The sequence below is a fragment of the Malania oleifera genome, chromosome 2 (genome assembly GCF_029873635.1).
Source record: "Malania oleifera isolate guangnan ecotype guangnan chromosome 2, ASM2987363v1, whole genome shotgun sequence".
Lineage (NCBI taxonomy): Eukaryota > Viridiplantae > Streptophyta > Magnoliopsida > Santalales > Ximeniaceae > Malania > Malania oleifera.
The window spans coordinates 20,082,291-20,154,379 of NC_080418.1; the positions used below are offsets into that span (position 1 = coordinate 20,082,291).

The 72,089-nt window shown below is 35.8% G+C and overlaps 2 protein-coding genes and 1 long non-coding RNA gene across 3 annotated transcripts; all 3 read right to left on the reverse strand.

Annotated features, from left to right (window-relative positions):
• Positions 1-1,239: 1,239 nt before the first annotated feature.
• Positions 1,240-10,468, reverse strand: LOC131148841 (uncharacterized). The gene is made up of 2 exons (XR_009135072.1): positions 2,406-10,468; positions 1,240-1,609 (listed from the first exon to the last, which is right to left on the reverse strand). It is a non-coding gene; the product is annotated as an uncharacterized LOC131148841 (long non-coding RNA).
• A 2,636-nt stretch (positions 10,469-13,104) lies between these two features.
• LOC131148842 (uncharacterized) lies at positions 13,105-13,978 on the reverse strand. Its single transcript, XM_058098778.1, has one exon. The coding sequence runs from the start codon at positions 13,866-13,868 to the stop codon at positions 13,317-13,319; it is 552 nt and encodes a 183-aa protein (XP_057954761.1). The 5' UTR covers positions 13,869-13,978; the 3' UTR covers positions 13,105-13,316.
• A 27,996-nt stretch (positions 13,979-41,974) lies between these two features.
• LOC131148843 (BTB/POZ domain-containing protein At5g60050) lies at positions 41,975-45,644 on the reverse strand. The gene is made up of 2 exons (XM_058098779.1): positions 44,682-45,644; positions 41,975-43,151 (listed from the first exon to the last, which is right to left on the reverse strand). The coding sequence occupies exons 1-2, from the start codon at positions 45,234-45,236 to the stop codon at positions 42,198-42,200; spliced, it is 1,509 nt and encodes a 502-aa protein (XP_057954762.1). The 5' UTR covers positions 45,237-45,644; the 3' UTR covers positions 41,975-42,197.
• Positions 45,645-72,089: the final 26,445 nt, after the last annotated feature.

Genomic DNA, 72,089 nt, shown 5'->3' on the forward strand with positions numbered 1-72,089 from the left:
GTCACTAACATCAAGAATTACATTATGATCATTCACATTTGCATAAATCTCAAGTTCAAAGTAAAGGTATTTTTAAGAATCACAAAATCCCATTTTTATAACCCTCTTCCTCGGTCAGAGGATTCCCTCAATTTCAAAGTTGGATAATGCCTAACATCTACAATGACCATTTGTTGTCTTGTTAAAAAATTTATATTAAAGGATTCATTATATGTTTGTTTGGTACGTAGGAATGAAATGAAATTTATCACTTGATGGTCATGTTTCATTCAAATTTTTATTCTATTCCTTTCTCACTCTCATTCCATATGCAAATGCATACCTAACATGAAGTTCATGTTTCTGGAACAATACACATCTATTATTATCTGAAAATTTAAAATTTGTGCTCTGAAGTACAAGGAAGCCTTTTGAACTAAAGCAAAGAGAAAACACACTAACCCCGTATCCATGTTTAGTTATTGATGTACCCTAAAGCTTACGAAAAACATGATACTAGTGAATCATCAAAAATTGAAGTAGCATCAATTCTGTTTTGAGCATAATATGGTGTTAAGTAAGGTTCTGCGGTAAGTGTAACCAATTTACAGGGGATATTGCACATGTTCAAGTATGATATTGTAACAAAGGGGGAAACTATATCTTAGGAAGTAATAACATACAAAAAATATCAAGTTGATTTGAGTTAGAAATAGTTAACGCACAATCAAGCCCATATTTCAGTACTTCAAATCAATGCCAGTAAATATGCATGTATATGCATATGAACCAATGAATCTTCCACCATACATTTCATATTTCACAAAATCACTTCGACACCAAGATCAAATGCTATTAAAAAAACTCATAATGCATCTATTAACTGGCATTGATCAATTATAAAAGAACAATGAGACATCAAAAATCATGAGCCAAAACCAAATGTCTCAATTTGAATGGTCATGCTTTTATTTGTGAATATTCTATGATTGCTAACTCATTGGAACCATCCAATGCTCAATTGGGGCATGGGGGTTTTACATATCTGAAAAGCTTGATTTTGGACCATAACAATGCAATAAGTGCAAATGAATCGGAATGACAATTATTTTATGGACACAAATCTATTGACTTTAATGATATGACATTTTTTAGCTCAGGTTATGGAGATTACTTTTCATTTGAGGGTTTGTTGCGACGGCTTTTTCAGGAGCCATCCACTGAAGCTGCATTGAATGAAAATCGGATGAAGAAAAAGGATTGACAAAGTTTATTAATTATATGCACAATAATAAAACATTAAAACCAATGACACAGTTAATCCATATCAAGAATTACTTTCATCAAAGTAAGATTATTCAAAATTTTAGGAAAAAAAATTATAATAGATATTGAATTAAAAGCATGATGGTTCTTACTGTTCCTCTCCCAGATTTTGTGGTCAAAAGGCTGCCTTCTTCAACTTGACAAGCCAAAATCCCTGACCTGGGAAGGAAAAAATCAAAGCGCATATGCCCACATGGCTGCCAAATTTTTATTCTTATAGAAACAACATGACGGCATCATCAGATTTCACATCTCTGTGTACCATGGGTGGATTTCTGCGGTGCAAATAATTCATGCCCCTAGCCTGCAGCCAAAGGAAAAGAATGAAGAAGCCTCTCTCAAATAGCAGACCCAAAAATATAACCTTTTTATGTGACATTTGTATGTGAACATGAATGTGGATGTGCGTGTGTTCGTGCAGCGCCAGGGCAGGGGGGAGAGGGACGCTCATGCTTTAAACAAAGAATACAAGGGCTATCCTTAGATGCTGATGTCTAAAATTTGATTGCTCTTGTGAGGTGTTCCAAAGAGGCTTCCCTGATGAAATGAAACAAAAATCAAAGTATATAGTTTATGTACCATTTCTCTATGAGAACAAAAAACAGATGAGACCATAGGTACCAGAAGTGATCAGAGTTGAGAGTATTCTAGTGTTTGTAGAGAAGCTTCCCAAACTACCACATGCAAGATTTGGTGAGAATGACGATGGAGAACATCTTCTAGGTTGGAGCTTTGAAGAAGGAATGCATTGCAGCTTCAAGGGAGAGGAGAGAGCAGCTCAGCCTTGGATCTTGGAGGGAGCTTTGAGGGAGAAGGGAGAGGGGAGAGGGATTTGAGATGGAATTGGAGGGTCGAATACCTGGGTAAAGAATGAATTTGTAGTACACAAATTTGGAAAATGAAATTCACCTTCAATTTCACTCAAATTAAATTACACTTACCCAAGTGTTATCCAAGCAAGGAATTTGTATTTGAATCTGGGAATCCCCCAGATTCAAATACACTGGTTCAAATTCATTTTCTTGAATAGATCAATAGTCATTTTTAACAAGGCAAGCCAACAAAAGTGAGCAATTTAAGATTGATGGATCGTAGAGTACCTCTGCTCATTATTGCTTCTAGGATAGAAATGGAATGGATTGGCAGCTTTTGACAAACAAGTTTCTTCAAGAAACTGAATATGCTTGCTTAAATGCATGGGGATTTAATCAAGCCCTTAAATATCTGCTTCCTTGAGCGCCACAAGCAAAGAGCTCTTGGTCCAAGCACCTCTTAAAAACCCTCAGCGTCTGTTCATCCCCTGCAGCTACACTTGTACCTACATTGATTTTCTTCACTACAAGTCTCAAGGTTTTGCTGCTATCTCAGTAGTCAGCAACAGAGAAATTCATGCCTTGAGAATTTAGCAAAGCATATTACAAGCGATGAAACAATATTTTATTCCTCACTAATCACAACTTATTTCTCTTTGCTGAAAAACAGCTATAGCTTCACAGCTAGAAGGTGCTTCAGCACTAGAGGGACAATATTCAGTACAGCACATTGGAGTACAATCTCTTGCAGAAGAACAATGAAGTAAAAACAGATCAAGGGATCTTCAATCTCAAAATACTCTCCACAAAACTGAACTAGTTAATTATTTTAAAATAGCATCAACAATTAAAAGATAAACGATGCACATCAAAGTGCAGTATTAAGCCATGAAGGAACTAAAATTAACAAAGCAGAAGCTTAGATGATAATCTAATCTAAATTGCATATATGCATTTAATAATGAAGAATAAATAAAAAATTTAACATGCAAACTTCTTCACAGCAAGCTGGCAAGCTGAATTTCAGATGATAAATTTATTACAATAATAGGAACTTATGAACAGAAGAGAACAAAAAATAAAATACTATATCCATCAGCCTTACCCCAGTAAATATAAATGGGAATGATAATTCAGCAAGAAAAATTGGTCAAATAGAATAAGAGAAAGAAAATTGAGACAAATTTATTTGAATTGTACGCAAATGTAGTGCCGTCTTGATAATAAATTTTCCGATTTAGGTAACACCATCAATCTCAAAGCAATGCCATCAATTTATTGAGTAGAATTGTTGGATCCTCAGGCTATCACAAAATCACAAAGCTAAAGATTGCAACACCTGCATGAAAACTCAGAATTCAAGCTCTCAAGGTTGCCTTAGTGGTTGCAATTTATTAACAAATTTCTATAAATCATATCGAAAGAGGTCACTGCAAAATTGTGGTCAAGACTCAACAAGAAAACAAATATATCCTCACTAACTAATAACCAAAAATGAGCACTTCAGTCAATAAAACTTCCGCAAGGGTGGAGGGAAAATAAAATAAAAACTAAAACAAAACTGAAATATTGACACCCTTGTGGTGATTGCTTACCATTTCATGCTACAAGATTTGGAGATTTGCTCAAACAATACATGGAATACTAGTTCAGAAAATATTGTAATGCCAAATGATGAATATTTTTCTTTTCTGATCGGAAAAGAAAAGTTATATTAATAGAGAAAGAATGTACAGAACGGGAGAATAAGGAATCCTCCATAAAAACATAAGGAAAAAAAAAACTAAAATAGAAAACATAAAACAATTAATACAAAATAGCAAACCAGTTATGCTGAACACTTTCGAAACATGATCCCATGAAACAACCAGAAGCAACAGCCCAAAAAGAAGACAAATACTGAATCTTGTACCAAACCAAAAACTCAAGAAATCTTCTTCCCCTTAAAAATGCAATTGTTCCTTTCCATCCAAATATCCCACAACATAGCAAAAAAACCACAATTACAAAGAGCAACCTTGTCTTTACTCGTCTTTAAAACCAAAAAAGAAACAGCCAACATATCCTCCAGAGACTCTGGACAAAACCAACTTTCCCCACTTAAACCAAATAACGTGTTCCAAATCCTCCAAGAAAAGGAACAATGCACAAACAAATGAGATACATATACAGAACAAGTCAAAGCAAAGAAAACACACATCCGGAGATAATGTGATGCAGGACAAGAAACAAGACCATGGGTAGATCCTTGTTGGACAATAATTCAAAAGAACTGGGACAAGGATTGTTGCATATAATTAGTAGTTTATTATGTGTTTCATTTAATTAGTATAGTATTATGTATACTTGGGGGCTTGTTTGTAGCATTTGTGTATTCTAGGTGTATGTTTGTAATGTAATGCAGTTTAAGGGGATTATGTGTGATTTCATGTGAAGAGGCTTTTTCATAATTAGTGTGTGAAAGCCATGTTATAAGCAATTGTTGATGAATTTGAATTGAGTTGAACGTGTGATTCCCCCTTGTATCTCCTCTCTCCTCTCTCCTCTCTTCCCCTTCCTCTCTTCAATTTCTTCTTATCTCTCCCATGGCTGCAGATCCTTGATGCTGCCTCTGCATCATAATGTCTTAGAAGGCCTCCTACTACTCTGCAACAGATTGTTAGTGTCAACTCTATCAAGAAACACCACCCAAACGAAACCTTAATTTTAGAGGGAATTTTGGCCTTCCTAATAATAAGAAAGAAAGAAAAGGACAAGTTCTCTCACAGGTGAAACTCAAAAGAAAGAATTGCAAGAAAAATCTCCTAAAGACTCCAACACCCACTTCATCACATCCTCCCACTTAGAAGGACAGCAACCCTATAACAAAGTGAACAAAGATGCAATCAAGCAAGCTCCTCTAGCTCTCTTATCATTCAAAGGTCTACAAAAGTGAAAATCCCACAAAAAGTTCTCCCCATTAGAAAGAAAAAAGAAGAAACAAACGAGTTATATAATAAAGAAAAACGATAAAAATGAGGAAATGATGTAAAAACCAAATCCTCCAGCAGAGGATATTCCCAAAAACAAATTCACATCCTATTCCTCACTCCAAATTTGGTCTTAGGAATAAAATGGAGATAAAGCTGAGATATATCTACAAGGACTCTCAAAAGAAGATGTAAAACCAACATTAGTATCCCAACCATTTCCTTGTATGCCAATTTTATTTTTAATTACTTTATGCCAAAGAGAGTTGTCCAAAGGAAACCTCCATAACCATTTACTCATTAAGACAATGTTGTTAGACACCAATTTCCCAAGACCCAAACCACCTTCCTTTTTTGACATGCATACCATCTCCCATCTAACCAAATGATCTTTCTCCCCAACCCAGATGAAAGTTTTAAATATGCATCTTACTTTCTCTTAATTGTTAAAAGTTAGTTGATGATTGGAACTTGCCTGGAAAAGGGGAAGAAGCTATGCCTTTGCTTGGATCTTGGAATGAATGATGAAAATGAAAATAAGAAACTTTCAAATGCTTGAATTATGTGCTATTTAGTTAGGATCTGGAAGTACTTTTATTTCTTTTAAAAACTAGAGTTAATGAATTTTTAACTTTGAAAGTGTTAAGAGGTTACATGTCTTTTAGTATTATTGTTATTGAGTGTGTTAGTATGTTAATTAGTGAGAGTTAGTAATGATATTATTGTCATTAGAATATATTTAAATTTGTATTATAAATAGAGGGAGATACCTATCTTCAAGTTCGGTCTTCATTTTTAATCAAATATTAACATGGTATCAAAGCATGATCCTATCTAAACCCTTCCTCACCCGTCGCCAGAAAACACCATTCCTGCAGCTGTTCTTCCCTAATGCACCTCCAACCCATACTAAATCGCAAACCAACCATATACACATAATCAGACCCCCCCCCCCTGACGACCCACCTCGCAAAACCCCATCGCCGGAGGGCCCTCCACGCACCGGCGCATGAGTGCAGTTATGGCCACTTTTTCCCTTTTTTTTTTTTTTTTTCCCTTCTATCATGCTTCGATTCCTTCTTTAGACTATATTATCAAGCTGTTAGGCCAATTTTTTGCTCAAAAATTCAATCTTTTTCAACCATGCACTCACGGTATTCCGTTAATTTCTATTCAAGGTTAGTCAAGGCTTCTTTGTGACTTTTTTGGAGTCAAGGCAGCGTTCATATGTTCAGTTGTGAGGCTGTGGCAGTGCTATATCTGTTGATGAGTTGTTCACCTCGTCCGTGGTTGCGTCGGTGCTTCACATGGTTTGCAATTGTTCCAATTATTGATTGTTGTTCTTGTTTTTGGTGTGGTTGCTGATTTGTCAGTGTTGTGGCAGCGCTATATCCATCGGTGAGTTGTTAGCCTCATCTGTCGTTGTGTCTGTGCTTCACATGGTTTGTGATTATCCCGATTAGTTTTGATTGTTCTTCTTCTTGTTTTTGGTGTGATTGTTGATTTGTGAGTGTTGGGATGGAATCTATGAATCCCAAAAATTTGTTTCCTACATCACTGCCGCAAATAAGAACTAAAAAGTTGGATGGAAAGAACTATGTTCAATGATCTAAAGCTGTTCGGATTCATTTAGCACGATTAGGGAGATCTGACCACTTGTTCCAATCTGATTCTTCTAATGAGAAGAGAAAAGATGTGTGGATTCAAGAAGATGCCTTAATTGTTTCCCTTTTATGGAATTTGATGGAACCACAAATTGCACGGATGTTTATGCATCTAGATACGTGCAAGAAGATTTGGGATTATGTCAAACTTCTATACTCCAGTAACATTACACGTATCTATGATTTATCCCAAGAGTACTTTCAGTTACAATAAGGAGATAGGAGCATTGCAGATTATTTTGGAGAGATGAAGCGTATTCATGAGGAGCTTAACGTAGTGCAAACTATAACTGTCGACATTCGTGAGATGCAAAGCAGAGGGAGCAAATGACAGTTCTTCATGTTCTAGTTGGCTTGAGACCTGATTTTGAGATAGTTCAGTCCCAAATACTCAGTAGTGCCAAGCTACCATCATTTGCTGATGTTTATTCCCAAGTCCTTCATGCTTCCTTTAGCAGCATTCTCCTGCTCTTGCATCTAACTCTAAGAGGACAACCTTTTCTACACAAAGTGATTCTAGTTCTCTACCAAACAACCGCAAAAGTTATTGCGGTGGTTTGAGTAGTCGTAGTGTTAGATATGGACGAGACAGAGGAACTCTTCGCAAGTGCACTCATTGTGGACAAAATAATCATCGTATTGAGCAATGTTGGGATCTTCACGATAGACCTTCACGTGTTGGCAATGCAACCACCACTGACTTCACACCTATGGGGGCAACCAATGCAGCCATCACTGACTCCTCATCTTTGGGGTCGAGTGGTGGCAACGTACTATCTCTATGTCAGAGGAAAAGTAATCCAAGTTCCAACAATATCAAACATCACAAGAAGCTTCTCTTCCCATTGCATCTCTTGCCCAAAGAGGTAATCACACAGTGTGTTTGTCATCCAATACTTCTCGTCCTAGTCCTTGGGTCACAGACTCCATTACCATTGATCATTTCACAAGTATACCTAGCTTTTTTCTAGTATTCAATATCTTGCTAATTTACCTTGCTCTTGCTAATGGATCCACTATTGCAGTCAAGGGAATTGGGACTGAAAAATCCCACTTCTTTTATTTCTCTTCCTTTAGTGTTACATATTCCCAAATTTCCTTTCAATCTTATGTCTGTTAGCAAAATTACCAAACTCAAGAATTGTTCAGTGACATTCTTCCCTAGTTTTGTGGTTATTCAGGATTTGAAGATGAGGAAGACAATGGGCGAAGGGTGTGAAGCTGTTGGGCTCTATCACTTTGAGCCACTATCTCCTTCTATTGCCTGCATTACTGCTGCCACACCTTTCCAAATTCATGTTGCTTGGGTCATCCTTCATTGGAAAGTTAAAAAGTCTTCTTCCTAGTTTGAGTTTTGTTTCAAGTCTCAATTGTGAGTCTTGTCAATTGGGAAAGCACCATCGTGTTTATTTCGCTTCCTAGGTTAATAAACGGGTTGCAAGCCCTTTCTGTTAGTTCATTCAGATTGTATGGGGTCCTCGTCGGGTCATGTCCAAGTTGGGTTTCCGGTATTTTGTAACCTTAGTGGATGATTATTCAAGAATGACTTGGTTATATTTAATAAAAGATCGTTCTGATCTATTTCATGTATTTTGTGTCTTTTGTTCTAAAATAAAGACTCAATTTGGTTTGCCAGTTCGAATACTTCGAAGTGATGATGCTAAATAGTTTTTCAGTGCATAATTCACTACTTATATGACTTAGTTTGGTATTGTTCATCAATCATCCTATGCCCACACTCCTCAACAAAACAGGATTGCAAAGTGAAAATATAGATATTTTCTTGAAATCACACGCACTTTATTAAATGCATGTATCTAAAGTGTTTTGGAGTGATGTAGTACTTACGGCTTGTTATCTGACCAATAAAATGTCATCCTCTGTTCTTAGTGGTAGAACTCCCTACTCCATCTCTTTCCTAATCCACCTTTATTTTCTCTTCCTCCTTGTATATTTAGGTGTATGTCTTTTGTTCATCAACTAACTCCTCGGGTCGATAAGTTGGATCCTCGTGCTATAAAATGTGTCTTTCTAGGCTACTAGCATACTCAAAAGGGATATCATTGTTATAGTCATGTGTTACTTCGCTTCTTTGTGTCTGTTGATATTAACTTCTTTGAGTCTACACCTTACTATACCCAATCATTGAGCACTTCTGAGCTCAATGAGTCTCTTCCTTAGCTTAATCTTCCAAATTCTACATTGATGTCCTTGCCCAACCAACCATATGAGTCTCCATGTAGTTCAAGTCCTCATCACCTTAATCATTCTAATTTGTAGGTGTATTCACAACGGCAACTTCAAGGAAGAGAGTCCCCTCTAGCTCCTACTACCACGCCTTTGGTTTCCTCGTCTGATGATCATACTTCACATGATGTTGATCTCCTATTGCTGTTCAGAAAGGTAAACGCACATGTACTCAACACCCCATTTCCAACTATGTTTCTTATGACTCCTTATCACCCTCCTATTATTGTTTTGTCACTGCTCTATCATCTACTATCCTTCCTAAATCTGTTTCGAAAGTGTTAGCCCATTCAGGACGAAGGGGCGCTATGGTTGAAGAGATGAATGTTTTACATGACAATGGTACTTGGGACTTGGTACCTCTTCCTAATAACAAGCCTGTGGTTGGTTGTCGCTGGGTTTACACTGTGAAAGTCAACCCGGATGGTTATGTGGCTCGTCTAAAGGCACATCTTGTTGCTAAGGGATACACTCAGATGTATGGTATGGATTATTTTGATACTTTTCTTTGATTGCCAAATTTACATCAGTACGTCTATTCATCTCCTTGGCTACTACTTGTCACTGGCCTTTGCATCAATTAGACGTAAAAAATGTCTTCTTCCATAGTGACCTTGAGGAGGAGGTTTATGAGGAGAAACCACCTAGGTTTGTTGCTCAAGGAGAGTCAAGCTTAGCGTATTGGCTCAATAAGGCTTTATATAGTTTGAAACAGTCTCCCAAAGCATGGTTTGGCCGTTTCAATGTTGAAGTATTTGAGTTTGGTCTTCGACGATGTGTTGTGGATCATTTCGTGTTTTATCGTCATACTTCATTGGGTAGGATCCTTCTTGTTGTTTATGTGGATGATATTATTATTCTAGATGATGATGATAAAGGTATTCAAAGTCTCAAACTTTTTCTACAAACTAAGTTTCAGACCAAAGATTTGGGACCGTTGAAATACTTCTTGGGTATAGAAGTATCGAGATCTCATATCAGAACTGTTAAGTCACAAAGGAAGTATGTTCTTATCTCTTAGATGAAACTAGCTTGTTGAGATCCAAACCGGTTGATACACCCATGGATCCTAACAGAAAGTTAATACCGGATATGGTTGATTTGCTATCTAATCCTAGACAATACCATATGCTTGTTAGAAATTTGAATTATCTCACAGTTACTTGGTCGGATATATCTTTTGCAACAAATGTTGTGAGTTAATTTCTAGATTCTCTGAGGACAAGTCATTGAGACGTAGTAATTCGCATCTTGAGATATTCCAAAGGGGTACCTAAGAGAGGTCTTTTATATCGTGATTAGGGTCACACTTATAACCATGGATATACAGATGCATATTAGGCTGGATCGCATTTCGATCAGAGATCCACCAACGGGTACTGTATCTTGGTTTGTGGTAATTTGGTTTCTAGGAAAAGTAAGAAACAAACTGTTGTTGCAAGGTCAAGTCCTAAATCAAAATATAGGGCTATGGCTCACAGTACCTGTGAACTTGTTTGGTTGAAGAACTGTTCGAAGAATTGGGTTTTCTGTATTCTCAGCCTATGAAGTTGATGTGTGATAATCAAGCTGCTCTTCATATTGCCTCCAACCTGGTCTTTTATGAGTGGTCTTTTATGAGCGGACAAAGTACATTGAAGTTGATTGCCACGTTGTTCGAGAGAAACTTGTGCAAAAGCTCATTGCAACCGTTTATGTGAAGTCGGACATGCAGCTTGCTTATTTGTTTACCAAAGCGCTAGGGGGTGCTTGTGTTAGATTCATTTGTATCAAGCTAGGAGCTTATGACATTTATGCTCCAACTTGAGGGGGAGTGTTATAGGTTATATATGTCTTTTAGTATTATTATTATTGAGTGTGTTAGTATGTTAATTAGTGAGAGTTAGTAAAGGTATTATTGTCTTTAGAATGTATTTAAATTTGTATTATAAGTAGAAGGAGATACCTATCTTCAAGTCAGGTCCTTCATTTTTAATCAAATCTTAGCAGAAAACAATAGCATCACTTTGAAAAACTTTGCAAATAATTCCTTAGGGATCCATTAAAAACGCCATTTTTCTCTTGTAATACAATCCTTTATTTATATAAAATATATATATATACAAAAATAAATATACTGAGTTTGGCTTTTATATATATATATATATAAAAGCCAAACTCAGTATATTTATTTTTGTCCTTGGTTCCTCCAAAGAGACATAATCTAGATTTCCAATTCATCATCGCTATGATCATGATCATCATCTTCATCATGGTTTTGTAATTTTTTTGACAAATGATTAATGCTTTTCCTCTTTGAGTGATTTTTTCATTTAAAAAAAATGATTTTTTTATTTTAAAAAACGATTTTTTTAGTGAGGCTTGGATGATATATGGAGGCATCTCTATGCCCATGTTAAAAAATTGTTGTTGTGTTGTTGTTGTGTTGTTGTTGTAGTAAATTATTTCCCTTCTTTTTGTTAACTAAGAAAATCAATTACAAGGCCAAGCCCCTAAAAAGAAAAATTGGGGATGGGGGATACAGGTAGAGAGGAAGTATACAGAAGTGAATAAAACAGGGTTCAGGTATACTGTATACAGAAGTGAATGTATTGAAAAAAATTGATCAAACTGATGATATCTATAAACAAATTTCTAGAAGGTGCACATTTTACAAGTTGATGAGGTAATCAAAGAAAATTTCTATCTAAAAAAGAAAATGAGGAAATCAAGCAAACAATGAATTCAAATTTCTTAAGAAAGAGTCCTGTTTCACCTTTCCACACCAACCACACCAAAAAGAGGTGCTGCTCTCCACAAAACCTTTTCAGACCTCTTCATGGGACTCCAAACCAAGACTGCAACACTTACTGAGTTCCTGTATTGACTTAGGCTCTTAGGCATTGCCCCATGACTTCTTCCAGGTGTTGTTGCTGCTGCTATTTTATTTTTTCCTTTCAAATTTTAGAATTTAGAATGATGCTTTGATTGATTGTATGGACTCATGTAGCTGCTTGATCACCTGCATTTGTGGGGTGAAATCCTTTGATGATAAATTGTGTTTTTATTGCCGTGGAAAAGTTATGTGCTTATATGTTCATCTTTGTCCCTTGATGCTTTTGACATACTTACGGGTAAGCCAAGTATTTGTTCAAGGCAAATATTACTTGAGGTGTTGGGTTAAAATTAAAATAAAAATAAAATTTAAAAAAAAAAAAATCCTGCCAGAGACAGTAGACTATCGCTCCACAGAGACAGCTGGTTTTCAGTTCTATGTTTCTCTGATCCTGAAGAGCTGCTTATTGATACTTATCTTGAGAAGTGCCTCTGGTTCTACCCACAGTAAATTTTTAGAACATTCACTGAGAAAAATATAGCATCAGCCCAGGTAATCATGAGGGTTTTAGTAATGCCTAGGATTTAAAAAGGGGGAAAATCTTACCAAATGAAAACAGAATCATCAATCTGCTGTAAATAATCATGCATCAAAGGTAAAAGAATCAAAATAGAAATATCCAGAAACTAAATGCACAACAATGAATCCCATTTATAGAGTTTTATTGATAAATAGAGACCAAAAGGAGATATTTTATTGTACCTGCACTTGTTAAACAAAGCTTTTGTTTTAAATTTGAAGCCATACAAGAGAATAACCAAGCTTCAGCATCACCCCAACTGAAAAACTCACCCATGCAATGGATTTCCATTAAGAAGTTTATAGAGGGAGTTCTATATTAAATTATAAGTATAGACCCCAAAACAGCAGGTATCATCTGCCAATAGCTTCACAAAGAAAAAAAAAAAATTGCAACAGTAAGTTACCAATGTGTCTGAACAAGCACATGTGGTACCTTACTGATGTAATGAAGCCACCAAAGTAGATAATATATATTTAGTAATCACTGCAGCTCTAATACCATATCAGCATTAATCAAATTTTTCCTTTCAGAGCAAAGTCATGTATTATGTATTATTTCATCTGATGACCAGATTAAGCATCCTAGTTAAGCAATTGAAAACCCATCTTGCAAAGCAAGATATGCACGTTAAGACCTGCAGCAGCTACTTTTATGCAAAGATTTTAATCCAAAACAAGTTTTAAAATGCCTATAACAACATGCGTAGATATTTTCTTCAATAGAAAAGTATGATTATATTCATCACAGCCAAATTTTGATCTCAAAAAAAAAAATCCTTACCGTTACATTGAGGACATTATCATAAAAAATTACCCAAAACTACACGGGAGCTCGGATTGCTTGTAGCTGAATGTCTTTCAATAACCCACAGAAAATAATCAGCAACAATAATCCAATATCGCCCACACCTAATCATCGCCTTCACTTCCTCCTTTGCTTCTTACTATGACGCTCTGCCGAATCTTCAATCTCCCCGTCCTGAACCTCACCACTCTTCCTCTTCTTTCTCTCCTTCTTTCCCCTTTCCTCCACTACTTGCACACTTCCGCGATCTACTGTCTCTTCAACCTCAGGCGAATCAATGGCCACATCGTCAAATCTCTCCTTCTTATTTTTCTTATGCTTCCTTCTCGCACCGTCGGTCTCTTCAGTGCCGTCAAAATCTCTGCCGTAGCTCTGCTCCTCTGGAGCAGGTCGCTCATCTCTAAAGTTTTCTTTGGCCCCTTCCGGATTCGCAATGATCCTCCCATTGGGCTCGGAACGAGGCTTCCTGTGCTTGTGCGACGATTGTGAAGCTCTGAGCTCGCGGTGAAGGAGAGCCAGTTCGTTGAAGGAGTCCGAAGCGCGCCGAAGGTATGCAGAAACCGCCGGCGAAGCGCCGGTATCGGCCGATACGAACTTGGAGAGGACTTTGGCAGCTTTGGAGAGAGAGATTGGCTTGGAAGATGCCACCTTTCCGGAGACAGTCTTCATGTTTCTAGGGTTTCAGAGAGTGGCGACCTTCACTGTGGCTCCAAGCCCCATCGTAATGTACCATAGCCCACCCACCGGGGTTTAGAATCCCTAATTTTTTCTAACTCTCAAAATATATCTTAATAATTTATAAACAATTTACAGTAAAAGAAAATGGGCTGAGCCCTTTGAGGTTTCACAAAAAATAAATAAAAATAAAGACTTCTTTGGAAATTTTAATAATTTTAGTGATTTCTCATTTCAAAAATTTTAAATATTTTTTCCTAAAATTCATTAAAAAAACTTATTTTTTATAAAATATAAATGAAGATTTGCGTTTTTTTACAAGTCCCATGAAAGATTTTTAAAATTTTTGAAATCTCAAGAAAGGTCATTGTCTTTTTATCAAACTTTAGAAAAGGATAATTTTTTTGCCCTAAAATTAATTATAGTGATACAGTATGTGTTGTGTTTTTCTAAAAAATTTCACATTTATTTTTTAAAATTTATTAAGAGTTAAAAAATATTTAAATTTGTTTAAAACAATAATTATGATGAGTTGTAATTGTAAGTGTTTCTTGATTTTTAAACTATCTAAAACACCTTCATAACTATTCATAATTCTCTTAGAACAATCCTCTTAACTACTCATACTACCCAAAATGTATTTATAATTAAAGATTAACTACTATTCAAATTAAATTTAAATGTCACTCTATTCTTATTTATTTCTCTACTATTATTTTCTCAAAATAAATATGAAATTTTAGAGAAAGTCTTGGAGATTAGAATGTATTGAATGTCCTTATAACTCCTTCCTATTCATTTATGTTTGATAGAGCAATATATACTTTGCATGAATGATTTTTTTTTTTTTTCTAAATTATTACATCCTTATACAATTTCTGTTATATTTTCATAATATCTTTATTTTTAAGAATAAATATTTTGTAAACCAAATGTACCTAAGAGGTAACATATCTTTTGATTTTCTCATACCTTTTTTTCGGTTCATTAAAAGCCACCTTGAGTGTAGGTTACAAACAAAAGGTTCCATTTCACATTTCATATCCCCAAATTTTAGCTATTCCGCTGTCTCTAATGGGGACATATTCTCACATCCTTTTTTATCGTAAAATAACTATTCATATTTTTAATCTAATTACAAAATAAATCAACTTTTTTCATTGAGGTGGTAATTATAAATCATAATAGAGTTTTTTTATTATAATTTAAGGCCTGAACTATTACATGCATTAACTTAATAGGTGTTAAGCAGTTGATACAATATTTTGCATGTAAAGTACATGACCTAACGAAAACCTAGGGCATACATCAATAGAAAATCATATGTTACACATAGGACATGTCTCACATCTAAACAAGAGGGCACATGGATACGTTGACAGCAATTGTCCCAATGCATGTGTACGTCTAGAAGAAAAGAAATTGGGACAAACACTCCCTATAATTTTTCCTTGGGAATTTAGTGGAGATGAAATTGTTATTTGACATGAATTAAAGCACAAAAACTATGGAGAGAAGTAGAGTTCCATTCAACATTTTTATTTGTTTTACAGGAGTCTTGAGCAATTTCTACACATTGTTTAGAAGCCAGTAATTGAAAACTGAAGAAACGGACATTCAAATGACAAATTATGGTATAAGCCCATGTTTTTGTTCACATTTGTCGAGTGTGAAAATTGTTAGAACCTTTTCTATGAGTAAGGACCTTGGGCCTACTTTATAAACCATAAACAAGTAATTATATAAAAAGTAATTAATATATCTTGTGTCATTTCACTATATATATAAATGAGCTTTAAGACATATATTAGCTCTTGTCTACTTTTCTCTGATCAAATTTCAAATATGCAAAAACAACGTTATCTTCTCTCCTCTCACTTATTCTTATATTTGGTATAGTAATGAAATTTTTTATTAAACTTGGTTAAGTGGCGAGACAAACCCAATAGATATATGATTTTGATAACTCTATATCCATTCTTCTTATACATCTTGAAAGGCTATTTATAAATCATTAAAGATATATAATTTTGATCATTATATCCTATACGCCTGATAAATATGATACTTGACTTTTTGTCAATTACTAATTCTAAATTCATGAATTGAGAACTTCATTATTTTTTGGGGATAAAATAAGTAGGTAACATACATTGACCAAAGAGGGATTAAATGTAAAACCCCTTAAGTAGACTGTCGAGTATAGCATGTTACAAAAATATCACAAAGTTGCTAACTACATTAAGTTGAAATTGAGTTTAAACATCTACTTAGGGTTGCAAATAGTTCAAGCTGAGCTATAGCCAACTCAAGCTTGAATTGTTTGTTAAAAGAGAGCTCGATCTCGACTTTAGTTTAAAGTTTTATATTCGAGATTGACTCATTTAACATATATATAGCTTTAACTCTACTCAACTAAAGCTCCTTCTATATTAATAAACTAGTTGAACTCGAGTGTAGTTCGAAAGGTCGAGTTTGAGCATAGCTCGAAATCTCGAGCTCAAGCTCAAACTTGACTAAATTGGAACTCGTTTCAAACTAATAAAAAAATCAAGTCGTTAAATTAATTGATAATTAATAAATATAATTAGAGAAAATATTTTTAAAATGATACTAACGAGCATAAAATTGAGTTAGTCCATGAGCTACGTGGCGAATCCAGAAATTATATTTAGCAGGACCAAAATATATGTATAAAAAAAAGTTATGTATATGACATTTATTAATTTTTAACTAATTATCTACATATACGAGAACATGATATATATATATATATATATATATATAATCAAAAAGATAAAATATAAATTAATAATTTAACTTGAGTAATAATCCTATAAATGTACTCATTGCTTCTTTCATAACACAAAAATCATCAATCATTGAATCAGTATTAAACTTTTGCACAATTTCTTTCGTATTGTGTATAATAAAATAATTCAAGTTTGGTTTTAACAAAATTCATAATTGAAAAAAAAAAAAAAGACACACTTTATTACAATTTTAAAAATAGAGATAATTAAAATAAACTGAGTCAATCTAGCAACAAGAGGATATATTACTAATTTTATTATTTCCACCAACTTGCAACATAATTTAAAAACTGTTACTTTTTAAAAATTATAGATAATGAGAAATATTAAGTTGTTAATGTTGTAATTAATGTCTCAAAACTTCTCCTTTTAGTGAAGTCCTCAAAATAAAATTAATAAATTTTTTGTTGAATATTTTTCTGACTTTTTATTCTCTAGAATTTTTCTTTTAAGAATTATCGAATTGTTATATTCATATGTGTACTTATTCTATACATTGGAATTAATAATTATTAACTTTTAACTCTTTTGATTTAAATTGTTATACTACCAGACAAGAAATTTTATATTGTGCATTTATTTTTAACTTAATTTTTAAATATTATTAATAAGTTCTTTCCATAATCTATCTTTTTCTTTATAAAAAAACAATTAAATACAATAATTAAAATAAATACAATTATTAATTTTTAAATTATAAAATAAGACATTTAGGTGCATGTCATTTAGTTTTTAAAATTAATATATACATATATTTGGTATTAAAAAAGTGGTCATACTTATATGAGTTAATCTTTCATATAATTTAAATAATTTTTTCATTTATTATTATTATTATTTTGGATAAAGACCACATATTTGATGTAACGCCCCAACTTAGGTCTGTCAGGGAGTACTGCGTCTCTCCTTCCTCCACTTGGACTAGACAACAAAGGGCAGCTTTTATCGGACTAATGACTGGCCCCACAGACCAACATGTGTTCTTTTCAATGTGTTTTGTGTTGGAATTAGTGTATTTCCAAGAGAAGGGTGAATTGGGTATTTAAAACTTCTTAAGTTTATTTCAGATCCACAACCAGTATTTCCCAACCTAGGATCTTTCTATGCAATCCCAAATGAATAGATAAATATAAAGTGCGGAATTAAGTCATGCGCAGCATTCACAAATATTGAAAGTAACATACACATGCAGTAAATAAATTGTGAAAATATAAATTGCACTCACGATATGTTATCGGGGTTCGGCCAATACTGCTTACATCCCCATCTCAGCTCGCAAGTCCGAAGATTCCACTAATGCTCACTTAATGGGTGGAGTGGCACCGGTTACAATCAGATCAAATTACCAGGGCTGACCTTAACCTCTACACACTCTCCTTGCAGGCTGGAGAAGGTCATATCAATCCTTACGGGCTAGATCAACACCCCTCAGGCTAGGGGTGAGCAAACGGTCGGTTCGGCCAAATTCAGTTAATTAACCGAATTAACCGAAATTTTCGGTTAATGATTTCTGATAACCGAACCGACCGACCAAAGGAAGCTCACCGAACTGAACCCGACCGAATTACCTTTTCGGGTAATTCGGTTAACCGAATTTAACCGAAATAATTTGAAATTAATTATTAAAAATAGAATATAATTATAACTTTTTTACTAATTCGAGCTTAATTAAGCATCTCATCTATTAATTTTATTAATAAAAAAGATATTTTGGTATTAAACTATAAGAGTAGAATCACTAGAATCATTAATTATCAATTCGGTTAATTTGGTTAACCGAATTGATAATTCATATTAACCGAACCGATAACCGATTAACCGAAAATTGATAAAATCGTAACCGAACCGAACCGACCCTATTTCTTGACCGAACCGAACCGACCGAAATTGGTCGGTTAATTCGGGTTTTCCCGAATTATGCTCACCCCTACCTCAGGCCACGCCTAGAATACAATAATAAAATACAAATTTGTGTACAATTCAAATGCTTCTAAACATGTAGATTATGTACCAATACGCACAAGCAATAATCAATGCACCTCAAGCTAATAGGAACTATAAGCTCAGTGCAAACAATGTATAATAACACTCTAGATAATGTCAATAATCAATCAAGTGTAAGAATGTATTACCAATCTATCTTTGAAACAATATGTAAATATATTTTAACCACAAGTAGAGTTTCAAAGAATATAATCAAATGTCTCAAAATAATTTTCAAAAACTTTATGCACAAGAGACAATAGCAAACCAAGCTTGTCAAAAATATTTTTACAAGAACACAATAGAAGACAAGCTTAATAAGTCTTGCAATAATAGTGCAAAGACTCACAAGTTAAAAGTTTCCCCAACCAATGGATTTATTAATTAAATCAAGGGAAAAACTTTTGGCTAAAACTCTCTATAAAAAACAATCAAACACAATAAGATTTATAGCTTTAGAAAGCAATGTAAGATGATTTAAAATACTCTCACTCAAATGGATTTTGCAAAAGAATGATCAAAGGAGGAATATTTTGGCTTTGAGTAAGAAGAGGGGCTTTCAAAAAGTTAGAGAAAATTTTAGCTAATTAAATCCCTAATCTTGTCTTAATTTTGCAAATGAGGACCTATATATAGAGATGCCCAAAATTTTTACCGTTGGGGAGATAAGGGTAATTATTAAAATTATTTTAAACATGTTTAACAAAAATAACCCTGATTTACCCTTAATTATTCGTGGTAAAAATTGGCCAACCCGAGAGTTTTGGTCTACCGAGCCATAGGTTTGCTCGCTTGAACAGAATGAAAAGTAATTTTTGAAGTTCGAGTGCCTGATTAAGGGTTTGGGTGGCTGAATAAGGCAATTTTTTAAAATGTCCGAGGTTCGGCCGCCCAGACTTAATTTCGGTCTACTGAACTTACATGTTCAATCACCCGAGGTCAAAATGATTGTGGAGTTCGGGCATCCAAGTTGTTGGAAATGTCAGAATAATATATTTGGTCAGCCGAGAACATTACGTTCTTTTTAGTTCGATCGCCAGAAGTCAAGTCAACACTTTGACTTCCTAACGGTTCGGTCGATCGAGGCATTTTCAACGCTAAGGTTCGGTCACTCGAAACCTTTATCATTTTAGGACCTAAGTTAAATTTGTACCCGTGATTGCATAGATGATAGTGGGGACTTATTCTAAGTGTCTGTGTAAGGTCCTAGGGTCTTTCTAAGGTCTTTTTACCTAGATCCAAAAATCCGGTATCGGTCGACTGAAGGGTAATCCCTAAGGTCATTCAACAGTCTTAAGCTTATTAGTTCCTACATGCATGATATGTAGATTATTATAGACCGATAATCATTTATTACAAACTCTGTTGGAATTAATGTGATCCTAAGAGGGGGGTGAATTGGGTTTTAAAATATTTTTTGCCGATTTAAACAATTACGCCGATTCACCACAGTTCATATCTCATTCAATAATGAAAACGTGTACGTACAACGATTAAGTTATCAATGTGTGCATACATACACGTGTGCTACATATCTCATTTAAATTAGTTCTGTGTGCATGCAAAATGGTTATAACAAAACATGAACAAGCATAGACATATTGAAATTTAAGTACAAGAATTTAAATAAGATAGAGAGAGAATGACACACAGATTTGTTAACGGAGTTTGGGTAATACTGCTTACGTTCCCGCCTTGGGCATACCCCCCAAAGATTCCAATAACCCTGCTCACTTAAATGGTTGGAGTAGAAGTTTTTTACATCCTCTCCTTACGGGATGAGGAAAATTCTAGCTCAATTACTAAGCTGAGCCGAACTAGTTTCATTTACGGGGCTGAAACTCCTCAGTTCAATTTCTGGACTAAACCGAACCTTTCTCACTTACGGCGCTAAGACTCCCCAGTTCAATTAACGAACTGAAACCAACTAGTACAATAAAAATATTTTTGTACATGAAAATACTCTTGAAAAATACAAGCAGAAATGTATACAATAAAGTTCAAATATATGCACTCTAATCTGATATGATTTATGTTCAATTGAGTAAGGGTGCTTAAATATATTTAAACTCTAATAAAAAGTTTTCTAAAAAAAAATATTTCAATAATAATATAGGAGAACCTAGGGTTTTGCTCTTTAAATAATTTTTGCCCAAATAATATATATGAATATATTTATCATGAAAATAATCGGGAGAAACCCAAACAATATTCTCAAAGATGATTTTCAAAAATAACTAATATGTGAGAGTATAACATGTGAATACAAAAAAAAAAAAAAAATTGCCTAAAACAAATATACTCTCTCACAAAATGATTTTGAAATGAATGGATGGAAAGAAAGTTGGAGAGTTTAGTATGAAAAATTTTGTCCCAAAGAAGAAATTTTTGCAATAAAAATGGTTTGGGGGAACTTTAATTAATAAAGGAATAGAGAGAAATTTGAAATTAATCAAAGTTACTAATTTGAGTTATGGAGGGGGTATTTATAGATTTTTTGGAAAATATGACCTTTAGGGACATATTAGTCATTTTAGAAAAGATTTAAGTGAGGTTAATAAATTTTAACTGCATTTTAACCTCGATAATTCTCGCCAACCCGAGAGCACCGGTCGACCGAACTTAAGGTTCGGTTGACCGAGTGGCTAGGTTTGATCGACCAGGAGAAATTTGAACTAGAAGGATGGTCTACCGGACATGAGGGTTTCAAAGGTGATGTTGGCCTAATAAGGCTTACAATTCTTATTTTGATGATAACAAATCAATTATGTGTTTAATATGGTTCAAGTGAAAGTTTTTCAGGAGAAAGATAAAACTTAAGGCAAAGCTTAAAGGAAGAAACAAAGCTCAAGAGCATAAGGAAGCCTATGGAATACAAAGAGATCTTAAAGAGCATAAGAATTAAAGATATACTAGTGAAAGCTCAAAGAAAAGATTGAAAGCACAAAGATGATGGAAGAACAAGATAGAAGAACAGAGGATCATTTTTTTTAGATGTTCTAAATGTAAGTACTTCAAGTTAATTTCAGATATAAATTGGTTTGAAGATCTTATAAATTCAGAAATATTTTTTTTATATATACTCTAAAGAATATTTTTATAAATCAATGAAAAGAAAGGGTCTTTGAAAGTGAAAATATTTTGAAATAATGATATGGCAGGTGACTGTCAAATTAAGTAAAGGGTTTTTCAAAAAGTCAATAGCAAGACAGGCGACTGCCTAAACCTGTCAGGCGCCTATGTGAACATGACAGGCGACTGCCTTGGTTCTGGTAGGCGACTGCCAGTATTCTGTGTTGAGAGTTTGGTCTGTGACAGGCGACTGTCACTCGAACGTTGACTTAAAAACTCTTAACGGGAAGATTTTTTAAATAAGGGTTTTAGACATAATTATTTCAAAATACTTGGAAACTATTTTAAGTAAACATTAGGGGTAAGGAATTGCTTCTAAACATCTATAAATAGCCCAAATCTTCAAAGGTTTGAGACACCAAGCAATCTTCAAGCATTCAAAGTTCTCAAAGGCTCTCAAACTCTCTTGTGTTCAAACTACTGATTTGCTACTGATTCATACTTCGAAGCAAAGCTTTCAAAGTCAGAATCTTTCATCTTTTGAAAGTTATTTGGTGATTCATACTAAGTATTGAGCTTCAAATTCTTTTATATTTGAATTACTTAGAAGTATTATTGTGCTGATTATTGTACTAACCTACTCTGCTGTGAGAGTGTTTTCTTATACACAAAATTTATTTATCTTGATTCTTATTGATAGACGATTCAGGACTATACAATCGTTGGACCAAACAAGGGAATATTGTTTGGAGAGGCAGGTTTTAGCCTAACAGAAGGAGTGTTTTGTAATTGGTATTGTTCCACCCGTCAATGGAACTAAACTAGTGAATCCTTTGGTGGTTTGCCAAAGGCGAGGACGTAGGCTGGGTATAAGCTGAACCTAGTAAAATCTTGTGTGTCTCTCTCTCTCTTCCTTACTCTTTATTTTTTTTCTTTCAACAAAGACTTATAATCTGCGTGTATGCTTTTAATTGATTAATTCTGAGTGTTTAGTTGCTAAATAGGCCGAAGGATAATTTGTTTTTGGTTTGATCAGCATTGATTGCAGAAACCGAAATGGACTACGTTGGTTGATCAACCGAAACTTATTTATCTAAAAGTTTGTTTAAAAGTTAAACATAAGGAAGACTTGTGAGTTTTTGAACAAATACAAGGCTTATACAAATTCAGCAATTTATTACAAGGTGATTGAGTTTTTGATTGATTGTGGATTGAATTGTTTTCATAGTTAATTGTTGTGATTGATTGATAATTAATAATCAAAATTAAAAATAATTTTAAAAATACCAATTCACCCCCCTCTTGGGAAGCTATCATAATTTCAATTAGTATTAGAGTCTAGTTATAGCAAATTCTTAACAAGCAGCTATAAAAAGATCTAAATGACTAACGTAGGAGTAGCTCCTTTTGGAGAGGGCCAATCCTCAACTCGTCCACCAATCTTTTGTGGATACAATTACACCTTTTGGAAAAAGAGAATGCAAATCTACCTCCAACACATGGATTGGAAAGCTTGGGAAGTAGTTGTAGATGGAGACCTTGTTCCCAACAAAATAATAGATGGAAAACATATTCCAAAAGAGAAAAAGGATATGATTGATTCAGATTATAAGATGCTTCAAATAAACTCAAGTATTATAAATGTCTTATATTGTGCCTTAGACTCTAATGAATTTAATAGGGTAATGGCTTGTAAAACAGTAAAAGAAATATGGGACAAATTAGAAGTCACATATGAAGGAACCATTGATGTAAGGGACAATAGAATAGACATGTTAACTAGCCAATATGAAGCATTCAAAATGAATTCAGATGAATCCATATCAAGTATGTACACAAGATTCACCATATAATTACATATACCACCTATGAAATGATTAGGAAAATTTTGAGAGGCCTTCCCTCAATATGGGAACCTAAGGCTACAACAATTACCAAAGGAAGGAACCTTAAGACTACCTCCTTAGATGAACTCATAGGATCACTTCTTACTTATGAAATGACTTTAAAAGAAAGAAATCCTGAACCAAAGCATAAGAAATCTATTGCACTAAAAGCTTTAAGCCACAGCTCAAGCGAAGAAGAAAGTGAATCAAGTGATTTGGATCAAGATGAATTAGCATTCATCACTAAGAGGCTAGGAAAGTTTTATAGAAGGAATAAAAGATTTCCTAAAAAGTTTAACAAAAGAAAAACTGAAAAGGTAGAATCAAGTAGAAAAGAAAATAAAAGTAAAAATGAACCTCCTATATGCTATCATTGTAAGAAATCAGGACATATCAAACCAGAGTGCCCTTTGCTTAAGAAAGACAAGAAGAAAAAGAAGGAAGCTATGAAAGCTACTGGGGATGACTCAAGCTCTAGTGAAACTGAAAACGAATCAAGTGGACAAGAGATAACAAACGTATGCTTCATGGCAAATGATGAAGAGGTAAACTCCTACTACTCTTCAACCGAATCTAGCAATGAATCTTATGATGAGTCTTGTGATAGTATGCCCTCATACAAAGAATAACAAGCTAAATTATTTTCTTTACATAAAAGATTCATAAAAATTTCCAAAAGAAATATAACCTTAAAAGTTCAAAATAAAGAACTTCTGAAACAACTTGAATCATTTAAAAATATTGAAGAAGAAAAGGATTCTTGTATAAAGAAGTTAGAAGAAGAAGTAAGTAAAGCAACTCAAGAATTAACCAAAACTCATAAAGAAAACTTAAGTAAAAAGGATCAAGAAATGGATGAACTAAAGAAATTAGTAGAAGATAAAGAACAAGTTATATATAATTTTACTAAAGGGAAAGATAATTTTGAAAAAATGATTGGACAACAAAGGATACATGGGAATAAAGAAGGAATAGGTTACAATGGTAAACCAAACCAAAAGAATAATAAATTATACATGGGATATTTAGTAAAGGAAGCCAAGCACTATGCTAGCGCTTCCTCACACAATAAACATGAACACACTACTTGTTATATGTGTAAGACCAAAGGTCATGTAATGTTTGATTGCCCACTAAAAAGGAAGTATGTTAAAATATAAGGTGAATGGAAAGTTAATAATGGATCTAACAACAAAATAAAGAAAGTTAGAAGGATTTGGGTTCCTACAACTAACCAAATGAATCCTCCATTGTAGGTATGTTTTAGGACAACATCATCAACGGACAAGTGGTACTTGGACAGCAGGTGTTCAAGACACATGACCGGCGATAAGACCAAGTTCACCTCTTTAAAACAAAAGGATGGAGGATATGTCACCTTCGGCAATAATGCTAAAGGTAAGATCATTGGCATCAGAAGAATAGGTAAAGAACCTTCTATTACTATTGATAATGTATTATTGGTAGAAGGATTAAAACATAATCTTTTAAGCATAAGTCAATTAAGTGACAAAGGGTTTGAAATAATCTTTAAGAAAGAAAAATGCATTATTCAGAATCCCAAAGAAAATTAAATCTTATTTATAACTCTTAGGATAAATAATGTTTATTGTATAAATCTTGAAAATCTAACAAATCAAAATGTAACTTGTTTGGCAGCTATGAATGATATAAGTTGGCTATGGCATAGAAAGTTAGGACATGCTAGCATGGACTTATTATCCAAATTATCAAAGAAAAAACTTGTAAAAGGATTAAATACTAAATTTATAAAAGACAAGATATGTGACGCGTGCCAAAAAGGAAAACAAGTTAAAACTAGCTTTAAAAAGAAAAAGTATATATCCACTAAAAGACCTCTAGAACTTTTATATTTAGATTTATTTGGTCCAACTAGAACCCTAAGTCTAGGAGGAAAACAATATGCTTTTGTAATAGTAGATGATTATTCAAGATTTACTTGGGTATTATTTCTATCTAATAAAGATGAAACTTGTAATATGTTAATTTCCTTATGTAAGAAATTACAAAATGAGAAAGACTACAATGTAACAAGTTTTAGAAGTGACCAAGGAAAAGAATTTAAGAACAAGGAAGTCGATAAATTTTGTAATGAACATGGAATATCTCACAATTTTTCAGCTCCTAGAACTCCTTAACAAAATGGAGTTGTAAAAAGAAAAAATGGAACCTTTGATTACGGGTCAAAACTGCGTAATTGGACATCTTAACCCGAGCTTTACGGCTTATATTTTTAATTAAAATATCCAATTATGTCTAAGATTTTAATAAAGTGTCGAATTTAGTATTATTGAGTTTCATTGCACAATTTATGAATTTTTGGTATTTTTTTGTCGCAGGAAAATTCCCGAGAACCAAAACCGATACCTGTTCGTATTTCATGCATAACTTTTCCGTCCGAACTCCGATTGAGACGATTCAAATTTCTAGAGAAAGAGGAAAGGATCATCTACAACTTTTGTGTTTTGAGTTTTGTGAGATACAGGCCCCAAAAGAACATAATTTGTGACGAACAGAGAACAAATAAAATGAAAAAAAAAATATTAAAAAAAATGGATAGTTGATGTGACCCGGCCATGCATAGCCGGGTCGGGTTGGCAAATTTGGGTAGGGCTTCTTTTTCTTTTCTTTTTAAACTCCCCCAGCGCTGCTTCTAGGGAGGCTGGACGGCTCCTCTGTTTTTCTTCTTCTCCTTCTTCTCCTTCTTCTTCTTATTTTTAGTTTGTTTTTCTTTGTTTTGCTCTTTGCTGTCTCTCCTTCAACTCTCCCTCACCTTCTTTCTCTGTCTCTCCCGTAGCTCTCTGCCCCTCTTGTTTTCCTTAACTCTCTATATATCCCTCTCTTCTCTTCCCAAGCCTCCCACGGATTCCCCGCTGCAACTCCTACCCGCAGCCCCTGCTAGCCAACCGAACACCAGCAGACTCCAGCCAAGAGACCTGCTGTCACGCCAACACCAGCAAGCAGCAGCAGCACTCAGCGACTCTACCCGAGTCCCTGTTCCATTCCAACGGTTGCAGCAGGTCCTGTTTCTTTTTGCTGCAATTTTCCAGCACCTAGCAAAGCCCTCTCGGCCAGCAAACTCCTACCCGCCAGCAGCAACACCAGCAGAGCTTCTCCTACACGGCCACCACAGCAGAAGCACCCGAACTCCACACCACTCCACAGCAGCCTTCATCCTCCTTCTAGCCTCCTCTCCAGCAAGTACACAGCAGAGCACAGCCCCTGCTACAGCAGCAACCTGCTGGAAGACCCGTGAAGCACCACAGCAAGCAAGCAAGCTGCTTCTGCACATCTCTCCTGCCTGAAATTCCCCTGCAGTTTCTTTCTTTCTCTCTTATCTTTTCTCTTTCTTTGATTATTACTTTGAATATTGTTAACTTGTTATTTGAGTTTATTGTTATTTTTTGGTTTTGAATATTAAATAGGGTGTTCCATTATTATTGAAGTTTAATTGTTTTTTTTTAATCTCTTCCGGTTAAATATTTTTCCGTAGATTAGTTTAATGTTCTAAGTTATTTAATTAATTTAGTTAGGGTCAGTTTCGTCAAAGTTCATATTTTTCAGTTTTGTTAAAGTTCGTATTTTTATTTTTTCTGTATCATTCTAAGTTTAGATTTTTAATGTATTTGCATTTTTGTTCGAGTTCTCGGTTTGAATTATTGATTCGTATTAAAGGTTTGATTATTAGTGTATGCGGGTTTGATTAAGTTTCCTTTCTAGCGTGTTTTAATTCCTTATTTGTAGTTTCCATTTTTAATTAGTGCGTGTCCCAATGTTTCTTTAAGTAGACTAGGATTTCCATATTTGTTTTTTTTTTATTGCAAGCATGAGTGGCTAAGTTCGGTAACTCGGGTTGTGGGTCGACGTCGTTTGCGTTCCATGGTTTATTAGTTATCCTATGATATCATTGTTAAACTTTTATTTAGTTAAAATCGAAAATTGAAGGGATCGTTGATAAATTGCTAGCACTTACTTCTTGTTTTGTTGTTGACGTTAGGCACATCAAAACCTTGATTTAATCTAAGATTTTCATCAACTAATTTACACGACATTCGGTTGATGCGTAATGAGAGTTTATATTTTCTTCCGTTTGGATGTGGCCAATTTACTCGATCTTTAGTGATAAAAATTTCATCTTATTAATGCCTTGATTGGATTAACAAGAAGAGGAGTAAGGCCTAGAAAATTAGTAAACGGTGGAAGCAAGCAGACATTGACCCGTAACCCGAGTATTTGGTAAATTGTTTCAGTTAATCTGTTTAATTTGATTGCGTTAGTAGGTTTACATTTTTGGAGAATTGATAAAATTTCAGTTTCATTTTGATAGTTTACTCAAGCTTCTTCCTCTTTGTTTACTGTTTTCAAAATCATAAAAGACCAAAAAGATTTTCAACTCATATTTTACAGTAACAGGATTTCACTAAACTTTCACAAATACTTTGATACTCAGTGGTCCCTATGGAATACGATCCTGGACTCATCCTTAATACAACTTGACACTTCTGCACTTGGAAGCATAACTCAGAACGAGTGAACCTTACAAGAAATGGCAAGAACTATGCTTAATGAGAATAATTTACCTAAATACTTTTGGGCTAAAGCTGTAAACACAGCTTGTTATATTATAAATAGGGTATCTATAAGATCAAGTATAGATAAAACACCATATGAATTATGGAAAGAAAGAAAACCTAATATTGCTTACTTTCATGTTTTTGGGTGCAAATGCTTTATTCTCAATACTAAAGATGATTTAGGAAAGTTTGATGCAAAATCTGATGAAGGAATCTTTTTAGGCTACTTCTAAATAGCAAAGCCTATAGGGTCTATAATAGGAGAACTCTTACTATCATTGAATCAACACATATAACATTTGATGTATCCAACATTTATGAAAATAAAATTCAGAATGATGAAAAAGAAGATGTTCCACAAAATGAAGAAGATCTTAAAATAAAGGAAGAAAATATTAAAGAGACTTCAAATGAAAACATTGTGAAAGGTCTAGAACTACCTAAAGAATGGAAATATTCAAAAATTCATCCAAAAGAACAAATACTTGGAGAAACTTCAAAATGTATAACCACTCGAGCTTCTTTGAAAAATATTTGTAATCATTATGCCTTTTTATCTCAAGAAGAACCCAAAAATATTGATGAAGCTTTAAAAGATAACTCTTGGATTATAGCTATGCAAGATGAACTAAATCAATTTGAAAGAAGTCAAGTATGGGGACTTATACCAAAACCCAAAGACAAATCAATCATAGGAACTAAATGGGTGTTTAGAAATAAAAAGGATGAAAATGGAGTTGTTGTAAGAAATAAAACTAGGCTAGTAGTTCAAGGATATAATCAAGAAGAAGGTATTGATTATAATGAAACTTTTATTCTTGTAGCAGAATGGAAGTTATTAGGATGCTCTTAGCTTATGCAGCCTATAGGGATTTTAAATTGTATCAAATGGATGTAAAGAGTGCTTTTTTAAATGGATATATAAATGAAGAGGTTTATGTAAAACAACCTCCAGGTTTTGAAAATTCAAAAAACCCAGATTATGTATTTAAGTTGACTAAAGCCCTATATGGATTAAAACAAGCTCCTAGAGCTTGGTATGAAAGACTATGCAAGTTCCTAATTCAAAATAATTTCTCAAGAGGAAAGATAGATAGTACATTGTTTATAAAAACCAAAAACAAAGACATGTTTATAGTACAAATTTATGTTGATGATATTATTTTTGGGGCAACCAATGACGATTTATGTAATGAATTTGCTAAATCCATGCAAAAAGAGTTTGAGATGAGTATGATGGGAGAATTAAATTATTTTCTAGGATCACAAATCAAATAAGCAAAAAATGGAACTTTTATAAATCAAACTAAATATATTAAAATATGTTAAAAAAGTTTGATATGGAAGAAAGTAAACCTATAGGAACTCCTATGAGCACTTCTACTAGTCTTGACAAAGATGAAAAAGGGGAACAAGTTGATACTAAGTATTACTAAGGAATGATAGGAAGCTTACTTTATTTAACAGCAAGTAGACTGGATATTATGTTCAGTGTATGTATGTGTGCAAGGTTTCGATCAGCTCCTAAGGAGTCACACCAAACAACAGTCAAAAGAATCCTTAGATATCTATTAGGCACACTTGAACTAGGTTTATGGTATCCAAAGGAATCTGAATTTGAAATGATTAGTTATTCAGATGTAGACTTTGCTGGATGTAAAATAGATAGAAAAAGCACAAGTAGAACGTGTCATTTTCTAGGACATTCTTTAGTCTCATGGTCTTCAAAGAAACAAAACTTTGTAGCATTATCCACAGCAGAAGCAAAATACATTGCTACAGAAAGTTGTTGTGCCCAAACATTGTATATGAAACACCAACTAAAAGATTTTAAAATACAATATCAAACTATTCCCATAAAATGTGACAACATAAGTGCCATTAATATTTCAAAAATCTAGTATCTTACTCAAAAATAAAACACATTGACATAAGACATCATTTCTTGAGAGATCATGTGCAAAACGAAGATATAATGCTAGAATTTGTAAATACAAATGACCAATTAGCAGATATTTTCACAAAATCTTTATTTAAAGAAAGATTCATATTTATAAGAAGAGAATTGGACATGCTACATAGTCGTGAAGTAATTTAAACTTTGTTTTGCTGGGCAGGCGATTGCCACCAAGGTGCCAGGCGACTGCCAAGCTACTGACTTTTCAGATTTCACATAGATAGGCGCCTTCCACATTCAAGCAGGCGACTGCCTCGCGGCAGGTAGGGTTTAAAACCCTGTTTTAAGACATTTTAACTTCCACTAGGCGCCTGCTCATTCATCTTTCTCTCTAAAATTTTTCGCCTCTACCTTTTTTCCATACACATATCTCGTTCAAATCAACTTGAAACCAAGGTTCTAATCCTTCCTACTCACCAAATCACAAACCTAACTTAGGGTTTCTTTGTTCTTATCCTCCATACAAATATGCCTCAATCCAAATCTGTTGGTGTCAAGGGATCTTCATCTTCACCAAGGATCAATAATGATGAGGTGGAGAAATGGTTAGTGACCCCACACGTTAAGCAACTTTATCGGACTCAGATTGCTTCAGCTGAACCTATTTTAGGTAAGGTTCTTGATGTAACATTCTTTAATTCAGATTTTCCTGAAATCATGGAACTCTTTAAAGATATTGGATGGGATAAGTTTATTACATATCAAGCTAAAGGATATTATCCCAATGTTATTCGAATTTTTTATGCAATTATGGAACGATGTGATAATGGGATCAAAACCAATCTGCTAGGGCAAAATATTCCTCTAACTTCCATATCATTGGGAAAGATTCTTCGAATCAAGCTAGGGGATTTTGAGGTTCACATTGTTGAGAAGCAATGGATTATGGCTCAAGGTTTTACTCCACAAGATTTTTTGCCTCTAGTCATAACTGAAACTCTAGTTAATTTTGGGCATCCTCCTCTTTACAAGCAGCTTAATCTGAAAGCTCTAATTCTGCACAAACTCATTACAAACAACATCTTACCATGATTTGGTTCTTATGATCACATTTCATTCCTAGATTGTTTTGTAATGCGGTGTATTCTTAAAGGAAAAAAGATGAATCTTCCAAGCCTAATTATCCAGTGGATTATTATGAAAGTTGATGCTCCTTGTATTGTTCTACCATATGTTGGGATGTTGAATATGGTTTTTGCTCATTTTAATATTCTAACACCATCATTTAACTTCACTAGCAAGACTTATTATGATATTTTTTCTGATACCGTTCTTAAGCGTATGGGCTATAAGAACTCTCCTCAAGGATGGTTTCATAAAGGACATCGGCATGTATCATCTGCTCCACCACCTCCTTCATCTTCCATCTCAACACCATCAGTTTTGCTTGATCCAGAAACTCCTTCATGGTTTGTGCCATTTTTTAATCATTATATGACTTTCAGTGATGGAATGAAATCTGAACTTAGTACTCTGCAAGAGAAGGTTACTTCTATAGAAACTCATTATTCAAATATTGATAAGGGAGTTGATAAGATTGAGCAACAGTTGGCCAGCTCCTCTAAAGGCAAATCTCCTATGAATATCAGCTCTGCTACCTCAAGTGATGATGAATCTGGTGAACAAGAGGAAGAAGATGATGAAAGTGGATTTATGGAAGCTTCTAATTGATATGAGTTACTTATCACTTTTATGTATTAAAGCTTTATTGGATAGTCTGTTCTTGATGTTCTGAAAAGTAGTACTTTGTATTGCAACATTTCTTTATTTTTGTTTTTCTTTCTCCTTTTTGATTGATGTCCAAAGGGGGAGAAATGTTTAAAACAAGTGAGTGCAAAAATATATGTTATGGTTTGTAAAACTTGTGCTTATATGGATCATATCTTATGGTTTGTAAAATTCTAAATAGATGGCTTTGTACTTGTATGCATGGTTTATTCATGGATTATCCTTAGACTTACATGTATGGATCATACCTATAAAATTATATCATGCTTATTGATATGGGGAGCCATAAGTATTAACTCTTATTATTTTTGCTCTCGATTTGTCATCATCAAAAAGGGAGAGATTGTTGGCCAAATAAGGCTTACAATTCTTATTTTGATGATAACAAATCAATGATGTGTTTAATATGGTTCAAGTGAAAGTTTTTCAGGAAAAAGATAAAGCTTAAGGCAAAGCTTAAAGGAAGAGACAAAACTCTAGAGCATAAGGAAGCCTATAGATTACAAAGAGATCTTAAAGAGCATAAGAATTAAAGATATACTAGTGAAAGCTCAAAGAAAAGATTGAAAGCACAAAGATGATGGAACTATGGAAGAACAAGATAGAAGAACAAAGGATCATTTTTTTTAGATGTTCTAAATGTAAATACTCCAAGTTAATTTCAAATATAAATTGGTTTGAAGCTCTTAGAAATTCATAAATATATTTTTTATATATACTCTAAAGAATACTTTTATAAATCAATGAAAAGAAATAGTTTTTGAAAAAGAAAATATTTTGAAATAATGATATGGCAGGCGACTGCCAAATTACGTAAAGGGTTTTTCAAAAAGTCAGTAGCAAGACAGGCGACTGCCTAAACCTGTCAGGCGCCTGCGTGAACATGACGGGTGATTGCCTTGGTTCTGGTAGGCGACTGCCAGTATTCTGTGTTGAGAGTTTGTTCTGTGACAGGCGACTGTCAAGTCGTGGTAGGTGACTGCCACTCGAACGTTGGCTTAAAAACTTTTAACGGGAAGATTTTTTAAATAAGGTTTTTGGACATAATTATTTTAAAATACTTGGAAACTATTTTAAGGAAACATTAGGGGTAAGGAATTGCTTCTAAACATCTATAAATAGCCCCAATCTTCAAAGGTTTGAGACACCAAGAAATATTCAAGCATTCAAAGTTCTCAAAGGCTCTCAAACTCTCTTGTGTTCAAACTACTGATTTGCTACTGATTCGTACTGTGAAGCAAAGCTTTCAAAGTTAGAATCTTTCATCTTTTGAAAGTTATTTGGTGATTCATACTATGTATTGAGCTTCAAATTCTTTTATGTTTGAATTACTTTGAAATATTATTGTGCTGATTGTTGTACTAACCTACTCTACTGTGAGAGTATTCTCTTGTACACAAAATTTCTTTATCTTGATTCTTATTCATAGACGATTCAGGGCTGTACAATCGTTGGACCAAACAAGGGAATATTATTTGGAGAGGCAGGCTCTAGCCTAACAGAAGGAGTGTTTTGTAATCGGTATTGTTCCACCCGTCAACGGAACTAAACTAGTGAATCCTTTGATGGTTTGCCAAAGGCGAGAACGTAGGCTGGGTATAAGCCGAACCTCGTAAAATCTTGTCTCTCTCTCTCTCTCTTCCTTACTCTTTCTTTTTTTTTTTTCTTTTAGCAAAGACTTATAATCTGCATGTATGCTTTTAATTGATTAATTCTGAATGTTTAGTTATTAAATAAACCAGAGGATAATTTGTTTTTGGTTTGATCAGCATTGATTGCGGAAATCGAAAGGGATCAACTGAAACTTATTAATCTAAAAGTTTGTTTAAAAGCTAAACATAAGGAAGACTTGTGAGCTTTTGAACAAACACAGGGCTTATACAAATTCAGCAATTTATTACAAGGTGATTGAGTTTTTGATTTATTATGGATTGAATTGTTTTCATATTTAATTGTTGTGATTGATTGATAATTAAGAATCAAAATTAAAAATAATTTTAAAAATACCAATTCACCCCTCCTCTTGGGAAGCTATCCTAATTTCAGGTGATTTTCCAAATTCGAGTGGTTAGGTCGACTGGGTCAAATTGAACTACGAGGTTCGGTCGATCAGACTGTTGACGTTTCCCACGTGGGGATTCAGTCAACCAAGGCGTTGCCTATATAATTCTGGTCGGTCGACCGAACGGTCAACTTATTGACCCAAGGAGGTTTGGTTGACCAGGGCTTGCCTATATATATCTGGTCGGTCGACTGAGCAATCAATATGTTGATCCTGTGACCGAACATTAATGCACAGGGACTTTCGGTCGATCGAACCCCCACAGACCGAACATGCCAACTTGGGCATTTCAGTTCTTTTCTTCTTATAAGAATGTCCCTATACATATGATGGTTAATTTTAAGACAATATGACATATTTTTATGAAGTATAGGGAGTCCTAAGGTCAGTCTAGGTCTTTTGAGCATATACCTTAAAAATTCGGTCCCTAAGGTTCTGTGGTTCCCTATGGTCAATCTAAGGCCTATCTGAGCATACAAGACATATCATGCAGATGCATACATTATTGTAGACCAAGATATATAAATTAATGCATATACAAGTAAAAACAAATGTCTTCTTTATCTTCTTTACTTTTAAATCTTCATGGAAAACGCTAGGAAAGTGTGAGTTTTATGTTCTTGCTGGCTTCCATGTCCTTTACCTCATGTGTGTGCTGAATCATGAACCTGTTCAAAAATACTAAATGCACACATGAGATACTTGTGTTTGGTCAGCATCAAAATAGGGTTCAGACTCAAAAAATCAACAGACCCAATGAATTGAATATGAATTACAAAGAAATTGGACACTTTGGATCTTCTTTTTCTTCAAGCCACTGTGTGCCGCCATATGATTTTTCTAATTTAATCCTGGACACAAACTCAGTAAACATTAAATACCTTATATTTGTCATTATCAAAAACGAGATAAGACTCAAAAAGTCAACATTTTGTCCTCACTCACACACTTCCTGAGAAAACTTCTCAAAAGGTCACCCATTGTCACGCCCCGAATTCGCAGGTGGGTCCCAGGTGTGAATTTAGTAACCTAACCTGTTTTTGTATCAATTTAAAATATACCTGATACAATGCAAATAGAGGGTCCGACCCCGTGGGGTGAACGAATGCCCACATACATACACACAATCATCCATACTCATCCAAAATATGCAGCGAAATACAGTCTTTTATACATAACCAGTATCATACCAGAGTCTATACAAACTAGGACATACATTCTCATAATTACAACACATACTCCAGGTGTCCACAAAACTATCCCGGCAACTTGGATACCAAAACTCGTACCTAGTAGGTACTAGTAGTAGCTACGACACCCTTGCTCCCAGATGCTAAGATGCTACTTACGGCTACTTGAGGGACCTGAAAAAAATTGTACGTACATTCGGGGTGAGACACCTCTCAGTAAGGAAGAAAGCAGGTTATATCAGTGTGTGGCATACCAGTATTATTTTACATACTTCATAACACTATAAAAGATACGATACAATTCGAAACATTTCCATACAGTTTCATACATATACATATAGTTCCATACATTTCCAGTATTTTCAAAAAAACCATTCCAATACATACGATACCCAAAACATACGGTCAGTGTCATCACACTAGTATGCAACTATACAAGGTCACCTAGTCTCACAGCGATTACATTGCTACACACGCAACTACGCTGCGACGACTGAGGCCCAATAGTGATTACATTGCTCCATACGCAACTACACAAGGTCACCTAGTCTCATAGGGATTACATTGCTACACACGCAACTACGAAACGACAACTCAGGCCCACAGTGATTACATTGCCACATGCACAACTACGCTGCGACGACCTAGGCTCACAATGATTACATTGCTACATACAGTGTAGAACACACCCTTTGGTGACCAGCCGGATCATACTGGTGGTATTTCACACCCCGAACATAGAGCCGTCCACTCTCGCCCACGGTAGTTAACTGATACATGACTGTTTTACAAATCCCTGGAATCATTTTGGAACTCACGTTCCTATATATTTCAGCGTACGGTAATTAGCCACCACATAGCTATTTTGCAAATACCTATACAAATACATACACCCATACATACCACACTTATTTGGTTTACGACAAATCATATCAATTACAATTTCAAGTATACAGTTTATGCAAATATGGATTACGGTCACCTCAATAGTACAATTTTAACATAACCAACAGTTTCCAAAATAAAGTAGAGATGATACTCGAAATCCCCAATTTTTCCCGAAAACTTTAACCCGAAAATCCTGTATTTTTACCCGATAGATTTCCCCAAATAAGTAGCCAAAACATACATACGATCGTAGCCTACAAACTTACCGATCCTAATTTCAAAAATGAACTGATATAAACTGAATCCCTTTGCCTTAACCCAAATTCCAACTACGAACTCTACGGTCCTCAAAATTATGAACCGAGACTCCAAAACCTACAAACCACAGTACAGTACATGCTTACAATCTGTACTAATACACATATATTGAATTAGAAATGAAAATCGAGTCTTACCTCAATTTTAGCTTGAAACCCGAAATCATTCGAAACGAGATTCCGATCCACTAGAAACGTAGAGAATCCTTCGCTGATCCTCATAGCAATGTTGGATTTGCGAATCAGGGGACAAACGGTGAAGGAATCGAGGAGAGAGAGAGAGAGAGAGAGAGAGAGAGAGAGAGAGAGAGAGAGAGAGAGAGAGAGAGAGAGAGAGAGCTTCAAGTTCTAGAGAGAGAGAGAGAGTTTGGGGAAAACTTAGCCCCAAAGCAACCCAAAAATACCTTTTATAGGCCTTTGACCCAAGGGGATTCGTCGATGAATTGGGGTCCTCGTCGACGAATTCTTCATTAGCCTCGTCAATGAATCGGCAGCCTTGTCGACGAGCCAGATATCCAAATTTTCCTGGACCTCTCGACATTCACTCATCGATGAGCTTCTGAATTTCGTCGACAAGAAGCCTTCAGCCTTCGTTGACAAATTATGGCCTCGTCGACAAAATCTGTGAAATTCCTTTTTTTTTTCCCTTCTTTACATAATAAATCCATATATCACGGTTCGGGTTTTTACACCTATCCCAAGATTACTCCAAGCCAAGAACGCTTGACCGTTTATGGGAAGGCTCCTAAAAAGAAAGATGCATTTTGTTGATATGAGTAGTAACATCAATCATTTTTAAGCCTTTCTTCCACGTGGTATGTAAAAACCCCAAAAAGAGATATAAAAGATTAATAGAATGATTCCAAAAAAAAATAAAATTAAAATTAAAATTAAAATTAAAATTTTTTTAAAAAATAAATTTAAATTTTAAAAAAAAGTAATTAAAAAAATAATTAATTAATTAAATGAATTGAAAAAGAAAAAGAAAAAGAAAATAATAATTAAAATTAATTTTTATTTTATTAATAAAAATATAATATTATTAATATTAATTAAATATTATTATTATTATTATTATTATTATTATTATTATATTCATCCTCCTGAAGCTTCAACAAGCTTCAGGAGATTCAAATTCAATTTAGTCTTCTTCTTCTTCTTCTTCTTTACCTTTTCTTTTCTTTTCTTTTCTCTTCTGCAACTCTCTGAACTCTCTCTCTCTCTCCTCACGTTCTCTCTCCCTCTCTCCTCGATTTTGTGACGAATTTTCGCCCGATCAAAAATCCGAAGATACCACTGGACTCCATTCGTCACTACCGTCATTTCTACCAAAGCGGATCGATGGTAGGAGCGGCGTAAGCGTATTCCCTGGGGTAAGTCATTTTTTCCTTTTTCTTTAATTTCTTGCAAAATATAAGCCCAATTGACGAATAAACATCACCACGAGAATCTAGGGATGATTCTCTACAAGTTTAGTAGGATGGAATTCTTATGGGGGTGTCGGGCCAAAACCCCAAATTTGGGGTACGGCGGTTATTAAGGGGCTTATTTTTAATTAATTAGCATTAATTTAGAAATACTAAAATATTAAGCATCTGGGACTGAAGTAGGATTTCTGGAATTTAGGGTCCAAGTGAGCGCCGCGGGTATAATTTTGGGACCTGCAGGCAAAATTTAGGAAATTAAGTAGGGATGTTAAATAATAGTTTAAATATTAATTTGACGTATATGGAGCCTAGGGAAGGTTAGATGAGTATTATTTTGGAGAAATAGATTAATTAATCTGGGAAAAATGTAAATTTCAGGAGTTGAATTTCAGGCGCTAAGGGCGTAGGATTTGGGTCCTAAGGAATTTCTCAATAGTCAGGTAAGAGAATAAACCAAAACAGTAATTTTCCATATAAATTATTATTGATTATGAGTAAATTTATTTTCAGAAAAGCATATGTTATATTGTGTATTATGAATGAAATGTACGATTGGGAAAATACTGCTATGATGATTAAAATGTATATGTATGTATGAGATGTAAGGAATTCACGATTTTAGAATATGAAGTATGACTTTTTTTTTTACAGCACATGTGTGGCATGAATATTGTTTTACGTGGAATGTATTATGATTTGAAAAATTTTATGAATGAAACATGTTTTCAGGTATTATGAAAAGATGAATTATGCAATGATGGTTTTGACGATTATATGATAAATGATGTATTTTCAGAATATATATATACCTAAAATAATTTTGGCGCGAGGCCATATATTTATGTTATCGGCATGAGGCCGTATTTATGTTATTGGCGTGAGGCCATGTATTTATGTTATCGATATGAGGCCGTATTTACGTTATCGGCACGAGGCCATATTTATGTTATTGGCGCGAGGCCATGTATTTATGTTTTCGGCATGAGGCCGTAATTACTATATTTACGGCACGAGGCTGTAATGATGTTATATATATGATCATGTATTATATGTTATCACCACCACGATGTTAGTTTAGTTCAGTTCAGGGGCTCGGTACCGTAGCTATATGTGTAGATCAGATATCTACGTCAGATTAGTGCTAACCATCCCACGAGGGGATGGGAGATGGATAGTCGATGTGGCTTTCTAGTAGAGTGTGAACGTTCACCTGGCAGTCCGGACCAGGGTGTGGCGGGCTCATCGTACTTACAGACATATTTGATTCGGTAGTGGTCGGCCAGCCATTGTCGGGCCTCGCCTTCGGGCTGCACAACCCATCATGGGGGTAATACATGACACCAGCTAGCTATTCATCCTGTGTTTGTTTTCAGTACTACAGTTATAACAAATGATTTTATGTATGTTATGATTTATTAATAGATGTGAAAATATATGTTTACCCATTACGATATGATGATGTTTATAGAATTATGAAATGTACTGTATACATATAAATGCATTAAATATTCATGTTGCCACACAATTGTATTTAGTTTATTTTCCCTTACTGAGAAGTGTCTCACCCCCGAATATTAAATGATTTTCAGGAAATCCAGTGAGACCGGCGGGCTAGAGTCGCCATTGAGTGATTGGAGCTTCCCTACTAGAAGGGTAAGCATTGAACTAGGATCGGGAGTTTTTATTATTTAATCTTAGTGTTATTTTGACTTTTAGAGGTTGTATATCATAACAGTATTTTGATGTTATAGAAAGCTCTGGTATTATGTTTTATGATTGGATGTTTGAGATTTTATGTTTACTGCTACTAGATTTTCCGCTGTGTTTGACAGGTATCCCCGCTACCCACGGGTTCGGGTTGACCATTTTATTTATTATGTGATATTTTATGTTATGAAATTGAGGGTCGTTACATGGTATCACATTCTCCCCCACTTATAGAACGCAACATCCTCGTTGCGAGCCCATATTTCCAAATTCTGGCGATGTGAATCTCATCACAGTTTCGACTGTGTAATCGGCTTTGATGCCATTTTGTAACACCCTAACCTAGGTCTGTCAGGGAGCACTGTGTCTCTCTTTCCTCCACTTGGACCTGACAATAGGGAGGGCGGGCCTTATCGGACTAATGACTGGCCCACAAACCAACACATGTTCTTTTCAGTGTGTTTTGTCCTCACTCACATACTTCTTGAGAAAACTTCCCAAAAGGTCACTCATCCCAAGATTACTCCAAGTCAAGCACGGTTAACTGTGGAGTTCTTATGGAAAGGCTCCCGAAAAGAAAGATGCACCTTATTGATATGTATAATACGCTTAACCTTGGAGTTCTTATGGGAAGGCTCCCGAAAAGAAATATACACCTTGTTCATATGGATATCAACATCAATCCTTTTTAAACTTTTCTTCCATGAGGTATCATATTTGATTCTTTGGAATACTTTGGATTATATTCCGTACCGAGGATTTGTGCTTGTGGGCTGAGGTGATTATTGCAAACTCCACCGTGTTATGCGCCAATAAGACCACCAAAAGCCTTTGTGGCACTAGTGGTACAAAGAAGTCATGGATGATCATTGATCCAATGCTTTGGGTGAAACCAATTCCCAAGGTGTGACGCGCGCTATGACCGTTCAAGGGAAGGTCCTCCAATGACTACGCTACTCCTCCGATACGAAAAATCATCTGAACATTATGAGAGTCCCATCAGCAACAAGAAGTTCCACCCTAGCAAGCCGCGCATCCATAGGGCATGATGAAGAATATATATATATGGGGAGCTTGGGGTTGGGGGTCTCCCAAATCAAGTATGATTCAACTCAAGCACGACTTGTTTAGTTGACGAGTTCGAAATTTGAGTTCAAGTTCGGCCCATTTAACTTAATAAATGAGTTTGAACGAGTCATTATTAAGTCGAGCACTAAGTAGCTCATGAACAACTCGGCTTATTTGCAGCTGCATTTTTTTAAAATTTTCCAGAGATTTTAGCCAAGCCACATTTGTATTCTAGTCATTCACAGCTCCTGAAAATGCACTATTCATTACTTTTGTTCAGAATAAATTTGACTAGGGTAAGGACAACTAAAAAATAGGTGATTTCTGTATCCAATTCCAACTTTCAAAGCCTGCATATGATGAATTTGGAAAAAAAAAAATTAATACAAATTTACATAAATCCAAATTTAGATGAATTTGAAGAATACATAATCCTCATTTTGTATGAAATATGTATTATGTACAAATTTAAATGGAAGTTTTAAAATTCATGATACTAAATTTTATCTTACACAATTTTTAATTTTTTTAAAAAATTATTTTTTTGTATTATTTTGAAATCTACAAAAAAAATAATAAATTATTTTGTATATTTTAAACAAACTCCTTATTTTTTAATACGTATCTCAAAAAAAAAAAAAAAAAAAACTAATACTTTTATAATTCTTTAAAAACTAAAAAAATATAAAGAAAATATTTTCTACAACTAAACAAACCTAGAGTTTGCCCACCCTTGAGATGTTTAAATTAGGAAAGAATGCTATCATTAATCGTAATTCCGAACATGCCTAGGGGAAAAAAATGCCGAGCACTGAAGTCCCAATTTTTCAAACAAAAAAACAATTCAATTTGAAAAACAGAGAGATTAATATGTATATTTTGAATTTTCTACTTTTCTTTCTTGAGTGATTATCAAGGTAAATGAAAACAAAATGTTGAATTTTTATATTCTTTTTTCTCTTTTAGGCGCAACAATAAAGTTGTCGTCTGTGACCTTAAGGTAACGGTTTGAGGCATGGAAACAATTTCTTATAAAAATATAAGGTAAGAGTGCGTATTATAGACCCATAAGGATCCACCCCTTTTTAGACCTTAGGGGAGCTTTGTGCTCTGGGTGGTCCTTTTTTTTTGTCACCCAGTGAAACATTTTAAGAGAAAAACAAATTGAAACTTTGTATGGTCTTTCATGATAAAGCCTTGAGAAAACAGGAAGAAAGGCCGAGTGTGAGATTATACAACCACCAGAAAACATTTTTACAGAAATTTCATTAGTCAAGTCACCAACCATTACCAGCTGACTCAAAACTCACATTGCAGAACTCCCTGCAGCTTTACGGTAATGTGCTTCCAAAATTAGAGCATCCTCAGCGAAATCAGTGTTACACAATACACCTTACAAGCAAGAAATAGATAATGCCATCTTACAAATTTCATTAATCTGGAAGGCTCTTATCACATATATGTTACACAATCTCTATGTCTCGAAAACAAAATTTTGACTGATCCAAAATCCAATGGATTTAAGAAGAGGAAAAGCACAGATAACTTGTCAAAAAAAGTAAAAAGAAACTGTCGTGTGTATGTGTATATACACCCGTGGTTAAAATATTTGGCATGTTCAACATTCTTTTTAATTTGGATAATCACAGACAGTTATCTGCAACTGGGAAGAGTCGTGCTCAGGTACATACTGTCTTATGAAGGCCCTTCTCCACCACACCTCAAAAGCCCTCTGAATATTAGGGCAATCATCTCCTTTGTTAAGGAATCGATCAAACCAATTGAGTAAGATACTCTGTTGTTGTGGCAACGGCAGTGTAAGAATTGTCTGGCTCAGTCCATCCTCGACCAATTTCTTGTCAACGGTTCGACAAGCCCTTCTCATCCACCCAAAATCATCATACAGAGCTTCCAACCATGTGGACAGCAGAGAAAACCGGGTATCTTTTGGCACCAAAATATGTCCTCTTCCAATTGCAATGCATAGTTGAGCAGTAATCCGGCTGATTTCGTGCCGATACATGGTAGGAATTTTTGAATGGAGGGTTGCAAGCACCTTCTGATCGGCCCATAATTTGACAAATTCATTGCCCATTTTTTTGTCGACCAAAATATCAACAATCCACCGCATGTTATCAGCTTCTCGAGCTATTTCACCCATTAATAACCCCCGATCCCGCCTGCTTTCATCCATGCCCCCAGCCTCAGATAAACATAAGATGAGAGAACTGAGACATCTATGGCAAAGTTGATAAAGGGTATCCTTGGAGACATCTAGCCTATTGGTGCTAACAGTTGCATCTTCTCTAAGTAACCCAGAAATCAAAGCTTTCATTTCTCGTCGAGCTTTATCATCTTTGGCTTGAAGAACACCAGTCAGCATTCTCAAGAAGATGTCGTCAGATTTTGTGGCTGTAGATGGTTCAGCTGATACTCTCTGCAGAACCTCATCCACAGACTCTTGAAGCTCAAGTTGTCGGAGATTAGATACAACTGTTTCTTCTTCATCCTCTGCCCAAGGAACAGCTTCCAAATACTCTAAGCATGACCTGATTCCCGCATCAAACAAGATAGCTGCAGATACCTATAAGACAGTCCAACCTTACAAATAGTTCACCATAGCAGAACAAAGTGATAATCTGCCCACACATGTGCGCAAAGTAAAATGGGGGACTGGAAATCCTAGGGAAGGGTTGGGGAATGGCAATCTGATGAAATGGGAATAGACAGTGGGATTCCCACCTTAGAATCCCAAGCATAGGCAACCTCAATGTGCTGCCATGTGGCACCATGTAAATTTTTCATTATTTTTATTTTTGTTCCTTTAGTTAGTTAATAAATTAAACTTAATCCTCACCCACTGTCTCCACCGTTTTATGGTTTATGTGTGAGTAATTGCTGGATCCCCGCATGCTTTTCCCATTAGGATGTTGTGATAATTCTCTCTAGCATAATGGCACACATTAAAGTCACCTAAATATATAAAATCTTCTCTCTATTGCGCATGTATAAAGATCACAAGGAAGGTGTTTTTTTTTTAATTCCCGGATCTAGGAGCAAGGAAACTAGACAAGTGAACAATAAAAGATCCCTAAAAGGTCTTGCATTAGCATGTGACTGGTATCGATCACATTTTGTAGCTTCTCTTTCTCTCTCTCCCAACACAAAAGCATACAACACCCAAATGGCCAAATATATTCACATTATTACTAAAATTATTGTTGCGGTTCTAACTGTGCAGCTGCAATCATTTATCCAAATCAAAACACCAGTTTCCAACACCTGCTCTATATGCTAAATCTCCAACTTCCCCATTTTGCAAACAGTATAACAAGAACAGAGATAATTTCCCATAGGTGAAGCAAATCAAGCCAATTTTCAGATATGAAGATAAAAGAACAAAAAAGTTGCAGGTACCCTTGAATCAATTTCTTATTTATGCTACCATGCAGCTCTAATTTCCCCCACCGAATAAGGATGAGTCGCAATTTCTGTCTCTCAGTTAGTCGCCAAGAGATCAAAACTTGAAAAAAAAAAAAAAAAAAAAAAATCTCACTGGAGCTGGGTTTCTCCAATCATTGTTCTCTTATCTTGGTGTGGCTTCTCCTTCTCCCTTTTGAGTTATGGCTTGTGGAGCAGTTTTCATATTTCTCCTTTTAAATCCTTTTATTTACTTCTTTTATATATTTATTTATTTTGGAGAAGGGGGAGCTGAAGCAGGCGGAGCCGTGGAGGGTGTTGGTAGTTGCATATAAGACAAAAATAAGATTCAAAATAAATTCTATTAATTTATTTTAAATTACAGCAGCTGCCAAATGGAACCTATTCAACACAATCAAGTCCATTTGGCGGAAAAACCATGCTCCATGTTGTCGCAGAGGAACAGAACTATGATGGTTGCTGAATTAAGTTTTTGATTTCATTATGGTCATAACTTGGTTTCATTATTTGATTTCCATAGCAATCATTACTTTAGCTGTAGCTAAAAAAAAAAAACCCCAGATTTTCATTTCCATCACTTTCCCTAAGCTTTCCCAACAAGCAAACACAGCATAAAAAATGTGCTTAAAAAAAAAAAAAAATCAATTACAAGAATGGGGATGCACAAACATACCTTGAGCAAGCCCAAGACCTTGGATACCTCCTCGCCGATCAACCTTCTCTTCAAGTCCTCACAGTACATCAACATCACAGTCTCCACATACACTTCCACGTCGTCGGTGTCACAAATCTCCACCTCATGCGACACGGCCTCGTCCCGCCTTAGCTTTTCCGCAAAGAACCGGCTCCGATCCGCCAGGACCCTCCGATGCACATCCATCGAAACCCTAAACCCGTCCCGCGAGACCACCGTGAGCTTCACGTCGCCGGATCCTCCCCAATTAGGGTTTCTGACCAGCGCTTCGGCCAAAACCCCTGCAACCTGGTCCTGCATCTTGCGGCGCCGGTCGTCGAAGCGCGCCGACTCGCGTTGCTGCTCCTCGGACATCATGTCGAACAGTGTCGGACTGGGGCGGACACGCTCGGAGACCGGCGGAGAGACAGCTTTGGCGGCGGGCGAAGACGAAGGCGAGACCCTTGAAAGTGATCTCGACGGAGAAAAGCAGGAGATTGTGGGGTCTGAGATGAAGCCTTGCTTTATCATCGTTGACACTTCTCTGGACGCCATTGAAGCCCTCTGAGAGCTGTATGTAGAGAGAGGGAGAGCTGAAAGGCCAAGAAAGTATAGATGGAAGTGAGATTGTCAATGTATGTGAGTGTGTGTGTGTGAGAGAGAGAGAGAGAGAGAGAGAGAGAGAGAGAGGGAGAGAGAGAGAAGGAGAAGGAGGAGGAGGAGGAGGGGAGAGGAAGCAGGGATCTCTATGGCGGTGACAAGATTAGTGGGTGAAGGTGGAGAGAGAAAGAGAGCGGAGAAGAACAGTGGATCTGTGATTTTGGGGAAGGGGCGGAGTGGAGGAGGAGGACGCCGCTGCTCAGTGAGAACTGTTAATTATAATTCTTTTTTTTTTTCGACTGACAAAAAATAACGGTCGTTTATGTCTGTCTCCGGAGGGAAGGAGGGAGGAGGGACAATGGTGCGGTTACGTTCGCACCCGTGCGCAACAATGATCGTGAAGCGCACGTCAGGGCGGTGGAAAATCAAAAAAGTAATATTTCACAACTACAAACATTATTTAATCTTTTCATTTTTAAAGAAAATGAATTTTTTATAATATCTTTTGTATAAATATTTTCTCTATTTTTATGTGGTTACAAAATGTTTGAAAATTAGATAATTATTTTTTTATGAATAGATGGTTGCTCGAAATGATATATTATTTCTTTATAGGGATTTTCCTTTTAATGTTACTTTTCAAAAATATCAAATTTATTTCTATAATTATTAATGATTATTTCAAAATACTCCTTTAAATACCGTAACTATTCAAAATACCCTTATCATAATATCAAATTTATTTATATAAATACTTATAGTTATCACAAAATATCCCTATAACATTCTACACTAATTCTAAAATTGTCCATATACTATTAAATTTTTTTTATTATTTTCAATCTAATTTTTTTTAAATTTTAAAAAATAAAGAGTTATGGAATAGGCACATAATGCATGTCCATGGCTAGTTATAAAATAATATACATAGATATATTTAAAGTAACAAAATTGTATGCGCAATTATTTTTAAGTGTTAGTTTCTGTGGATAAAATGTGATTCTACTCACTAATTCAAAATTCAAAGAAAATATTTAATTTTAGAAAGAAAAAAGAAGATTTTTTAGTTGTGAGCATCGATGTGGATAAGCTAACACTAGTTAACCAAATTATTAGATAATCAACAATTGAAATTAAATTTTATTCACAAAAATCTTGAACCCATTAATTCAACTTTTAGCACCTATATATATATATATATATATATATATATATATATAATTTGTTGTGAATTTTTTTAGGTTACAATTTGTCAGAACTCACAATATATCCAATGAAAGATTTCCTAAACATGAAATCTCATTCCTATCCTCTATAATAAATTTAATGAGAACCCTATTTTTAAGACCAAAAATTGAAACTAACAATAGTAATATTGTGTTATAGTAATACAAGATAATGGGTGGAATTTGAGAATATATTACTGTTGTCGCAATGTCTGAGAGAAAGAGTTCGAAATGAATATGGATAATAGATATTGAATTTTGAAATGGAGTCGTCACTAACCTAATATTTACCTTGGTGCAGTTATAACACCTAATCTTAATATGCTTTACTAAAATCGAGATCGAGAGTTCGGTTATGTAAGGGGAAGATATTAGCACTCTCTACACACCCGTTTTATGAACGATACCTAATTAATTATGAATTATTCCTAAATTGATTTCGATGATTTTTAATTAATTCCTTTAAAATAAACAAATAAATGAATAAACAAATAAACAAAATAAATAAATAAACAAATATCATATGTTTAAAAAGAAAAATAAAAATCAAAGTGCGATTTATGAATGTCTAATAAAACCTCCAAATGAGGAGATCTTGTTAGATAAACCTCCCATCAGAGCTTGATACATATGAGGTCTGAAATATCTCTTTACCTTTTTTGAAATCATCGGGATGCACCCACACGAAAATCAACAAAATCGTAAAAAAATTATCTTTAAAAATATTCCTAAAATTTTTAAAATCCTTGTAAAAATTTTCTAAGATTTTTCAAATATTTTTCTAAAACTTTCCAATATTTTTAAAGAGTTTTCTTTATTTTTTTTGGTATTTATTTTCCATTTTTTTATTCTAAGTAAAAATAACTCAAAATATTTTTCCTAACTTCAAAAAATTATTTTTTTTCAAAAAACTTTCACCATTTGCCTGATTTTTTTATGACTTTTCTGCTATTTTTATCTAATTTTTAAAATATAAAACTAATTAAAATTTTTAAATCAAAAAAATATATAAATAAATAAGTACATAAAATGGTGAATCAAGTCAACCAATTCATTTAAAGTGAACCAGATTAAACTAGTGAGTGCCACATGTTTACTCACAAAGGTGACACATGACATTTTTATTCTTTTTTTTTTTTAAATTTTTATTTTTTATTTTTTAGAAGTACTGTAACCGGGCGACGTTAGCACAATGTCACCTTGATACACATCACCATGATACATGTCACTTTTCGGGACCTACCTTTTATTTTTAAAATTTATTCTAAAAAAAATACAGGACTTATAAAAAAAATTTTCTTACCTGAAGCTACTATTACAATAGGCTCGCTATCCGAATCAGAAAACTTAAGTTATAAAACTTCAAATAACAAGCTGAGTGAACATAATTAGGAAGGGTGAATCATGAATAACGTGTAAAAAATTCAGCTTAATTGGACAATGAATCGCCGTCTGATTGTCTAGATCAAGCCGACTGTGCAAGCCTCCAATCCTGAATCTGCTATTGCGATAGGATTATTAAAAATTTTAGTATTTAAATTTAATTAGATGCATATTTTTATTAAATCTTTGTACTGAAAATATAATTATTTTCTATATATTATTCACAGATAACAAAAAGATACAATAGTCATTTTTTAATCTCATATCAAACCAAATAATAAGAAAAATTTTATATAAAATTTTTAAAAATATTATTTCATAAAATTATTTCTATTTCCACAAACCTAAATCTCTCTTTACTTGTAACAATTCAATCATGTATAATAGTCATATTCTGAGTTTTGTATTGAATCAAATATTAAAAAATTAAAATATTTTATATAAAAAATTAAAATTATTATAGAAGAATATTTTTTAAATTTCACAAACCTGAACCTGAATTTTGGGTTTTAGGTATGCAATTGGGTGGGATCTCTCGAGTGTCTTACCAGTTATAATGCTACTACTTATGAGTAATGATGAAAGCAAGGTGGAGGTGGGCCAAGCGGCATAGCCCGAGGAGAAGAAGAAGAAGAAGATAGAGAGGACCCAAAATTAAATATCAAAGAAAACACATCAATCATCATGATGGATCATTGACCCATTTCACTCTTAAGATAATTCAATTACACATCAAAAATAAAAATTTATCACAAATAAACTAACACTTGATGGTAAAATAGATAAAATGTATAAAAATAAATAAATAAATAAATAAAGATCAAAAGTTTTGTGCCTTTACTTTTTTTGTGCAAATCTCGCTCACTCCGAAGCCTAAAAATTATGACTTTTTGCAAGAATTGATTTTTTGTTACAAAATACATATATTAAAAAATTAGTCAAAATTACTATTCTTCTTTTCTCGACCACTTCCTAAGCCCATAGAATTCCTCTCATTTCTTTTTGACTCCTTCCCAAGTTCAAAGTATCTCCCCCTCTCTCTTCATAGCTTTTATTAGTGTGTTTTGATAATTTAGATAATTCTAATGCTCAAAATAAGATTTGTGTAAATCCTCCGAAGCTAACGATTCTCACTTGATTCGTTTTGTGTAGTGGAGAATTTAGATTCCTTCACAATTGACTCATCTACTTGAGTTGAAGTGAGAACTGGGGTAGTCAGTTACCAAGGAGTATCATTATTGGGTTGTAGACGATGACAATAGTTCATTAGCTATTATTGGACTTGGTTGTTAAATAATTTGAGCCTCTATGAGCCTCTCAATGGTGGATATTTTATACAACTATTCTTTACTAGCATTTTATCCTTTGATCAACAAAGTTATTGAGTGTGTTCATTGCAAGCTAGTTGTTAGCTCTTGCATTATCTGAGTAACCATCACTTGAACAAAACAAGGTTATAGTCATGACCTCCTCCTCCATTGCCATCTCTTTGAATATGGTGATTTCACGCTAGTCAACTTTATTCTAGTAGGTAACGTGTTAGGTAATTATGGTGGCGTTGGCAACACAAGTATTGCATAATATGATACTAGCTACGGAGGTTTTATAAAGTCACTATGGCCACATTAACATCCAAAATGATCCATAATATTGCTAGCAAGATTTGAAAAAAAATTGTCATCAAGCTTTGGGTTGGAGATGACATTCTCATCCTACTCTTAGTATTTTGTGTCATACTAATCCTACCAATTGTGCCAAAAAAATGTTTTATTTCAAAGTCTTCATAAAAATGACAAAGAAGCGAGAATGTGAATTAGAAAGCAAGGTCTAGCTTAAAACCTTGAAAAAAAGGAGAAAAAGGAGGTGAGAAAAGAATAAGGAAACGAAATATCATAGAAGGATTGAACGAGGAGAAAAGGGGAAAGAATTAAAGTTATGTTAGTATCATATTTATGCGCTCCCTTATAGAATGGTGATATTGCCCAATAGACAAATCACCTATGGAGTAATGATGGAAAGTTGCTTGGGTGAGACGAATTAGTTGTGTCTTAGGTGACCTAGGAGTATCAAGTAGCTACCTAGGTGATAGAAGCTAGCAACGTGATGATGGCTACCTAGCCACCAGACAAAGATTGCCTAGTTACCAGGTGAGGCAAACGAATTATTGACAAGTCACCTTAAAGGAAAAAAGAAAAAGAAAAAGAAAAGAAAATAAAATGAGACACTCATCTTCAAGTGGCCACCAAGAGAGTAGGTCTCCCAATCATCTGGCAACAAACATCACCCAGTCATCTAGGGGTCGTTAAGTCATAAAGTGACAAGGCATATAAGTATTGGGTAAAATGGGGTCCTAATTTATGATAAGGCTTTTAATGTTTAGAAGCCAATTGAATTTATGATTAGGATTTATAACTTGAGTATATGATTTGAAACCTTAGAATTTATATAAGTTTTGACCTCTGAAGAAGTATAAATAAGGGTTCAACTATCTTGTAATGGATATCTCCAATTTAACTCAACAAACATCATGGAATAACCCAACTAAATGAGCCTAGTGCCTTTTCACTCTTATCTTTTTATCTCTTTTATCTTTCACTTTTTTTCTCTCCCCTTAGTCTCTTCTCTCTCTGTCTCTCCTTACTTCTTTTAATTTAAGTCATTTCACCTCCCTCTTTTCTCCCGTCTTCTACGAATTCTACCATTTTATCGATATCCTTGCACTTTTGATGAAAGTTGACATAATGAGTCCACTCTCAACCATCCAATATATACCCATCTAAATCCACACCATCCTTTAAAAGGTGTTTGATTTTTTATCAAACATTTATTTTGTAGAAACCCAAAAAATAATAGTAATTAAATAATTAAGAGTAATGGAGATAAATGGGAGGAAAAGGAAATTCAAAAAGGGATAAAAGTAGGGTTCGTCAACGAACTCCTTAGTTTCGTCGACAAACGCCATCATATGGTTCGTGGACGAGCTTCAGAATCTCATCAACGAAGGGATACTGTGAGGGTAAATTCAGATCCTTTGGTTCGTCGACAAACTCATCATCATCATCATGGATGAACTCCCTTCTTCGGTTCATCGACGAGGCCACGTGTCTCGTCGATGAAGCCACGTGGCCAGCCATCTATAAATATGCGAAAAATCAAATTTTGGCCAGAAAAACCTCATTTTCTTGTTTCTCTCTCTAGAAATTCGGTTTCCCTCACTTCTCTCTAAGTTTTTGGCCCCTTTTTTTCCCAATTCGATGATTAGAAGTTACCACAATGATCTCGAGGAGATTCTCTACAACTTAGTTGGAACAGAATTTTGGTTTGAGAAGTTCAGACACCATCCCAAAATCAAGGCAAGTAGGTTATTTTAGGATTTTTTTTTTATAGTTATCAGGCTTTTTAGAACCCAGATCTTGTGTTAGATGAAAATATACTGAAATTTGAGTTGATTAAACTAGGGTATTGTGATTTCAGGGTTTGGGTTTCCAAAAATCATAGGTATGGGTTAAGGAACCCAGCGAGTGTTTTCTTAGGAACTCAGGTAATATTGATAATTAATTAGTAGTTTAGAACTTTATGGATAAAAGAAATATGTGAGTTTGGGGAAAAGACAAGTATAGTTATTATTTTGAGTTCGAATTGATTGAATTTTGAAATATATATTTATATTCCAAGATTTTGAGTTTGGTACGCCGAGGGCGTGAAGATAAAGTAGTCAAGCTTCCCAGTCAGGGAGGTGAGGGAAATATGTTATGCTAACTAAATTAGAAATTTTTACTAGTGAAATATAGTAGTAGAATAGGGATTTTTCCAGAATAAATATTATATAGTTTTACAAATTATAGTACATGGGTTTTACGTATTTAATTGTGTGGCATGAGTAAATAACAGTTCAGTACAAAATTTACACAGTTTGCATAGTATCATGATTTACAGTTTATATGTACAGAAATATGTTATACATAATTTATAGAATTATGAGTTACAGAATATACACAGAAATATATTTTACAATAATTTCAGAATACCAGATAACAGAATCATAACTTTCAGATATTACCATTTACTCATATAAGATATTATAGTTTATTCAGATCAACTTTTATAATGTTATGGTTATTACAGTTGAAATAGAATCATGGTAAAATAGTAAGATATATTAAATAGTATTATATATTAATTATCAGACCCTAATGGGACAGTTCAGATTACAGAGCACGGTAGCGTAGTTATTCAGATAAGAGTGCAACCACATATCTCAGATAGTGTGTGGATTTTATAAGTAGTTGATCATGCCTTGGGAGAGATTGCAGGTTCCCTAGTAGTCTGGGGTGAGGGAGCCCATCTGATGATAGAGGTTTCAGTTGACTTATCCTAGTAGGCCAACCAGTGTTAAGTCCCGCCTATGGACCGCACAACTCTATCATGAGGGATTAAATCATGACATACAACCATCCAAGGATGTTTTCATAGTTATATATATATATAGATTTATAGAAGAATAAAAGATATATTTATAATTACTAAAAAGTATGATTAAATAGAAAGTTCAAAAACAGTTGTATTTTAAGCCACATAGGTGTAAGTTATAATGTATATTATTTTACATGCTATCTTAGTTTCAATTGTTTAACAGTATATTATTCATGTAAACTTAGTTGTCACACACTGGTAATAACATATTTTGTCTTACTGAGAGTTGTCTCATTCCAGTATTTTAACACATTTCAGGTGACCTAACTAGACAAGCAGATCATGCTTGAAGATAGAGGAGACGTTTGTACTACCCTGTCTGCAGGGTAAGTGTTTTAGGGAGATGTATTTTTGAGTAGATCTTAGGAGGTCTAGTGGATGTTTCTGGAGTGACGTGGTTGTATATTTTTGGGAAAATATTGAAATTTTGGTATTGTATTTATGGTATTATGATTTTATGTTTTCTATTGCATAGGTGTGTTATCTTATAAACAAGTATTCCTCGGTGCCCACTTTGGGACTAAGATGTTATAGTAGATGTTATCAGGGGTATCAGAGTAATATGATTATATAGCATAAAAAAAAGATATGAAATTTTGGGTCGTTACAATTTGGTAACAGAGCCTAGGTTGTTAGGTTCTGTAGACTTTAGAGTACAGCGGGAAATAATACCAGAATATAGGAATAGAATTTCAATAAGTTAATATTGGAGAGTTAGGGCGAGAATTTAGGATTCTGTTCTGCAATCTATAGGTAGGGACTATGGGGTGGTTTCTGTGATTTTCCTAGGGTGACAATTTTAGGAAAACCAAAGTAAACTATTGTCGGTTTCTATTTCCATATAGTAGGACTAGACCTTAAATTAGTGATAGGTGGTATGAGGATGTCTTAGTTAGACTGATGTAAAAATAGCATTATGAGGTTTGGATTCTTAGAATAATTTGGTATTATAACAAGATGGACCGTGGAGGTAGTAGTGCTCACGCTAGTGGCGATGATGGTGCAGGGCCTTCTGGCATGGGCAGCGGGGATTCAGATGCTATTTTGCACAGCGTAGCAGCAGGTTATGACTAAGATTGCACAGAGCTCCAAAGAGCAGGGAGGCCCATCTGCAGCCCAAGGGTGTACTATAAAGAAATTTACAAAGATAAACCCTCTAACATTTTCAGGAGGAGCTGATCTTACAGTTGTTGAGAACTAGATGCAAGAGATTGAGAAAGTATTAATGGTGCTCCACTACACCGATGAGAAGAGGGTCCTCTACGCTATATAAAATTTGACGGGTGAGGTCGAGAGATGGTGGATGGCTATGAAATTATTGGAGGAGCAGAGATCCATACCAGTGGCTATGACCTGGAGCTGATTCAGGGAGGTATTTTTCAACGGATATTTTCCCGCCACTATTAGAGAGGCTAAGGTGGTAGAATTTCTAAATATAACTCAGGGAAATCTCACGGTTCAGCAATATGTGGCAAAGTTCATTGAGCTATCACATTTCGCCCCTTACATAGTACCGGATGAGGCTAAGAAAGCAAGGATGTTTGAGAGGGATTTGAGGCGGGAAATCAATAAGTAGGTAGCAGTTATGAAAATGCAAGACTTCTCTAAACTGATTGACAAGGCCACAGTAGTAGAGGAGAGTGAACATAAAGATGTGGGAGTACCGATCCAAAGAAAGAGGCCCACACCTCCGGGTTTTCTGGCGGGTTCCAGTCAGGGCTTAGGGAGAGGAGACCAGTACAGTGGAGGCTAGAGGTAGATGATAGGATACCATGGTTTTCAGGTTGAGTAGACTTATCCTATCTCTCCTAGATGTGACAGGAGGCATATAGGTGAATGTAGGATGGGAGAGAATATCTTCTATATGTGTGGGAGACCCGGTCATATGGCACGAGCATGTTAGGGATCACTGATTCATGTACCAGCTCCCAGACCATTCCAGAGAGGTTACCAGGCGCCTCGTGGGGGCCAGTAGAGGAACACAGCTCCGACGAGGGTTTATGCGCTAACGCCGGGAGACGCTGAGGTTATCGGAGACGTGGTGACAGGTATTCTTATATCTTTACTGTAACGACCTGCTTAATAAATTGTTTTTTTTTTCTTTTCTTTTTTTATTCTATGATAATCTACATGCTCTGATACCCTGCTGAGATAAGCCCATCCATAAACCTAAGCAACAAGAAGTAGAAACTGAATAAACATAACCATAATCCATTATATACAATACAAAACCAATACCAGAGTACTACCGTGTTCCCTAAAATATACACATAACACTGAATCCCCAAATTACCCTCAGCTAACTAGGGCAAATACAAAAATCCTCCACTGTACTCACTTTGCTGACAGGGCACTATAGATGCCCCTCTATTTGCGAGCCTGATCTGCTTGCCTACCTGGATTACCTGAAAAATGTTTCAACACTGGGATGAGCCAACTCTCAGTAAGAAGAAATATGCTATTACTAGTGTGTGGCAAATGAGCTACTATATATATATCATGAAATCTGTTTTCATATAAACATGAATATCTGAATACAGAAGTACTGTATAAATAATAAAATACACTACCCCTTTCAATGTTGCTTAACATAGCAGTATTTTAGGTTATAATTCAAAATACTTCTAATGTACATACGTAGGGTCCCTGTTTCTGTATATCCGTACGTATGTAATAATAATTGAAATTGATCCCTGTGACTATTTGTGTGTCATGACTTGCCCCTTCATGACAGGGTTATGCGGCCCGTAGGTTGGATTTACCCTGACTAGCCAACCAGGAAAAAATCACTGTACTCTGTCAGTCGACCTGCCCACCTCAACCCATATCTGGATGGGGAGCATAACCTCTTCAAGGGCCTAGGTGGTCGACCTTACCACATATTATTTGAATAGGTGGTTGCACTGATAAAGTAACATAATATCTGTAGCAACGATACAGTGCTCTATAGCTGCAAGTCCAACAGGGTCTGATATCATATAACATATTTCTATACATATCTATCTGATTTATCATGATTCTGAAGTAATCGTAATAACCATGATGCTGCATAACTGTACTGTAATTCATATATCGTAATACTGAGAACTAAATAATCATAACACTAAAACTGCATAATCATAATACTGAGATTCGTATAATCATGGTACTGAGATTCGTAACATCATGAAACTAGCATTCGTAAAATATATATCCGTACCATATTCATATTCACAAGCCACATCATACATAAATACATAATTTTCATAATTAAATAAGATGTATAGTATTTTAAGAAATATCTAGTATAACATATTTCCCTTACCTTAACTTTGAAAAGCCCCTATGAGATACTAGCCTAACACCCGCAGGGCCTCCTACAAAACACCCTGAAACCAACATATGCCAGAACATAATATTTGTATTTTCCTGCCTACATTATTTCTTATAACTACCATAAGACCAAAAATGGACTAAAAGGCCTTGCCCTGAATTTGGGATGAAATCCAACTCTATTTTCCTGACGATCTGCTTTGACAGATTTGCAGAGAACTCCGCCAAGAGCGTCGTGGTGGCTTCGGATCATCGATCCGGTGACTGGTGGGGCTATACTTGAAGAGAGAAAGGAGAGAGTGGCGTAGAGAGAGAGAGAGAGAGAGAGAGAGAGAGAGAGAGAGAGAGAGAGAGAGAGAGAGAGAGAAAGAGAGCTTGGTGAAAAATGATAAAATATCCCGGTTTCCCTCCATTTATACTACAAGATTCATCGACGAGACACGTCACCTCGTTGACGAGTCTTTCAGTAAATTCGTCAACGAGTCCCTGTATTCGTCGACGAAATTCAGAGCAGTTCGGATCCGTCTCTCGGTATTTTCTCGTTGATGAAACCCTGTATTTGTCGACGAAATTATGAAGACCTTCGTCGACGAAACCCTATGTTTGTCGACGAAGACTGGCAAATTTCTGAAATTTCTATTATTCCCAAAATGCAATGTCGTCGACGAAGTCTACGGCCTCCTTCTGTTTCTATTTTCTCTCCCTCTTAATTATTAAAATGCTATTATTCTTTGGGTCACTACATTTACCATATAAAGTTGTGGTTTTATTTGATTTAGGTGCCACCCATTCTTTTGTATCATTGGGGTATGTTAAATTATCTGGGGTTGAGGCACAACTATTAAATGTTGAGTTATTAGTAGCCACGCCGACTGGGTCAGTAGTGAGGTGTAAGAGGGTACTTAAAAGTTATCTAGTGGGCATTTAGGAGAAAGTATTACTAGCTAATCTCGTGGTGTTAGACATGCAAGGGTTCGATGTGATGTCAGGTATGGACTGGCTAGTAGCTAATTACGCTAGCATTGATTACCCTAAAAAAGAAAAGAAGTGATCTTTAGACCCCCAGGTGAGCAGGAATTTAGATTTATGGGATCACGTGTACGCGCCTAGTGTCGGCTATTCAGGTGAGGAGGCTACTTCACGGTGGTTTCCAGAGGTATGTTACCTATATAAAGGAGATGCCAAAGGAAGAATTGAAACAAGTTGATATTCTAGTAGTTAGAGAATTTTCAAATGTTTTTCTAGAGGAATTACCTAATTTACCATTAGATCGAGAGATTGAATTTTTTGTGGATTTACTACCAGAGTCAGTACCAATATCTAAAGCACCCTACCGGATGGCTCCAGCCGAACTAAAAGAATTGGAAGATCAGTTGTAGGAGTTATTGGATAAAAGATTCATCAAGCTTAGCGCGTCGCCGTGGGGAGTACCTGTCTTGTTCCTGAAGGAGAAAGACATGACTGTGATGATGTGCATTGATTATAGAGAGATAAATAAAATAACAGTCAAGAATAAATATCATCTTCTTAGAATTAATGATTTATTTGATCAGCTCCAAGGGACTCAGGTCTACTCCAAGATTGACCTTCGGTTGGGATATCATCAGGTGAAAGTTAAAGCAGAGAACATTTCGAATGCAGCTTTTCAAACTAGGTATGGGCACTACGGGTTCTTTGTAATGCCGTTCAAATTGACTAATGCACCGACATGGTTTATGGACCTAATGAATCAGGTGTTCCTTCAGTACTTGGACCAGTTTTTTGTGGTATATATTAATGATATACTAGTCTATTCAAAGAGTTTTGAGGAGCACGAGAATCATCCGAAACTGGTATTGCAAGTATTAAGGAAAAAGAAGCTATACGCTAAATTTAAGAAATGTGAATTCTGCCTGAGGTGGGTCACTTTCCTCGAGCATGTAATCTCTAGGGATGACATATCAGTAGACCTAAGCAAGATAGAAGCAGTAGTGAATTGGGTGAGAGCGGGAAATGTTCAGGGGGTCAACAGTTCCCTAGGTCTGGCAGGGTATTACAAGCGTTTTGTGGATGATTTTTCTAGATTATCGGGTCTACTGACACGACTCACGCGAAAAAAAAAAAGAGATTTGAATGGACTGATGAGTGTGAGCAGAGCTCCCAGGAGTTGAAGCAGCGGCTGGTCACTGTACCTGTATTATCTATTCCATCAAGAGATGATGAGTTTATTATATATAGTGACGCATCCCAAAAGGGACTTAGGTGTGTGTTAATGCAGCACGGGAAGGTTATTGCCTACGCTTCTCAGCAACTTAAGGAGTATGAAAAGAACTACCCTATACATGATTTAGAATTAGCTACAGTGGTGTATGCTTTAAAGATTTGGAGACATTATCTTTATGGTGGGAGATGTGAGATCTTCACTGACCATAAGAGTTTGAAATATTTCTTCACCCAAAAAGAATTAAATATAAGGTAGAGAAGGTGACTAGAGCTTATTAAAGATTATGATTGCACTATTTGCTACCACATAGGGAAAGCAAATGTGGTGGCTGATGCTTTGAGCTGAAAATCAGTGGGAGCAACATTGTTAATAGTGGAGATTCAACATCCGATTCGGATGGATTTGGAGAGGCTCGGTGTGGAGCTAGTAGAGGATGATCACTAGATATTTATTGCCAATCTAGTGTTACAACCTACCTTACAAGAGAGGATTAAAACTGCTCAGAGAAATGACGCAGAATTGGTAGAGCCGAGAGATAAAGTGCAGGACGGACAGGGAGAGGAGTTTAGCATTTCAGATGATGAAACTTTGAGGTTTCGTACCAAGTTGTGCATACTTGCAAATGCTGAGATTAGCAGGGCTATTCTAGAGGAGGCATATGGATCCCTTTACACAGTGCATCGTGGAGGCACTAAATTGTATCGGGATCTTCGGGAATCCTTCTGGTGGAGTTTATGAAGAGGAAGGTAGCTGAATTTGTAGAATAGTGTTTGATGTGCCAGTAGGTAAAAGTTGAGCACCAGAGACAGATGGGATAGTTGCAGCCACTCCACATCCCTGAGTGGAAGTAGGATCATATATTCATGGATTTCGTTACAAGGTTACCATCGGTGTTGCATGGCTAGAATGCTATTTGGGTAGTCATTGATCGATTGACAAAAACTACTCATTTTCTCCCTATTAAAGTCAACTATTCTATGAATAGACTAACATAGTTATATATTCAGGAGATAGTTCAACCTCATAGTCTGCTAGTATCCATAGTTTCAGATCGAGACCCATGTTTCACGTCACGATTTTGGAGGAGTTTACAGGAAGCTTTGGGGTCTCAATTATCATTCAGCACAACCTTTCATCCTCAGACTGATGGGTAGACAAAGAGGACGATCCAGATACTTGAGGATATGCTACGAGCTTGTGTGTTGGATTTTAGTGGCAGTTGGACCCAGTATATACCGCTAGTGGAGTTTGCATATAATAACAGTTACCAGACCAGTATTGGGATGACACCTTATGAGGCATTATATGGTAGGAGGTCTCGCTTTCCACTATACTAAGATGAAATGGGTGAGAGGCGAGTTTTAGAACCAAAGTTAGTGTAACAGGCATACGATAAAGTCTAACTTATTAAAGATAGAATTAGTGCAACTCAGAGTCGGCATAAAAGTTACGCAAATACTCGCTGCCAGAAATTGGAGTTTGATGTGGAAGATAAGGTATTTCTGAGAGTAGCACCACTTAAAAAAACTATGAGATTTGGAAAGAAGGGTAAGTTGAGCCCTAGGTTTACTGGCCCATTCGAGATACTTGAGAGAATGGGTTCAGTTGCTTACAGGCTAGCTTTACCACCAACTCTATCTAGGATTCATGACATATTCCATGTTTCCATGCTGAGAAAATACATCCTAGATCCCTTCCACATGATCAATTATGAGGAGATAGAACTTAGAGATACTTTAGCATATAAGGAAATACTAGTGCAGATTCTAGATAGAAAAGAATAGGGGTTGCGCACTAAGAAAATTTCACTAGTAAAAGTACTATGGAGGAATCATGCAATAGAGGAGGTGTCGTGGGAGCTTGAGAAGGAAATACGACAGAGGTACCCACATCTATTTAGTGGGGATCAGTGTTAATCAGGATAAGGAAAGTAATACTTCAGATAAAATCAGTATTGTTGATACAATGTAGGGTAATCAATGTATAAGTTGTATTTTAAATTATAGGATAGGTAGTGTTTTTGGTTTTGGGAGAATTTTATTTTTTATGTATACTTGTAATCTCCCAGAATCATAATTGTAACCATGGTATTCCTCTGCCATAAGTGAGGGTAATTAATAAAATAAGTAGTGAATTTTCCTTAGAGGGTGGTATATAACACAGATAGCAAATTTTGAGGACGAAATTTTATAAGAAGGGGAGAATGTAGAAACCCAAAAAATAATAGTAATTAAATAATTAAGAGTAATGGAGATAATTGGGAGGAAAAGGAAATTCAAAAAGGGATAAAAGTAGGGTTGGTTGACGAACTCCCTAGTTTCATCGATGAACGCCCTCATATGGTTCGTGGACGAGCTTCAGAGTCTCGTCGACGAAGGGATACCGCGAGGGTAAATTCAGATCCTTTAGTTCTTCGATGAACTCATCATCATCATCATCGTCGACGAACTCCCTTCTTCGGTTCATCGATGAGGTCACGTGTCTCGTCGACGAAGCCACGTGGCCAGCCATTTATAAATACGCGAAAAATCAAATTTTGGCTAGAAAAACCTCATTTTCCTGTTTCTCTCTCTAGAAATTTGGTTTCCCTCACTTCTGTCTAAGTTTTTGGCCCCTTTTTTCCCTGGTTTGATGATCAGAAGTTACCACGATGATCTCGGGGAGATTACCTGCAACTTAGCCAGAGTAGAATTTTGGTTTGAGAAGTTTAGGCACCATCCCAAAATCAGGGCAAGTAGGTTATTTTAGGTTTTTTTTTTTTTTTAATAGTTAGCAAGCTTTTTAGAACCCAGATCTTGTGTTAGATGAAAATATACTGAAATTTGAGTTGATTAAACTAGGGTATTGTGATTTCAGGGTTTGGGTTTCCAAAAATCATAGGTATGGGTTGAGGAACCTAACGGGTGTTTTCTTAGGAACTTAGGTAATATTGATAATTAATTAGTAGTTTAGAATTTTATGGATAAAAGAAATATGTGAGTCTGGGGAAAAGATGAGTATAGTTATTATGCTGAGTTCAGATTGATTGAATTTGGAAATATATATTTATATTCCAAGATTTTGAGTTTAGTACGCCGAGGGCGGGAAGATAAAGTTGGAGTCAGACTTCCTAATCAGTGAGGTAAGGGAAATATGTTATGCCAACTAAATTAAAAATTTTTTCCTGTGAAATATAGTAGTAGAATAGGGATTTTTCCAGAATAAATATTATATAGTTTTACAAATTATAGTACATGGGTTTTAATTATTTAATTATGTGGCATGAGTAAATAACAGTTCAGTACAAAATTTACACAGTTTGCATTGTATCATGATTTATAGTTTATATGTATAGAAATATGTTAGACAGAATTTATAGAATCATGATTTACAGTATATACACAGAAATATATTTTACAGCAATTTCAGAATACTATGATATACAGATTACAGAACCATAACGTTCAAATATTACCATTTACTCATATCAGATATTATAGTTTATTCAGATCAACTTTTACAATGTTATGGTTATTACAGTTGAAATAGAATCAAGGTAAAACAGTAAGATATATTAAATAGTATTATATATTATCAGGCCCTAATAAGACAGTTCAAATTATAGAGCACGGTATCGTAGCTATTCAAATAAGAGTGCAACCATATATCTCAGATAGTGTGTGGATTTTATAAGTAGTCAATCGTGCCTTGAGAGAGATTGTAGGCTCCCCAGTAGTCTGGGTTGAGGCGGCCAATCTGATGACAGAGGTTTCAGTTGACTTATCTTGGTAGGCAAACTAGTGTTAAGTCTCGCCTATGGGCACAACCCTGTCATAAGGGGTTAAATCATGAAATACAGCCATCTAGGGAAGTTTTCACTATAATGCCCCGAACCCCTTATGGGCCCAGGGTGCTACTTTAGTGACGTCTGTGTACCTAATACCATCTCATAACAATAAACATGTAGCGGAAGTAATGAAACATTCTCCATGTATATATTTCTAGCATTCTTAGTTCTTTCATATTTCATACATAAAGGTTTCCCAAACATCCACACTACAATCCGACCCAAAAATGGACAACTAGTTCGGTCCAAACAACAACAATACATATCCATTAACTTACATACATCTGAGATCATACAGATCTTCCAAAAAAAAAACTATTCTAACTTTCACCCCCCTCCTGACGTTGCTAAGCACGATATCTATTATTTCCTGAAAAGATGATTTGTATATTGGGGTGAGACACTTCTTAGTAAGGGAGATTAAGTTAATATCAGTGTGTGGGTAGCATGCATTAGTGTTTACAGAAAACATCCATTTTTATATAACCGAAAATAACTGTCTTTACATCATATGTACTTATACGGTTGAAAATACTCGTTTCATTTTCCTGACATAAACAGTTCATTAATTACATAACATCATTTACATAAATATGCAGATATGCATAAAAGACACCTCCTAGGACTAACCGCCATGTATAAACCCTCATGGTCAGGGTTGTATTGCCCGAAGGCTGGACTAAGCCTGGGGTGATCAACCTAGACAAAGTCAAACATACATCCGCATCTAACACCGTCCACGCAGGCATCCGCAATTTCTTACATGCTCTGATTGCCCTACCATGTCCTGAAAGTCCAGGCTTCCAGGTAAGGTACACCCTTTACCGAGGCTAATCGGCTGAAACCAACTACACCACTCTCACAGTACAGTATGGGCGTACATTGCCACATATATAATTCATAACAATGGTACCGTGCTCATAACATAATGGTCCACAGGGTTCCTAAAGCATATCATGCAATTTAAGTAATAAAGACATATTTCATATTCATTTCATATAAAATATGTCATTTAAAATCTCCAGCCCTCGGCCATCATATAAAACTCGGCCTACAGCTGTTAAACATAATCCTGTATTTTCATAAGCAGTTCCAGTATTTCACAAACATTCATCATTTTAGTTACAAAAGAGTACATACATATCATTTTCCTGCCACACAATTTTTTGTACTTTGAATATAGTCCATAGGCAACCAAGAAAACATAGCATATACAATTTAAAACATAAAACCAAGCTTCCCACTATTCATTTATACTGAAATACCATAACGTATATCCTAGGTTTGAAAACGGATCCTTTGAATGGTTGGTTTTAGAAACTTCAGCTGAAAACATAAATATACTTACTTCATAAACATTTCATTTGGTTCAATTTCATTAAAAAGCTGACTTAACTTACTCCCTTGACCTATTTCTGAAAAAGAATCTGAAACGCTCGAAAATCGAACCCTAACTTTTTCACGAGATCAAGAACCTACTCCTCTAGGATTGTAGATATTCGCTCCCTGATCCTCGTGGGAAATTATGATCATCGATTTGGGTGATGAACGACAAAGAAACCGAAGAGAGAAAGAGAGTATGGGCATGGGCTAGAGAGAGAGAGAGAGAGAGAGAGAGAGAGAGAGAGAGAGAGAGAGAGATTTAACTTTCTTAATGAAGAAGCAAACAAAAATCCTATTTATAAACTCTTGACTCGGTCAAATCTGTCAATGAGCTACAGAAGGCCGTTCGTTGACGAAAGAAGGCCTTCATCGACAAACCCTAATCCTGATATTTTTGGCCGTTCTGGATCTCTTCGTGGATGAGACTCTGAATTTCAGTGATGAACTGCATAAGGGTCTTTGTCGATATGAACATGGACCTCGTTGAAAAAGCTTGTTGCTCCCTTTTAAAATTTTCTTTTCTTATTTAATTCCCTTATATTCCTAGTTTGGGTCTTTACAATCTCCTCTCCTTATAAAAATTTCGTCCTAAAAATTTGCTAACTATTTTCTATCACATCATCATAACTGTTACTGTTCCGACTCTAGGAAGAGTCGGCGGGCACCTACATAGCAGCCTCGTCCCAAATATTTTACCTGCCCTCACTTATGGCAGAGGAATACCGTGATTACACATAGTGTCTTGGGAATTTACAATACCATACATAATTCTTCCCAAGACTGTCCATACATAAACTCAAAAACAACTAACAAACTAAACAAACTTACCTTACCTGACCTGCACACAAAACTAATACGTACCTATTCAATCGTACTTGTTTATCTGATACTGATTAGCACTGAAAAGCTATAGGTACTTCTAGAGTATTTCTGTCTCTAGCTCCCAAGAAGCCTCCTTGATCGCATGATTATGCCACAGTGCCTTTAGTAATGGTATTTCCTTCATATGCAACTTCTGTACCTTCTAATCCAGAATCTGAACTAGTACCTCCTCATAAGTCACACACATCCCTGATCTCTAATGGTTCATAGCTGATCACATGTGTGGAATCTGACACATATATCCTTAGCACTGATACATGGAAGACGTTATGAACTCAAGACAATGTTGGTGGTAATGCCACCCGATAAGTGACTGGACCAATCCTTTCCAAGATCTCAAACGGCCCAATGTACCGAGGACTCAACTTGCCTTTCTTTTCGAACCTCATCACTCCCTTCGTTAGAGCAATCCTCAAGAATACCATATCCCCAATCTCGAACTCTAGCACTTGTTGACGAATATCCGCATAACTCTTCTGCCGAGTTTGTGCTACCTTTATCCTCTTCCTGATAAGTTCGACTTTTGCAGAGGTCTGCTAAACTAATTTCGGTCCCAACACCTGCCGTTTTCCTACCTCATCCTAGTACAACGAAGATCAACACTAGCGACCATACAAGGCCTCATATGGCGTTATCTCAATATTGGCCTGATAACTATTGTTATATGCGAACTCGACTAACGGCAGATATCTAATCCAACTACCACTGAAATCCAATACACATGCCGGCAGCATATCCTCCAAAATCTAAATGGTCCTCTCGGACTGTCTGTTGGTCTATGGGTGAAATGCGGTACTGAAGGTGAGTTAAGATCCTAAGACATCCTGCAAACTCTTACAGAAACAAGAGGTGAACCGTGGATCTCGATCTAAAACTATAGAAATCTAGATGCCATGAAGCCGTACTATCTTCTACACATAAAGCTTTGCCAGCTTGTCCATGGAATAGCTAACCCTGATCGAAACGAAGTGCGTAGTCTTCATCAGCCAATCCACTATAACCCAGATAGCGTTCTGCCCATGCACCGCCAAAGGCAATCCCAACACAAAGTCCATTGAGATATGCTCCCACTTCCACTTTGGGATGTCAAGTGGCTGCAGTGGTCCTACTGGCCTCTAGTATTCGGACTTCACCTTCTGACACATCAGGTACAACTCTACGAAATGAGCGATCTCTCTTTTCATGTTAGACCACCAAAAAGAACCTCGCAAATCCCTGTACATCTTTATGCTTCCTGGATATACTGTATATAAAGAGCGATGTGCCTCTTCCAGGATGGTTCATTTGATCTCGTCATCATTCGACACGCAGATCCGAGTGTGAAATCTTAACAACCCGTCATTAAAGACATTAAAGTCTACGTTCAACCCATCATGTATTCCACTCAAAATCTCTGTCAGTTGTACATCTTTCATCTGAGATGATCTAATCCTCTCCTATAAGGTTGGTTACACTACCAGGCTAACAACGAATTCCTAGTGTTGATTTCCCTCAACTAACTCTACACCCAACCTTCCTAGATCCATCCTAATCTCACGTTGAATCCCAGTGGTTGATACTGATGCAAGCACTGACTTCCGACTCAAAGCATCTGCTACCACATTAGCTTTCCTAGGATGGTAACTAATAGTACAGTCATAGTCTTTAATCAATTCAAGCGACCTACATTGCCTCATATTCAACTCCTTCTGGGTGAATAAGTATTTGAGACTCATATGATCAGTAAAGATCTCGCATTTTCACCGTATAGGTAGTGCCACCAGATCTTTAGTGCAAATACTACTGCTGCTAGCTCTAAGTCATTAGTAGGGTAATTCTTCTCGTACTCCTTGGGTTGACGAGAAGCATACACAATAACCTTACCTTGTTGCATCAAAACACACCCGAGCCCTTTCTGAGATACGTCACTATAGATCATGTTACCACCATCCCCTGATGGAATGGTTAACATTAGAGCTGTGACTAGACGTTGCTTCAACTCCTAGAAGCTTTGCTCACACTCGCTAGTCTAGTCAAACCTACTGTTCTTTTTCGTAAGCTATGTCAAAGAACCTGACAACCTCAAAAAGCCCTCGATAAATCGGCGATAGTACCCTGCTAGACCCAAGAAGCTTTAGATCTCATGTATGCTCTTCGGTCTCGCCCAGTTTACTGCTACCTCTACTTTGCCCGAGTCCATTGATATTCCTTACTTGGACACTACATGTCCTAAAAATGCAACTTTTTCTAGCCATAATTCGCATTTCTTGAATTTAGCAAATAATCTCTTCCCTCTGAGTACTTGAAGTACAGCCTCAAATGAGCTTCATGCTCTGCAGGATTACTTGAATAAATCAGGATGTCATCAATGAATACCACCATGAAATAATCTAAGTACGCATGAAACACCCTATTCATCAGATCCATGAATGCTGCATGCGCATTTGTCAAACCAAACAGCATAACAAAAAATTCATAATGGCCATACTGGGTTCGAAAGGCTACCTTCGATACATCCTTTGACTTCACCTTCAACTGGTGATACCCAGATCGCAAATCGATTTTAGAGAAAACCTGAGTGCCCTTCAGCTGATCAAATAGGTCGTCAATACGCGGTAACAAGTATTTATTCTTCACTATTACCTCCACTCAATGGTGAACTCCACTTCATGATCAGGAGGTAACCCCGATAAGTCTTCAGGAAAAACATCCGGGAACTCTCGTATCACTGGAGTATCCTCCAACTTGAGTCCTTACTTTGGTGCTTCTTTCACATATGCTAAGTACCCCCAACAACCCCCAGAAGTAATCTCCTTGCTTGAATCGCCAAAAGGATCCGTGGTACATAGCGCACACACGACCTTTTGAATTTAACCTCTTGCTCCTCTGGAGGCCTAAATGCCACCTCTTTCCTGTGACAGTCTATGCTTGCTTAGCTGGAGGCTAGCCAATCCATCCCTAGAATAATGTCAAATCCATGCATTTCGAAGACAATTAGGCTAGCAGGCAGCCTTCTCCCCTGAATCTCCACTGGGTAGTTTCTAACCACCTTACTGCATACAATTACCGACCCTGTCGTCGTGGCGACTCCTAACTCAATGCTTAACGACTGAGCCTCTATTTCACATACTTTAACAAATCCCCTAGATACAAATGAGTGGGTCGCACTTGAATCAAAAAGCACAACAACTTTATGGGAAAAAATATAAATAATACCTATAATTACATCCTTTGCGTGCTCGATGTCACCCGGCGTCATAGCATACACGCGTTCCTGAGCTGTGTTCCCCTGGTGACCACCACGGGGTGCTTGATTCCCTTTCCCATACTGCTGCTACTGAGGTGTGTAATTCACTGTTGCAAGACAGTCCCGTACATGATGCCCTGCTACACCGCTACGATAGAAAACAACTATTCCAACTCTACACTCTCCCCAATGCTTCTTATGGCATTTGGAACAAGTGGCACTTTGAGAACTCCCCTGAGACGCTCGAGATCTCGTCACCTGCCACTGACCCGAAGAACTACCATCCGCTTCTAGTAGTTTTGGCTAGAGTTGGACTGATAACTATGAGGCAAGGGCCTCTTCTTCTAGTTCGCCTCTCTCTTCCCTTCCCGAATACTCGCCTTGGCCGCCATGGTTCTGTCCACTAGCTTAGTAAAGCTATGAACCAATAATGCTACCACCTACACTCGTAATGCCTGTTTCAACCCTCTTTCAAACATTCGAGCCTTCTTTGGCTTATCCAAGACCATACGTGGAGTGAATTGGGATAGCTCCACAAATCTGACTGCATACTACTGCACCACCAAGGACCCCTGCGTCAGATGTAGAAATTCCTCTGCTTTCATCTCTCTAGTGGCAACGAAGAAGTATCTATTGAAGAAGACTTCCCTGAAACGACTCTAGGTAACAGATGCATACCTTGGCTGCTGTTCCTCCACTAGCTTAGCTGATCTCCACTATTTCTTTGTCTCTCCCATAAGTTTAAATGTGGAAAACCTCACTTTTTGCTCCTTTGTGCATTCCAGCACACCCAATAGTTCCTCCATCTCCTGAATCCAGTCTTCCGCCGTAATTGGGTTCAGTCCTCCAGAGAATGTGATGGATTCGTCTGTGAAAAATGCTAGAATGTGCAGCCTTTATTAGCCTCTAGCTGACCCTGTTCTCGAGAATCCCTCCAAATTTATTTCCTAGCTTGGCATGCTATACTGCACAGCACAGCCGAGGCCTCAATGTCATCTTTGCTGGAGGCTTCCACATGATTGTCCCCCCTAGACATGACTTCCTTTCCTCTGGGTTCCATCCTGAATATAGGATAGAAACCGACTTAGAAATTCCACATTTATCAAGGTCGATGTAAGTATGGAATGACTAATAGCTAAAACATACAAATTTGTAGTTTAAAGAAATCACTTATACATTACTGCTACAAAACTGCCAAGGTATCGGCCCTTAATCATGATGCTGACACTACATACATACTTTTCCAACCTATCGTTCCCAACCTAAATTTCCGAGCTTCAGTCCCTCAACCAAGAGACAAAACCATCAATGGATTTACCATGATTTTCCTGCAACCGTCATTCCAAGAAAAGCATAGAAGACCGTCGAAAGATCACCATCCCTAAGCTTCTGGTCTAAAATTCGACTTATCTTACCCATTCTTATCCTTAACTTATCTCAACCTAAACTCTGGTAATTATCACTGACAAATTCTGTAGAACTTAACAAACCTAGGCTTTGATACTACCTGTAATGCCCCGAACCCCTCGTGGGCCCAGGGTGCTACTTTAGTGACATTTGTGTACCTGATACCATCTCATAACAATAAACATGCAACGGAAGTAATGAAACATTCTCCATATATATATATATATATATATATATATATATATATATTACTAGAGTTCTAAGTTCTTTCATACATAAAGATTTCCTAAACATCCATATTACAATCCGACCCAAAACTAGACAACTAGTTCGATCCAAACAACCACAATACATATCCATTAACTTACAACATAACTTACATACACCCGAGATCATACAGATCTTCCCAAAAAAACTATTCTAACTTTCACCCACCTCCTGACGCTGCTAAGCACGATACCCGTTATTTCCTGAAAAGATGATTTGTATATTGGGGTGAGATTCTTCTCAGTAAGGGAGATCAATTTAATATCAGTGTGTGGGCAGCATGCATTGGTGTTTACAGAAAACATCCATTCTTTATACAACTGAAAATAACTGTCTTTACATCATACGTACTTATACGATTGAAAATACTCGTTTCATTTTCCTAACATAAACAGTTCATTAATTACATAACATCATTTACATAAATATACTAATATGCATAAAAGACACCTCTTGGGACTAACCGCCATGTATAGACCCCCATGGTTAGGGTTGTGTGCCCAAAGGCTAGACTAAGCCTGGGGTGATCAACCCAGACAAAGTCAAACATACATCCGCGTCTAACACCGTCCATGCAGGCATCCGCAATTTCTTGCGTGCTCCGATTGCCCTACTATGTCCTGAAAGTCTGGGCTTCCAGGTAAGGTACACCCTCTACCGAGGCTAATCAATTAAAACCACCCACACTACTCTCGTAGTACAGTGTGAGCGCACATGGCCACATATATAATTCCTAGCAACGATACCGTGCTCATAAAATAATGGTCCATAGGGTTCCTAAAGCATATCATCCAATTTAACTAATAAAAACATATTTCATATTCATTTCATATAAAAACTATCATTTAAAACCTCTGGCCCTCAGCCTTCATATAAAACTTGGCTCACAGCCGTTAAACATAATCCTAGTCCTCATGGCCATAAACATCATCTTGGACCTCGTGACCGTAAACATAATCTTGTATTTTCATAAGCAGTTCCAGTATTTCACAAACATTCATCATTTCGGTTACAAAAGAGTACAAACATATCATTTGCCTACCACACAATTTTATTTACTTTGAATATAGCCCGTAGGCAACCAAGAAAACATAGCATATACAGTTTAAAACATAAAACTGAGCTTCCCACCATTCGTTTATACTAAAAATGCCATAACATATATCCTATGTTTGAAAATGGATCCTTTGAATGGTTGGTTTTGGAAACTTCAACTAAAAACATATATATACTTACTTTATAAACATTTCAAACGGTTCAATTTCATTAAAAAGCTGACTTAACTTAATCTATTGACCTATTTTTGAAAAATAATCTGAAATGCTCGAAAACCGAACCCTAGATTTTTTCCAAGATCAATAATCTACTCCACTAGGATTGTAGATATTCCTTCCCTGATACTCGTGGTAACTTTTGATCATCGATTTGGGCGACGAACGATGAAGAAACCAAAGAAAGAGAGAGAGTATGGGCGTGGGCTAGAAAGAGAGAGAGAGAGAGAGAGAGAGAGAGAGAGAGAGAGAGAGAGAGAGAGAGAGAGAGAGAGATTTAGATTTTTTAATGAAGAAGCAAATAAAAATCCTATTTATAGACTTTTGACCTAGTCAAATTTGTCAACGAAGCTGCGCCTTCGTCGATGAGCTACAGAAGGCTGTTCGTCGACGAAAGAAGGCCTTTCGTCGACGAACCCTAATCCTAATATTTTCAGCTATTTTGGATCTCTTTATCAATGAGACTCTGAATTTCGGCGACAACCCACATAAAGGTCTTTGTCAACGAGAACATGAACCTCGTTGACAAAGCCTGCTGCTTCCTTTTAAAATTTTCCTTTCTTATTTAATTCCCTTATTTTCTTGGTTTGAGTCTCTACATTCACAGTTATGTATATATATATAGATTTACAAAAGAACATCAGATATATTTATAATTACTAAAAGTATGATTAAATAGAAAGTTCAAAAACAATTGTATTTTAAACCACCTAGGTGTAAGTTATACTGTATATTATTTTACATGCTATCTCTCAGTTTCAGTTGTTTAACAATAAATTATTCATGTAAACTCAGCTGCCACACACCATTAATAGCATATTTTGTCTTACTAAGAGTTGTCTCATCCCAGTATTTTAACACATTTCAGGTGACCCAACTAGACGAGCAGATCAGGCTCGGAGATAGAGGGGACGTTTGTACTACCCTGTTTGCACGGTAAGTGTTTCAAGGAGATGTGGATGTTTATGGAGTGATGTGTATGCATATTTTTGGGAAAATACTAAAATTATGGTATTGTATTTATGGTATTATGATTTTATGTTTTCCACTGCATATGTGTGTTATCTTATGAATAGGTATTCCTCGGTGTCCACTTTGGGACTAAAATGTTATAGTAAATGTTATTAGGGGTATCAGAGTAATACGATTATATAGCATAAAAAAATGATATGAATTTTTGGGTCGTTACATATTTGACATGCCTGACACGACCCATTATGCTACTAATTACTAGAGGTGTAAAATAAAAACATAATGTCATCAAGGTCAATTAGGCTCATAAATACTGATTTAAAGATGATTCGATAACAATTTTTTTAGGAGAGTTTTTATGTGATCTCTCAAACCTCTCATGAGGTAATAAAAACGATTAAGTTATTATAGGGGATTTCAAGAATAACATAAGATCTTGCATGGAGAGTATGGGAAAAGACATGCTCAATAATTCAAGGTTGACTAGAGAAAGGCTTAAGGGAAATCTTGCTGCAGCTCGCCTATAACCCTTTGTTAGGCATGGCTGAACCATCGCCTATAATGGCTACAATGGATCTAGCCAACTTGTCCTTTTGCAAGTGGAGGTGAGGGCCAAATGACATTTGTAAGGCGTTACTGAACCATCTCCTATAATGACTACAATGGATTTGGCCAACTTGTCCTTTTGTAGGCGAAGGTGGGGGCAAATGTCATTCACTCCACAATCTCCTCTCGATTAAAGCATTGTTGTGAATCGTGACCATATTTTGAGTGGAAAGCATACACAAAGGGAAAGCAGGAAAGAAATCAAATTGTAGCAAGGAAAATCATCGATGGTGTGGAGTAGGATTTCAGAAAATTTGTATTCTATCTGAAACCATCGATGGTTTGGCCCTAATCGTCGATGGTTTGGCTCGAGAAACCTAGTGCAGGTTTTAAATTTTGAAAGGAGATGCAAATATGGTTGGCGTTTGGAA

What these genes read in the sequence shown, in the direction of transcription:
- LOC131148843 (XM_058098779.1), bottom strand. Translation starts at nt 45,236, where the DNA reads ATGGCGTCCAGAGAAGTGTCAACGATGATAAAGCAAGGCTTCATCTCA. An exon ending in AGGTCTTGGGCTTGCTCAAG is followed by an intron (nt 43,152 to 44,681) that starts GTATGTTTGTGC and finishes ACTGTCTTATAG; the next exon opens with GTATCTGCAGCTATCTTGTT.
- LOC131148842 (XM_058098778.1), bottom strand. Translation starts at nt 13,868, where the DNA reads ATGAAGACTGTCTCCGGAAAGGTGGCATCTTCCAAGCCAATCTCTCTC.